This window comes from Erythrolamprus reginae, chromosome 11 (assembly GCF_031021105.1).
Source record: "Erythrolamprus reginae isolate rEryReg1 chromosome 11, rEryReg1.hap1, whole genome shotgun sequence".
NCBI lineage: Eukaryota > Metazoa > Chordata > Lepidosauria > Squamata > Dipsadidae > Erythrolamprus > Erythrolamprus reginae.
In genome coordinates, this window is record NC_091960.1 from 34,176,841 (window position 1) to 34,248,929 (window position 72,089).

The 72,089-nt window shown below is 43.4% G+C and overlaps 1 protein-coding gene across 1 annotated transcript; it reads right to left on the reverse strand.

Moving 5' to 3' along the window:
- Positions 1-10,344: 10,344 nt before the first annotated feature.
- CD164L2 (CD164 molecule like 2) lies at positions 10,345-57,634 on the reverse strand. Its single transcript, XM_070763669.1, has 6 exons — positions 57,369-57,634; positions 46,132-46,239; positions 45,047-45,124; positions 42,478-42,567; positions 19,482-19,647; positions 10,345-11,050 (listed from the first exon to the last, which is right to left on the reverse strand). The coding sequence occupies exons 1-6, from the start codon at positions 57,454-57,456 to the stop codon at positions 11,044-11,046; spliced, it is 537 nt and encodes a 178-aa protein (XP_070619770.1). The 5' UTR covers positions 57,457-57,634; the 3' UTR covers positions 10,345-11,043.
- Positions 57,635-72,089: the final 14,455 nt, after the last annotated feature.

The following is a 72,089-nucleotide window of genomic DNA, read 5'->3' on the forward strand; positions in this document are numbered from 1 at the left end:
CCTTGGACCCGTTCAATTTGATCCATATTTTTTTGTAGGTGAGGTCTCCAGAACTGGACACAGTATTGTTCCAAATGTGGTCTCCATAGGAGGGTCCTGGTGATGAGGATGGTGATGATAAATCAGAGTCATTTTTTTCTCCTGAAAAGTTCAAGGTTGTCCAAACAATGAACCAAACAATGAACAGGCTCCTATCATCATCATCATCATCATCATCATCATCATCATCATCATCATCATAGAATTCTTTATTGGCCAAGTGTGATTGGACACAGAAGGAATTTATCTCTGGTGCAGATGCTCTCAATGTACATAAACCCCCAAACCCCCAACACTTTACCCTTAGATTATCTACGGTTGATCTATCCAGATTCCTAAGAGGTCAGTAAGGGGCGAGTACAAGTGGACTAGAGTGCTTTCCGTCCCCTGTCCTATTGCTCTCCTATACCTTTCTTCTATTCCTATATCTCTTCTTCTATTCTTTCATTGATATGTTCTATTCCTATAACTTCTCTTCTTTCTTAGATATATTTTACTATGAGTATCTCCTCTATAACCTTCATCATGTATTTTACTATGTGTATATAGATATATACCCACTAAAACCCTCATTGTGTATTGGACAAAATAAATAAATAAATGAAAAAAGGCATTTGTTAAGAATCTTAGATAACTATTGCCCGCCCTCCTTTCTCCCACTGGAACAAGAGATCAAGACTGCAAAAACTCTTGAGATCTGGTCTGAATTCATAGTTAGAAACATAGAAACATAGAAGACTGACGGCAGAAAAAGACCTCATGGTCCATCTAGTCTGCCCTTATACTATTTTTGTATTTTATCTTAGGATGGATATAGGTTTATCCCAGGCATGTTTAAATTCAGTTCCTGTGGATTGACCAACCACGTCTGCTGGAAGTTTTTTCCACGGATCTACTACTCTTTCAGTAAAATAATATTTTCTCATGTTGCCTTTGATCATTCCCCCAACTAACTTCAGATTGTGTCCCCTTGTTCTTGTGTTCACTTTCCTATTAAAAACACTTCCCTCCTGAACCTTATTTAACCCTTTAACATATTTAAATGTTTCGATCAAGTCCCCCCTTTTCCTTCTGTCCTCCAGACTACAGAGATTGAGTTCATGAAGTCTTTCCTGATACGTTTTATGCTTAAGACCTTCCACCATTCTTGTAGCCCGTCTTTGGACCCGTTCAATTTTGTCAATATCTTTTTGTAGGTGAGGTCTCCAGAACTGAACACAGTCTTCCAAATGTGGTCTCACCAGCGCTCTATATAAGGGGATCACAATCTCCCTCTTCCTGCTTGTTATACCTCTAGCTCAGTGTTTCCAACCTTGGCAACTTGAAGATATTTGGACTTCAACTCCCAGAATTCCCCAGCCAGCGAATGCTGGCTGGGGAATTCTGGGAGTTGAAGTCCAGATATCTTCAAGTTGCCAAGGTTGGGAAACACTGCTCTAGCTAGTTCATTCTCCTCTCCTCCCTTCGTTCTCTCTTGCTCTTCATACTTGTTGGGAACAATGACATTTCAGAAACAATTATCTCGGGAAATAAACAGATTTCTCACCATTGTTCCAATTGCCCCAAATAACAACAATCTTTAAAGATAGGGATCTCCTACTTCCTGCAAAGGGCCCAAGAGCAGACTGAAGTCAAACATTTGTCTCAACCGTTCAAACATTCCTTAAATTTTAGACTAAATCCAGCTCCATCCCAGGAGTCTGTAGAGACTCTCACAGTCCTCCAAGGTCATGGCTGTCCCAATGGGGCTTTTTCAGAAGGCAACTGGACTTCCTTATTTTTTTTCTTTGAAGACGTTTCTCTTTTCATCGAAGAGGTTTCCTCAGCTCTTGGATGGGGTGGGGAAGGATGGATGGATTTATATGTTACACCAACACTCCGCAGTCTGCATTGGTTGCCGATCAATTTCCGGTCACAATTCAAAGTGTTGGTTATGACCTATAAAGCCCTTCATGGCACCGGACCAGAATATCTCCGAGACCGCCTTCTGCCGCACGAATCCCAGTGACCGGTTAGGTCCCACAGAGTTGGCCTTCTCCAGGTCCCGTCGACTAAACAATGGCGTTTGGCGGGTCCCAGGGGAAGAGCCTTCTCTGTGGCGGCCCCGACCCTCTGGAGCCAGCTCCCCCCTGAGATTAGAACTGCCCCCACCCTCCTTGCCTTCCGCAAACTCCTTAAAGCCCACCTCTGCCATCAGGCATGGGGGGAACTGAAATATCTTCCACAGGCCTATACTGTTTATGTATGGTATGTTGTGTGCATGTTTTTTTAAAAAAATTATGGGTTTTTAGCTTTCTAATTATTGAATTTGGTATTATATATTGTTTTCTGTTGCTGTTGTGAGCCGCCCCGAGTATGCGGAGAGGGGCGGTATACAAATTCAATAAGTAAGTAAGTAAGTAAGTAAGTAAGTAAGTAAGTAAGTAAGTAAAGTAAGTAAGTAAGTAAGTAAGTAAGTAAGTAAGTAAGTAAGTAAGTAAGTAAGTAAGTAAGTAAGTAAGTAAGTAAATAAATAAATATTCCTTGAAGACAGCTGGTCATTTGCAGAAGATGACATCTTATTCGTTCGTTCGTTCGTTCGTTCGTTCATTCATTCATTCATTCAAGTACATTTTGGTAAACGGCCTCACATGAGATTTCAGCAATGGTCGGGCTTTTTTTGCTTCCGCGCAGGCGCACCAAAAAATCCTGATGACCAGTAGATGGCAGCCAGAGGGTGATACACAATGCATCACAACGTTATCTATATTGTATATGGCCTCCTAAGTGAGTATAAATACATTTAGAAACTATATTATTAACTACAGTGACACCTCATCTTACAAACGCCTCGTCATACAAACTTTTCGAGATACAAACCCGGGTTTAAGATTTTTTTGCCTCTTCTTACAAACTATTTTCACCTTACAAACCCACTACCGCCGCTGGGATGCCCCGCCTTCGGACTTCCGCTGCCAGCGAAGCGCCCATTTTTGCGCTGCTGTGATTCCCCTGAGACTCCCCTCTATGGGAAACCCCACCTCCGGGCTTCCATGTTTTGTGATGCTGCAGGGGAATCCCAGCAGGGGAATCCCAGCAATGCAAAAATGGGTGCTTTGCTGGCAACGGAAGTCCGGAGGTGGGGTTTCCCAGCGAGGGGAGCCTCAGTGAAATCTCAGCATTGCAAAAACACAGAGGTCCGGAGGTGGGGTTTCGAGGACTTCGGTGTTTTTGCGATGCTGCAATTTCACTGAGGCTCCCCTTGCTGGGAAACCCCACCTCCGGACTTCTGTTGCCAGCAAAGCGCCCATTTTTGCACTGTAAAAACACAGAAGTCCAGAGGTGGGGTTTCCCATGGAGTGGAGTCTCAGGAGAATCCCAGCAGTGCAAAAACGGGCGCTTCGGATGGCTAAAAGGGGTGAATTTTGGGCTTGCACGCATTAATCGCTTTTCCATTGATTCCTATGGGAAACATTGTTTTGTCTTACAAACTTTTCACCTTAAGAACCTCATCCCGGAACCAATTAAGTTTGTAAGACAAGGCATCACTGTATATGTATACACTGTGTTAGAGTGTCATTTTGGTTGGTGGTGTGCCCTAGGATTTTGTAAATGTAAAAAATGTGCCGCGGCTCAAAAAAGGTTGAAAATCACTGCTCTACCCGACCTTGAGGCAGTTGCAAAAACAGGCTGGCATGACATTTGATGCTCTCAGCCTTTGCTCCCTTCTCCTGCTTTTATTGTCTTGGTTCCAATTCATGGCTGCTGCCGGCTTCCCCTCCCAAGTAATGGGTGATTAAGCCTAACAGCTTCCACATGCCTCCAGGCTGTCCTTGGATGGTGGCAGAGGAAGAGGGTGGGTGGCCTGCTCCTCTGACAACTCCTGCAATTAATGAAGACTTCAACTCCAGCTGGAAGCTGGAGGCAAAAACTGGAGGAAAACAGGATGGGACCCCAACCAGAGAGGGGGTGGGAAGAAAGGAGAGGCATTGGCAAGAGATACTGGTCCAACACAGTGGTACCTCTACTTAAGAATGCCCCTACTTAAGAACTTTTCTAGATAAGAACTGGGTGTTCGAAATTTTTTTGCCTCTTCTTAAGAACCATTTTCTACTTAAGAATCTGAGCCTGGAAATGTTTCCCAGGAAGTTTGAGAGCGGCTCGAAGGCCCGGCCAGTTTCCTGCCATTCCCCCTTTAATCCTGGCCACCTCGGGCTTTTCTGGGCTGCCAGAGGAGCCTTTCGGTGGCGCTTAAGGAGGCTTTGGTAGTCCAGAGCGAATGGAGCGTTTTCCTTTCTCTGGGCACTTGGAGAGGGAATAAACCACTTCACTGTGGTGACTCCCTTGCGCTGCCTCCCATACACCCGGTGCAAGGTTGCCTCCCAGAGTGTCTGGGCACAGAAAGGGAAAAGGGGGCGCTTCGCCCCAGCTAGCTCAACTCGGCTTCAGCCAAACCAGAGTCACCACAGTGAAGGAAAGGCATAGGCTACAAAGCGAGCAAGCAAGAGAACAGGTGAGCCCTTCAGCATGGGAAGGAAGAGGAAGCAGGTAGCAGCTACCTTTCAGTTAAAGGAGCGGCAGGTTCCCCCCTCTCGCCCGCCTGGGTTTTCCTATCAATTGGAGATGTGTGTGTGTGTGTATGTGTAAAGTTTGAATTGAGGCCGGTGAAAATATTTACTGCATCCTGGACATAAACTATTTCAACTGCTACCCTCAAAATGTCGCTACAGAGCACTACACACCAAGACAACTAGACACAAGAACAGATTTCTCCTGAATGCCATCACTCTGCTAAACAAATAATTCCCTCAAGACTTTCAAACTATTTACTAAGTCTGCACTTCTATTTCTACTACTTTTTTCTCATCATTCCTATCATCCTTTTCCTCCCACTTAGGACTGTATGACTGTAACTGCTTGCTTGTATCCTAAGATTTTTATTAATATTGATTGTTTCTTCATTGCTCATTTAACCCCTATGACAATCATTAGGTGTTGTACCCCATGATTCTTGACAAATCTATATTTTCTTTCATGTCCACTGAGAGCATCTACACCAAGACAAATTCCTTGTGTGTCCAATCCCACTTGGCCAATAAAGAGTTCTATTCTATTCAAATAAAAAGCAAAAAGTCCAGGTGCCTCTTAGGAAAAAAAATGCACCTTTGGGACATCTATGACTGAGAATAACTCCATAGACAAAGTGGAACAAAGCACGCAACAGATACAAACTAAATGTAAATCGCTCCAAAACTAGACTGCAGAAAATACGATCGGTCAACGCCTGGAATTCACTACTCTGTTGTTTCCTCCCCCAATCTCAAAATCTTCAACCTTACATTACTGTAAAATAGACCTCTCCCCCTTTCTAAGAGGTCTGTAAGGGGTGTGCATAAGTGCACCTTTGTGTCTACCGTTCCTGTCCTAATGTCTTTTTATCTTTTCTATCTCTACTTTATACTTATTTATTTATTTTATTTATTTATTGGATTTGTATGCCGCCCCTCTCCGCAGACTCGGGGCGGCTAACAACAATGATAAAAACAGCATGTAACAATCCAATTAATAAAACAACTAAAAACCCTTATTATAAAACCAGACATACACACAAACATACCATGCATAACTTGTAATGGCCTAGGGGGAAGGAATATCTCAACTCCCCCATGCCTGGCGCCATAAGTGAGTCTTGAGTAATTTACGAAAGACATGGAGGGTGGGGGCAGTTCTAATCTCCGGGGGGAGTTGGTTCCAGAGGGCCGGGGCCGCCACAGAGAAGGCTCTTCCCCTGGGGCCCGCCAAACGACATTGTTTAGTCGACGGGACCCGGAGAAGGCCAACTCTGTGGGATTCGTGCGGTAGCAGGCGGTTCCAGAGGTAATCTGGTCCAATGCCATGTAGGGCTTTAAAGGTCATGACCAACACTTTGAATTGTGACCGGAAACTGATTGGCAGCCAATGCAAGCCCCGTTAAACATACTACAATGCAATGTTATATTTGTATGATAAATAAATAAATAAAATTTAAAAAAAATTCCCATTCATCATTTTGCACACAAGGGGGCAGTGAAAGGCAGCCCAATTCTTCCGTTAGGAGCTTTAGAGGGAAGGGAAAAATTGTGTGTGTGTGTGCGCGCACGTTTGTGTTGGGTGGGGGTCAGTTTGCTGAAAGGTAAGTATCTCCCTCCCCACTTTATGGCAGGGCCATTAGCTGTGCTCATGCTGAGCTGGCCTCGGTGAGCAGCAATTGAGATCTTCCTTTGAAAGGAGGGTAAGTAATCTTCCATCCACCTGCTTTTATCCTTCCAGAGCTTTTAGTATACGGCCTCGGAATCCGTCTGACCGACTTGACAGTCCAGAGATGTGGCATTTAGGGTCATCCCGCTCCACCAAGCACTCTCCCTTAAGATCTTCCACTATTTTTGTAGCCCGTCTTTGGACCCGTTCAATTCGATCCATCTCTTTTTGTAGGTGAGGTCTCCAGAACTGGACACAGTATTCCAAACGGCAGAAAAAGACCTCATGGTCCATCTTGTCTGCCCTTATACTATTTCCTGTATTTTATCTTAGGATGGATCTATGTTTATCCCAGGCATGTTTAAATTCAGTGACTGTGGATTTACCAACCACGTCTGCTGGAGGTTTGTTCCAAGGATCTACAGTACTACTCTTTCAGTAAAATAATATTTTCTCATGTTGCTTTTGATCTTTCCCCCAACTAACTTCAGATTGTGTCCCCTTGTTCTTGTGTTCACTTTCCTATTAAAAACACTTCCCCCCTGAACCTTATTTAACCCTTTGACATATTTAAATGTTTCGATCATGTCCCCCCTTTTCCTTCTGTCCTCCGGACTATACAGATTGAGTTCATGAAGTCTTTCCTGATACGTTTTATGCTTAAGATCTTTCACCCTTTTTGTAGCCTGTCTTTGGACCCATTCAATTTGATCAATATCTTTTTGCAGGTGAGGTCTCCAGAACTGAACACAGGATTCTCACCAGCGCTCTATACAGCGGGATCACCATCTCCCTCTTCCTGCTTGTTATACCTCTAGCTATGCAGCCAAGCATCCTACTTGCTTTCCCTACTGCCTGACCGCACTGTTCATCCGTTTGCAGATTGTCAGAAATCACTACCCTTATGTATCTATTATTTATTTATTTATTTTTATTTATTATTTAGATTTGTATGCCGCCCCTCTCCGCAGACTCGGGGCGGCATACAAATTATATAGTATAGATCTATTTCGAGCTAGACATTAGCTAGACATACTCTTACCGGGATTTGATCCTGTAGACATATGTTCTGTCGAGCTCTCTGGTAGAATCCTCCCAAAAATGCACAGATACAATTTCAGACACACACACGTTTGAAAATTCAAAACAATGTTCTTTATAATGAAAAGTCACTTAAACGAAGCCCTCTTTTTGTATAGCAAAGAGCACTCGTCTCCAAACAAACTGGTAATTTGTACAAGTCCCTTATCAGTTCTGAGATACTTAGCTTGCAGCTGTGAGGCAATTCACAGTCCTTCTTTCACAAAGTGAAACACACTTTGCTCTGGTTTAGTTTCAAAGCGGGGAAAAATCAGTACACAAAGGTCGAAGTCAGCAAGGCAGGCACGAAACACAACGATCAGATAATCCTCCACAATGGCCAAACCCACAGGCTGCTATTTATAGCAGCCTCACTAATTACCACAGCCCCACCCAACCACAGGTGGCCTCATTTTCTTTGATAATAATCTCTCAGTTGTTGCTGCCTATGCATCGCTCTCCGCATGCGTGGCTGTATCATTAACTCTTGTTCCGAATCCAAGGAGGAGCTACATAATTGATCTCCTTCTGAGCTGTCTACCACACTCTCCTCCTCCCTGTCACTCATGTCTTCTTGGTCAGAGGAGCCTTCATCATCAGATTCCACCGGGAGCAAAACAGCCTGCGGCATGTGGATGTCTCCCCCACATCCACAGTCCTTGGGGCAGGAGCTGGGCCAGAGCTAACCACAACAGACATATATGTATATAAAGAAAATTTTTGATCAAGTACGCAGAACCGGTAGAAAATTTTTGATTTTTTTTTCTTTTTTTCCCTTCTGGGTTCTGGGTTTGTTTTTCCTATTGCAGTAAATGAGGTTGAATGTGTATCAATGTTTGCCCCGAGTCTTCGGAGAGGGGCGGCATAGAAATCTAATAAATTATTATTATTATTATTATTATCATCATCATCATCATCATCATCATCATCATCCTTATAGAAGAGTTGCGCGTGCGTATGTACATACACATACAGTATATATAGTAGATAATGTATATTTTTGTGTGCCTCTGTGTAACAAGGGTGTACATTTACGGCATATATACATAGAATTAAATAATATATTTTGGATGTTCAGTCATAGTAAATAGATAGGGAAATTCTCTCTCTTTGAGGCGAGGAGAAGCCAGGCACCCTAACCCAAACCCTTGATGTGATGTCAAGTTGGCCACCTTTAAGCCTGTCACATGGCCTTTAAGCCACCGCCCGGTCACATGATCGCTAAGCCACTCCCACCAGGTCACATGGCCAGCAAGCCACACCCACAAAACAAGCAACAGCCATAGTTTGATAGTAAAAATTTTTGAAGCCCTTCACTGTATTTGTATGTGTGTGTGTACATACGAGCATGCACAAATAAATATTGCATTTTATTTGAAGAAGCCTCTTGTTTCAACCACCCCCACCCCATTTTCACTGCCCGTCTGAAAGCAAAGGATCTCGAAAAGAACTAAAGCAGTGTTTCCCAACTTTGGCAGCTTGAAGATATTTGGACTTCAACTCCCAGAATCCCCCAGCCAGCGAATGCTGGCTGGGGAATTCTGGGAGTTGAAGTCCAAATACCTTCAAGTTGCCAAGGTTGGGAAACACTGGACTAAAGGAAAGGATTCAAGGATTCTGAAATAAACAGGCAATTTCGGAGGAGCTCAACTGACGCTGAACTTCCGTTCGGTTTCACAAAGCTTGCTGGGTTTCTAAAAATTCCCTCCATCAGGTAACAGGTATGTGTGAAGGGGAACGACTCGTCTTTCAGGCAATCAATTTAACATCAGGAACCAAGCATTCTAACCTCTGAGTTAGGTATCAATATTGGAAAGGCATCTGGCTAAACTGAAATGTATCGAAGGAGTTCAGGTTGCACAATTACCATATTTTCCAGAGGATAAGATGCACCTTATTTGGTGCATATTATAGGGGGTGGGGGAAATCTACCTATTAGGTATTCATCTGGGTAGCGTCCTTAGTCTGGTCAGCTTCAGCACATTATTTTATCCCCTGGTTAGGGATGATAAAAACCTTTTATGGAGGGAGCAGCAATGAAAACAAGCCTGCAAAAACTTAAGGCTGGGAAAAAACTTTGGAGGGAGCAGCAATGAAAACAAGCCTGCAAAGACTTAGGGTTGCAGAAAAACGTCAGAGGGAGCAGCAATGAAAACAAGCCTGCAAAGACTTAGGGCTGGGAAAAAACTTTGGAGGGAGCAGCAATGAAAACAAGCCTGCAAAGACTTAGGGTTGCAGAAAAACGTCAGAGGGAGCAGCAATGAAAACAAGCCTGCAAAAACTTAAGGCTGGGGAAAAACTTCGGAGGGAGCAGCAATGAAAACAAGCCTGCAAAGACTTAGGGTTGCAGAAAAACGTCAGAGGGAGCAGCAATGAAAACAAGCCTGCAAAAACTTAAGGCTGGGAAAAAACTTTGGAGGGAGCAGCAATGAAAACAAGCCTGCAAAGACTTAGGGTTGCAGAAAAACGTCAGAGGGAGCAGCAATGAAAACAAGCCTGCAAAAACTTAAGGCTGGGAAAAAACTTCGGAGGGAGCAGCAATGAAAACAAGCCTGCAAAGACTTAGGGTTGCAGAAAAACGTCAGAGGGAGCAGCAATGAAAACAAGCCTGCAAAGACTTAGGGCTGGAAAAAAACTTTGGAGGGAGCAGCAATGAAAACAAGCCTGCAAAGACTTAGGGTTGCGGAAAAACTTCAGAGGGAGCAACAATGAAAAGAAGTTTGCAAAGATTTAGGGCTGGGAAAAAACTTTGGAGGGAGTAGCAATGAAAATAAGCTTGCAAGCCAGGAAGAACCAGGAAGATCATTAGAACCTGGTTAGGGCTGGGGGGGAAAAAGCTTTGAAAAAGCTACATTCCAAGTATAGGACGCACCCAAATTTTCATCTTCTTTTAGTGTGTGGGGGGGGCTGCGTCTTATGCTCTGAAAAATACGGTACCCCACATTTGCTGTTAAATTGAAAAAAAAAAACCCCAAATAAACATTTGAGTAATCAGGGGAGAGACTGGAATGGAACACTCACATTTCTTTTAATAGAAAAAAAGTTTCACGTTGACATCCGAGCTAAAACTAGCAGATCCTGTTGTTAATCTTTAGGGCTGCCGTTTTTTTAAATTTTATTTTACTTTAAAGAATTATCAACCTATCTGTGAATGCACCAACTGTGTCTATTGTTCCGTTGTAGCGAAGAAAGAAATTTTTAGAAAATCAGAAATTTCAAGGGTTAAAGTAAATTTGTAAGATGCAAAAATTCGGGACTCGATCCGTAGTCCCAAGAAAGAAACAGAAGACCTTTTTGTGGGCTTAGAATAAAAATAATTACAACGTAGAGAGAAAAGTAATGTAAGTTTGTAACGTAAAGTAACGTAAGCAAGTCCAGTTGGTTGAAGAGATCCTTAAAACTGAGTTACATACATCCACAGTCGAGCAAGTGGACGGTTCCTGCGGCTCGAATATTGTGGATATGTTTTACACCGTATACATTACCACGTCTGCATCGCGTGCCGAAGAGCCACATAGCCAAGCCAAGCACCATGGGCTTGGTAACAGGGTATTGAGGTGCAGATTTTTGAATTATCTCCTTCAGACGTTCCATCAGATGGAAAGAGAAAGTCCTGACTTCCGAATAGGGCCAAATTGCCCCTCTTCTCCCAGTGACCTTCTGGCCAAAAAACGATATACGTCGAAACACCTCCTTGGAAAGCAGCCTCTAGATCCTAATGTGATGGAGCAAAGGGAAGGAAGAGGGGGAAAAAACAAACACTTCACCAGGCCAGAATACAAGGTTGAACCTCAAGCGAGTTAGCTTACGTGCCCACAAATATCTCCTCCTCTCAACTTTACTAGATATAGGACTCTCTATCTGCAAAACAGAGAAAGCAAAACTTGCAATCGTTGGAAAAGAAGAAGAGTACTTCCCCAAATGTCCATTTTTCAATAATAACAAATGTTTTTAGTATGATGGCTGAATGAACGTTAATGGAAGTTTTTAAAATGAGAATTTTCAAGGATTGTTTTTTATGTATATTAATTGGATTGGATTAGAAACATAGAAGATTGACGGCAGAAAAAGACCTCCTGGTCCATCTAGTCTGCCCTTATACTATTTCTTGTATTTGATCTTAGGATGGATCTATGTTTATCCCAGGCATGTTTAAATTCAGTGACTGTGGATTCTTCCTTCCTTCCTTCCTTCCTTTCCCTTCCTTCCTTCTTTCCTTCCTTCCTTCCTCCTCTTCCTTCCTTCTCTTTTTTTCCTTCTTCCTTTCCTTCCTCCCTCCCTTCCTCATTCATAGAAACATAGAAGACTGACAGCAGAAAAAGACCTCATGGTCCATCTAGTCTGCCCTTATACTATTTCTTGTATTTTATCTTAGGATGGATCTATGTTTATTCCAGGCATGTTTAAATTCAGTGACTGTGGATTCTTCCTTCCTTCCTTCCTTCCTTTCCCTTCCTTCCTTCTTTCCTTCCTTCCTTCCTCCTCTTCCTTCCTTCTCTTTTTTTCCTTCTTCCTTTCCTTCCTCCCTCCCTTCCTCATTCATAGAAACATAGAAGACTGACAGCAGAAAAAGACCTCATGGTCCATCTAGTCTGCCCTTATACTATTTCTTGTATTTTATCTTAGGATGGATCTATGTTTATTCCAGGCATGTTTAAATTCAGTGACTGTGGATTCTTCCTTCCTTCCTTCCTTTCCCTTCCTTCCTTCTTTCCTTCCTTCCTTCCTCCTCTTCCTTCCTTCTCTTTTTTTCCTTCTTCCTTTCCTCCCTCCCTCCCTTCCTCATTCATAGAAACATGAAGACTGATGGCAGAAAAAGACCTCCTGGTCCATCTAGTCTGCCCTTATACTATTTCTTGTATTTTATCTTATGATGGATCTATGTTTATCTCAGGCATGTTTAAATTCAGTTACTATGGATTCTTCCTTCCTTCCTTCCTTCCTCCTCTTCCTTCCTTCTCTTCCTTTCCTTCTTCCTTTCCTCCCTCCCTCCCTTCCTCATTCATAGAAACATAGAAGACTGACAGCAGAAAAAGACCTCATGGTCCATCTAGTCTGCCCTTATACCATTTCCTGTATTTTATCTTAGGATGGATCTATGTTTATCCCAGGCATGTTTAAATTCAGTGACTGAGGATTGACCGACCACGTCTGCTGGAAGTTTGTTCCAAGCATCTACTACTCTTTCAGTGAAATAATATTTTCTCACGGTACTTCTAATCTTTCCCCCAACTAACTTCAGATTGTGTCCCCTTGTTCTTGTGTTCACTTTCCTATGAAAAACACTTCCCTCCTGAACCTTATTTAACCCTTTGACATATTTAAATGTTTCAATCATGTCCCCCCTTTTCCTTCTGTCCTCCAGACTACACAGATGGAGTTCATTAAGTCTTTCCTGATACGTTTTATGCTTAAGACCTTCCACCATTTTTGTAGCCCGTTCAATTTTGTCAATATCTTTTTGTAGGTGAGGTCTCCAGAACTGAACACAGTACTCCAAATGTGGTCTCACCAGTGCTCTCTACAGCAGGATCACAATCTCCCTCTTCCTGCTTGTGATACCTCTAGCTGGCTCCTATTGCAGTACTGCCCAAGGCTGCCCAGCAACGACACTGAGGAACATCACAAAGTCCTGGAGAAAGTAAACTCCCACAAGCTTTAATTCCAAAGTCAGGATCACAAATCTTCACTCAAGGCGGCAAACCGCACTCAATTAACTTCTCTCCCTCTGAACACACACACGCACCCTCCCCAAGAAAGCTTCAACAGCACAAATTCACACAGCAACTCAAAAGAGACCCAGCATCCCTCAACCACTTGGATAATGACAGTGATGGGCTCCTAAGGGTATGGTCAGGCACACAGAACTGATTTTGGTCTGGTATGCAGAACCAGTAGAAAAAGTTTGAATTATTTTATTTTTCCCCCTTCTGGGCTCTGGGTATGTTTTTCCTATTACAGTGGTCCCTTGATTTTCACGGGCTCGAACTTTGCGAAACGGCTATACCACGTTTTTTCAAAAATATTAATTAAATAATACTTTGCAGGTTTTTTCCCTATACCACGGTTTTTCCCGCCTGATGATGTCATACATGATCGCCAAACTTTCGTCCGCCTTTAATAAATATTTTTTTAAATAAACTTTAACAAATAAGCATGGTGAGTAATAATCTAAATGGTTGTTAAGGGAATGAGAAATTGCAGTTTAGGGGTTTAAAGTGTGAAGGGAAGGCTTGGGATACTGTTCATAGCCAAAAATGGTGTATTTACTTCCGCATCTCTACTTCGCGGAAATTCGACTTTCGTGGGCGGTCTTGGAATGCATCCCCCGCGAAAATCAAGGGAACACTGTACAGTGGTCCCTTGACTTTGGTGGGCCCGACTTTCGCGGAAAGGCTATACCATGGGTTTTCAAAACCCGTGGTATAGCCTGCTTCTGCCCCAGCCTCCCGATCCCTCCCCTTTAATTCTCGGAGTGTTGATATGCTCCACTTGAAGCCGAGCCTTGTGGGCAGACAAGACCTCCCTAACTCGCCCGAAGTGGGAGGAGCTGAGGGCATTGTTGGGTCAGGTGGCCATGCACTAATCACGGGGATGGCTTGCGGTGGGCCCGTCACTACCCTCCGGTGACCTCTGCCTGCAGCTCAGTGTCACCTTAAGCACCAAAGGGCGTGGCTGCCTCTTTTTCCGCCTCCGTCACTTATTATTGATCGCCGTCTCCCTTAGTGGTAGCGTCCAACCTCCCAGCTGACCGGCCTGGATTCCTGGCTTCAAATCCTGGCCTGGATCCCTCTTGCCTTGAGCTTCTTCTTCCCCTGCCCTGACCCTGAGCACCGGTGCTGCCGCCGACGTCATAGGAGACGCCAGCATTGAGTGCAGCAAAGCCCCCAGCTTGCCTCCCCATTGGCCCTGCATGTTCTGGGGGTAAGTAAAACCAGGAATGGAGGAGGGAGCGAGGGGGAGGATATGACTTTCGCGGGCGGTCTTGGAACGTATCCCCTGCGAAAGTCAAGGCACCACTGTACACTAAATGAGGTTGAATGTGTATAATTTTAGAAGAGCTGTGCGTGTGTGTGTACATACACATACCGTTTATATAGTAGATAATGTATATTTTTGTGTGCCTGTGTGTAATATGTATGTACACATATGGCACATATACATAGAATTAAATACTTCCGTTACCAGCGAAGCACTTGTTTTTGCGATGCTGGGATTCCCCTGCAGCATCGCAAAAACACAGAAGTCCAGAGGTGGGGTTTCCGATGAAAGGGAGCCCCAGGGGAATCCCAGCAGCGCAAAAACGGGTGCTTCGGATGGCTAAAAGGGGTGAATTTTTGGCTTGCACGCATTAATCGCTTTTCCATTGATTCCTATGGGAAACATTGTTTCGTCTTACAAACTTTTCACCTTAAGAACCTCGTCCCAGAACCAATTAAGTTTGTAAGACAAGGTATCACTGTATTAGATTTGTTACATTCTGTTTTTTTAATTGTTGTTAGCCGCCCCGAGTCTTCGGAGAGGGGCGGCATACAAATCTAAATAAACTAAACTAAACTAAACACTGGTACTCCTGACAAATGGAGGAGAAAAAACTTGGCTGAGTCTTGTTGGTATTCTGAAGTCAAGCTCGTGGCTTAGCTTTTAAGCTGGTCTTCTGTCTCATCGGCACCGGTTTCGGATCTGGCAATTTTTTTTTTAGAAACATGAACGGCTTACTAAGGAATCCAGCTGCTGCTGGGGATGTTTTTTAAAGTGGATGTTTTATCTCCCAGTGCTCTAGTGGTAATTCCTCGGTTCGAGTAGCAGTCTAAAATCAACTGCACAATTCTTGTTATTGGAAAGGAAAAGGCCACCTCCAAATCTAGATGATTTCAAGAACAAAGGATTGAGGCCGAAGTCTGCAAGAGTTCACTCCGTGGAAACTTCGATAGGTATATTTGCCTGCACCAAGTTGGGTGCTTCGAACATGTCCCAAAAGTACAGTGGTACCTCTACCTGCAAATGCCTATACGTTTCTAGATACGAACCGGGTGTTCAAGATTTTTTTGCCTCTTCTCCCGAATCATTTTCCACTTATGAACTTGAGCCTCCGAAACTGTAACCGGAAAAGGTGGGGAGAAGCCTCCGTGGGGCCTCTCTAGAGGTCTCCTGGGAGGAAACAGGGCCGGAAAAGGTGGGGAGAAGCCTCCGTGGGGCCTCTCTAGGAATCTACTGGGTAACAGGGCCAGAAAAGGCAGGGAGAAGCCGCCGTGGGCCTCTCTAGGAATCTCTTGGGTGGAAACAGGGCCAGAAAAGGCAGGGAGAAGCCTCCGTGGGGCCTCTCTAGGAATTTCATGGGAGGAAACAGAGCGGGAAAAGGTGGGGAGAAGCCTCCGTGGGGCCTCTTTAGAAATCTCCTGGGAGGAAACGGCTGGAAAAGGCAGGGAGAAGCCTTTGGGGCCTTTGTAGAAGTCTCCTGGGAAGAAACAGAGCTGGAAAAGGTGGGGAGGAGCCTCCATGGGGCCTCTCTAGTAATCTCTTGGGTGGAAACAGGGCCAGAAAAGGCAGAGAGAAGCCTCTATGAGGCCTCTCTAGGAATCTCCTGGGAGGAAACAGGGCTGGAAAAGGCAGGAAGAAACCTCTAGGAATCTCCTGGGAGGAAACAGGGCCTCCACCCTCCCTGTGGTTTCCCCAACCGCACGCATTATTTGCTTTTACACTGATTCCTATGGAAAAAATTGCTTCTTCTTACGAACTTTTCTACTTAAGAACCTGGTCACGGAACGAATTAAGTTCGTAAGTAGAGGTGCCACTGTGGTACAAAAGCCGGTTCTTGCAGCAACTTTAGGGCTAATTAAGCAATCGGGTATTGGCCCAGAAAAACGGGCCTAGAAAGTTTTATAAATAGCATTGGAAACTAGAGGAGGAAGCGTAGGAAGAATTCTGCAAGAGTCGAGGAACCCATTGGAGCTGATGCAAAAGGGCCCTTGAAACGCCTAGTAGATGTGAAGAAAAATGCTCATGAATGGATGAATCATGTCATCAAATACAAACTGGGCTATTTTTAGATGCTAAACTGAATTACATCAATTGAAGGCAGTGAGGAGATATATTTGATCCTCCCTATATAGCTGGATGCTTTAAGCGGGGCTGGTGGGAATTAAATCCCACAATCTCAAAGTCCACTTCCTGCTTTAAGAACACCTCATCCATTGCTCTACGCCAGAGAACCTATGCCATGGGTGCCACAGGTGGTACGTAGAGCCATATCTGCTGGCATGTGAGCCGTTGCCCTAGCTCAGCTCCAGCGTTCATGTGTGTGCCGGTCAGCTGATTTTTGGCTCATACAGAGGCTCTGGGAGGGCGTTTTTGGCTTCCAGAGAGCCTCCGGGGGGATGGGGGAGGGCGTTTTTACCCTCCTCCGGCTCCATAGAAGCCTTTGGAGCCTGGGGAGAGTGAAACATGAACCTACTGGGCCCACCAGAAGTTGGGAAAGAGTCCATTTCTGGCCTCCAGAAGGCCTCCAGGTGGTGGGGGAAGCTGTTTTCGCCCTCCCCAGGCATTGGATTATGGGTGTGGGCACTCGCGCATGTGTGATAGCACGCGCGCACACTCTTTCGGCACCCGAGGAAAAAAAGGTTCGCCATCACTGGTCTACACTCTTGATTTTGGGCAAGGAAGACCCATCATTTCTAAAGACAGCAGGATAGGTGATGGTGTGTTTTTACACACATAGACCAATCGATCAAACGATGAACTGCATTTGGTTCAAAATGTTCCATATACTGTATTTCACACCTTTTTCCTCCCTAAAAGAGGCTGATAATTTGGGTGCATCTTATACTCTGAATATAGCTTTTTTTTCAGCCCTAACCAGATGCTAGCAATGTTCCCAGCTCTTACCAGTTTGCAAGCTTTTTTATTGTTACTCTCTGGAAATAATGTTTTCCAAGCCCTAAGTCTTTGCAGGGTTTTTTCCATTCCTCTATTTGCTCAGAATATTTCTTTCCAGGTGCTAATGATGTTCTCAGCTCTTACCAGCTTGCAAGCTCTTTCATTGTTACTCTCTGGAAATAATGTTTTCCAAGCCCTAAGTCTTTGCAGAGTTTTTTCCACTCCTCTATTTGCTCAGAATATTTCTTTCCAGGTGCTAACAATGTTCCTGGTTCTTACGGGCTTGCATGCTCTTTCATTGTTACTCTCTGTGTAGAATGTTTTTCAAGCCTTAAGTCTTTGCAGGATTTTTTCCATTCCTCTATTTGCTCAGAATATTTCTTTCCATGTGCTAATGATGTTCTCAGCTCTTACCGGCTTGCAAGCTCTTTCATTGTTACTCTCTCCGAATAAAGTTTTTTTTAAAGCCCTAGCCAGGGGATAGAATAATATGCTGAAGCTGACCAGACTAAGGACGCTAGCCAGATAAATATCTGGTAAGCGGATTCTTTTCCCTATTTTCCTCCCCCAAAACTAGGGGGCATCTTATACTTCGAAAAATACGGTACTTCTTCACACAGAGCAAGAGAAAACAAGTTAAGGAATCTCCGAAGACCAATTCTTCCATCAGAATGAAAGAACATTTTTGCTACATGCATTATCCCATATCTCTGCAAACAAAAGATTTAACAGTTTGAGGAATTCGGGCTATTTTCTCTCCTGGGATATGGTATTGTGCTATATGTCCATTGTCCAGGAAAACGCACCGTCATTGTGTAATCGATGTATTCAAACTGTGTTGATGATTTTGAAGGACAAGTCTAAAGAGTGGAATCATCTATGAAAAGAGTGAATGGTTTTTGTTGGTTCTGGCGGCAGCCCTTAAATTCCTTGGTTTTTAACACACAAACAAACACACACACACTCTTGCACACCTACTGCTGGTTCTCCCCTCTGATAAGTAGCATGTATGGAAGAAAAAATGGGGGGAAATGGACACGTTATAACATAATATGATGCATGTTTGATATAATACAAAAAACCCCAATATATATATATAATAATAATATATAATATATAATACAAAAAAACCCCAAACTCCATATCCCTTTAACCCCACTCTCTATCCTTACAGGAAGTCCTCCACTTATAACCACACTGCTCAAAGAAAATAAAGGGAACACTTAAATAACACTCAACAATGTTGCTGAATTGCTTTTTTACATTTTAATTAGGATTTTAGCAATTGTTTCATTTTATTTTTATTTATTTGTTTGTTTATTTGTTTATTTAATTAGTATGTTTGTTAGTTAGTTAGTTAGTCCAATACACAATGAGGGTTTTAGTAGGTATATATCTATATACACATAGTAAAATACATGATGAAGGTTATAGAGGAGATACTCATAGTAAAATATATCTAAGAAAGAATAGAAAAGTAGATATAGTAATAGAACATATCAATGAAAGAATAGAAGAAGAGATATAGGAATAGAAGAAAGGAATAGGAGATATAGGAGAGCAATAGGACAGGGGACGGAAGGCACTCTAGTGCACTTATACTCGCCCCTTACTGACCTCTTAGGAATCTGGATAGGTCAACAGTAGATAATCTAAGGGTAAAGTGTTGGGGGTTTGGGGATGACACTATGGAGTCCGGTAATGAGTTCCACGCTTCGACAACTTGGTTACTGAAGTCATATTTTTTATAGTCAAGTTTGGAGCGGTTAATATTAAGTTTAAATCTGTTGTGTGCTCTTGTGTTGTTGTGGTTGAAGCTGAAGTAGTCGCTGACAGGCAGGACATTGCAGCATATGATCTTGTGGGCAATACTTAGATCTTGTTTAAGGCGTCTTAGTTCTAAACTTTCTAGTCCCAGGATTGAAAGTCTAGTCTCGTAGGGTCTTCTGTTTCGAGTGGAGGAGTGAAGGGAGCGTTTCTTCCTTGAATTCTTTTTATTATTGTCATTGTTATTGCAATTTTATAGTGTTGTGAGCCTCTCTAGGAATCTCCTGGGAGGAAACAGGGCCTCCACCCTCCCTTGGAGTTATATTGTGTTGTTTAAGTGTCCCCTTTATGTTTTTGAGCAGTACATAATTGACTCCCAATTTTTTCCACTGCTAAGTGAAGTGCTCTTTCGGCACCCAAGGAAAAAATGGTTGGCCCTCACTGGCCTTGCAGTTCCTTTCTGCACTATCTTGACAACCTCCAAAGCCCCATAGGAAACTTACAGGGTCTGATAAGTGTTGTCCTTCGACCGGAAAAACTTCAGAACGAAGAAGGCGACAGCTTGGATGCTGAGTACTAAGACGATCCCTCCGATGAAGCTGGCAGAGTTGAAGCCGGATGGGTAGAACTCGGGCGGGAGAGTTTCTGGGGGTCCCGTGGTTGAGGAGCCTAGAGGGAACCAAGCCAAAGGACTGAGGATGAACAAGGCAAGAAAGCTCATCTTGGACTTTCCACAAACTTTATTATACATAGATTATTCTATATAGTTGCTAGGTGGAAATCAGAGGTGAGATTCAATTTTTTTTTTACTACGGGTTGTGTGGTTGTGGCTTGGTGGGCGGGGGAAGGATACTGCAAAATCCACAATTCTTCCCCATTCCAAGGGAAAGATACTGCAAAAACCCCATTCCCAATATATATGACTTCAGTAACCGAATTGTCGAAGCGTGGAACTCATTACCGGACTCCATAGTGTCATCCCCAAACCCCCAACACTTTACCCTTAGATTATCCAAGGTTTACCTATCCAGATTCCTAAGAGGTCAGTAAGGGGCGAGTACAAGTGCACTAGAGTGCCTTCCGTCCCCTGTCCTATTGCTCTCCTATATCTCCTATACCTTTCTTCTATTCCTATATCTCTTCTTCTATTCTTTCATTGATATGTTCTATTACTATATATTCGATTCTATTCTTTCTTAGATATATTTTACTATGAGTATCTCCTCTATAACCTTCATCATGTATTTTACTATGTGTATATAGATATACAGTGTTCCCTCAATTTTCGCGGGTTCGAAGTTCTCGAAAATCTATACCACGGTTTTTCAAAAATATTAATTAAAAAATACTTTGCGGGCTTTTTCCCTATACCATGGTTTTTCCTGGCCAATGATGTAATGTGTCATCGCCAAACTTTCGTCCGCCTTTAATAAATATTTTTTTAAAATAAACTTTAATAAATAAACATGGTGAGTAATAATCTAAATGGTTTCTAAGGGAATGGGAAATTGCAATTTATGGGTTTAAAGTGTTAAGGGATGGCTTGTGACACTGTTCATAGCCAAAAATAGTGTATTTACTTCCGCATCTCTACTTCGCGGAAATTCAACTTTCACGGGCAGTCTCGGAACGCATCCCCCGCAGAAATCGAACAAACACTGTATACCCACTAAAACCCTCATTGTGTATTGGACTAACTAACTAACTAACTAACTAACTAACTAACTAACTAACTAAATAAATAAATAAATAAATAAATATATAAATGTTACTCTGACATATTATGTGTATGACTTTAGACTGTTTATAGGAATATATTATTTCTCAAAGTAAACTTTAATTCAAGCTAATATATCTGTGTTTGGCTGAGTAGTTATTCACAACTGTTCTCAATCTAAACTTTTCTGTGTGTGCACAATCTTGGTAAACAAGGATTACTCTGCTCATACATAAACACTCCCTTCTGCTCCCCTCTCACTATCCCTCCCCTCCTCTTTTCTTTCTCCTCCCCTCTGCTTCCACCTCCCCTCCTCTTTCCTCTCCTCCCTTCCTCTCTTGCCACCATTTCTGTCTCCTAGCCTGCTTTCCCATCTCCCCTCCTCTTGCCACTCCTTCCCTCCTCTTTCTTCTCCTCTCCTCACTTGCTACTCTCCCTTCTTCCTCCCCTCCCCTCCCCCCTCTTCCTCATTTCCTTGCAGAGCAGAGACTGATTTCAAAACAGATCTACCTTTCTCCTCCCAGGCATATTTTGCTCCCCTGAGTGAAAAAAAGAATGCCAATAAACAGGAAGGCTGTCATGGGTTTTACGAGGATGGAGTAACGGAGATTGGGCCAGAGCTTCCCCCTAAACAGATTCAGTGCTGGAGCCTCGATACTAATGTTGTCTGTGTATCAGCCATTTGTGATACGTGCCTCCCGTCTCTCTCGGGGCCCTTTCACCGGGGAATTTCTTTGTTGTTTCCAATGAAAGCAGCACCTGTTGTTCTCGTTATGTGCCCAGGAGCTGGGCTGATTGATTGCCACCTCCGTTGCAGAGGATCTGAAGTCATAGCAAAGCTGGGCTTTTCCCTCAAAACAGAGCAGCTCTGAGAGCTTACAGGTGGCTTCTGTGGCTTTTATCTCTTCCCTCTTAGCATGACACTAGGAGTCTATGGAGAGGGTCGGCATACAAGTCTAATAAATTGAATTGAACTGAATCCTATTAAATGTCACCCAAGCAGTAGTGGGCTGCTGCATGGATAGTCCAGTGCGCAATCATGGTTGGAAAAACAGAGATGTGCACACCTCTCCACATTTCCAATGTGTGCATTATGTGCCCGTGTGAGATTCAGCTTCTGTGCATGTGTGGAAGCAAACAAATTGCTGAAAATTGGCCAAACTGCACATGTTTGAGCATCCTCGTGCAAGATTTTGCTTCCTGCACATGGGCAGAAGCTGAATCTTGCACCGATGCGCGTGCGTGCTCCCATGCCCGTTGCCTGCATCCAAGGTTCCTATTTTGTTCCTATTTATTCGGTGGGAGTGGGTGGGGTTCCTTTGAATCAGCAGAATGGAGTACAGGTACTCCTTGAATCATGACCACAATTTTTTGAGCCTTCGAGTCATGAACACTGCGTCCAGGCTTCCCTCAGGTCCTCAGCTGAAGCTGGGCTGCAGCTGCAAGCTGATTGGTCGCAGCCATTCTGGCTCGACGATATAAGGAGCTGTCAAGGGTACTGACTTTGGCACTCTCTGTTAGCCTGAGCGTGCCACGCTAAGCAGACAGGCTAGTGCTTTCATTTTTAGCATTTACCTTGAGCTGAATAAACCTATTAGCCTTTCGAATATGTCTGCCTCAGTCTGTCTCATCTAAGACATATCAACGAGAAACGTTTGTTAAGTGACTTTTGCTACATTTTATTACTTTTCTTGCCACCGTTGTTAAGTGAATCATTGCATTTCTTAAGTTAGGAACATGGTTGGTAAGTGAATCTGGATTCCCCGTTGATTTTGCTTGTCAGAAGTCCACAAAAGCTGCAGAGATCCAGGAGGCACCTGTCATAAATATGAATCAGTTGGCCAAGCATTTGAATTTTTATCACGTGACCATGGGGATGCTCCAATGGTCATGTGAAAAATGGTCGTAAGTCACTTTTTTCCAATGCCATTGTAACTTAGAAACATAGAAACATAGAAGACTGACGGCAGAAAAAGACCTCATGGTCCATCTACTCTGCCCTTATACTATTTCCTGTATTTTATCTTACAATGGATCTATGTTTATCCCAGGCATGTTTAAATTCAGTTACTGTGGATTTACCAACCACGTCTGCTGGAAGTTTGTTCCAAGGATCTACTACTCTTTCAGTAAAATAATATTTTCTCATGTTGCCTTTGATCTTTCCCCCAACTAACTTCAGATTGTGTCCCCTTGTTCTTGTGTTCACTTTCCTATTAAAAACACTTCCCTCCTGGACCTTATTTAACCCTTTAACATATTTAAATGTTTCGATCATGTCCCCCCTTTTCCTTCTGTCCTCCAGACTATACAGATTGAGTTCATGAAGTCTTTCCTGATACGTTTTATACTTAAGACCTTCCACCATTCTTGTAGCCAGTCTTTGGACCCGTTCAATTGTGTATATATGTTTTTGTAGGTGAGGTCTCCAGAACTTTGGTCACTAAATGAATTGCTGTTAAGTTGAGGACCATGTACCTTTCTTCTGAACAGTCACAGGACCCAAGGAACACAACAACACCATGTGCAAAAGAAATGGGAGTGTACGGAATCGTCTCAGGATTCTGCCACCTTATTTTGCTGAAATTTGTCAGTCCAGAATAAAGATGTTCTAAGGAAGATTTGCCGTGAACATCAAACGAAGGCCTCTGAATTCAGAGTCTGACAGCTTTAGCTTCTCTCATAAATCAACCATCCCCAGACCGTCCACCTGCACGAGGTTTTCTGATTGATCTACCTGGCCTACCCAAGTGAATAATAAAAACACCTGAACAGCAGAGTGAGTTGGCTATTATTTGCTATCCCAAACTGTAAGTAGGCGTATATTTATTGATTTCTTTCTCCTTGCCAAACTGCCACTGAGCTGCAAATATATTACTACAAGGAGGACATCTGCACCTGCTCTATTCCCCCATGGTGGCTCATTTAAAATGTTTCCATTATCAGAATACAGGTAGTCCTTGACGTACCACCGCAATTGGAACCAAAACCTAATAATAGTAATGATAACAACAACAAAAACAAGAAGAGTTGGAAGGGACTGTGGAGGTCTTCTAGTCCAACCCCCTGCTTTGGCAGGAAACCCTACACTACTTCAGAGAAATGGTTACCCAACATCTGCTTTAAAACTTGTTGGGGCATTCACAACTTCTGGAGGCAGGCTGTTCCACTGATCAACTGTTCTGACTGTCAGGAAATTTGTCCTTAGTTCTAGGTTACTTCTCTCCTTGTTTAGTTTCCACCCATTGCTTCACTGGGAAGCAGGGAAGGCTGAATCAACCTTGAGCTGGTCAGGATCGAACTGCTGGCAGTGGGCAGAATTAGCCTGCAATGCTGCATTCTAACAGGAAGTAAGTAAGTAAGTAAGTAAGTAAGTAAGTAAGGAAGGAAGGAAGGAAGGAAGGAAGGAAGGAAGGAAGGAAGGAAGGAAGGAAGGAAGGAAGGAAATAGCAATAGCAATAACACTTAGACTTGTATACCGCTTCACAGTGTTTAAAGCCTTCTCTAAGCAGTTTACAAAGTCGGCATATTGCCCCCAATGTGCCTCATTTTACCCACCTCAGAAGGATGGAAGACTGAGTCAACCTTGAGCCAGGTGAGATTCGAACTGGCAAACTGCAGGCAGCCGGCAGGCAGCAGAAGCAGCCTGCAGTACCGCACTTTAATCACTGCGTCACCATGGCCTCATCTCACCTCATCTCTTCTCCCCATTACATAAAGAAGAATTCTGATAAAATGGATTATGCTTAAAATAAGGCTCTCCAAACTTGGCAACTTTTAAGACTTGTGGACTTCAACTCCCAGAATTCCTCTTAAAGATGCTAAGTGTTGAAGGCCCCTGGCCTAGAAGAAGATAGTAACTTTAAAGGGGCGGGGACATGAGCCAGGATGGCGAAGTGGTTAGAAGGCAGCAGTACAGGCCACTTCAGCTAATTGCTAGCTGTAGTTCAGCAGTTCAAATCTCACCACAGGCTGAAGGTTGACTCAGCCTTCCATAGTTCCGAGGTGTTGTGGTTCAGCCTGAGGCTGCTCAGGGATCGGCTGTGTCTCTGCTGGCTCCATGCCCGGAGGAGGATGACAGCGAAGAGGAGGGGGCTGAACAGTCGGACGGGGGAGAGGAAATTCAGGAATGGGATGAAGGAGAACAGCATGAGAGCCCGGGGGGGGGGGGCTCTCCCCAGCCAGTAGCTTGGAGTCATTAGGTGATGAAGCACAAGCCATCATTGACATGCGACAGAGACGTTCAGATCAGAGAAAGGAGCAATTAAAGAAGTATTATCAGCACTGAATTAGGAACAGCTGGGCTTGGGTGTGGTCCTCCTTAGCAGGGTTTAAAAGGCAGGCAAGCCCTTGAAGCCATGTGGAATGTTATCAGTTGGAGTTACATTGTTCTCAATGTCTCTGCTCCTGGCTTGTGGCCCAGCAGTTTGGAAGACCCGTGGGAGGTGTAGGTCTGCTATCTACAGCCTCGTCTTGGGAGCAAGAATCCTGTATTGCTGCATGGACTTTTGCCTTCGTGGATACATTTGAAGGTACAGCGTTTTCCTGTTTGTAAGGACATTTTCTGTTACCTGTGTTTTTCTTGAATTTTATAAACTGCCTTTGCCTTTTACCGGTGTGTCTGGCTTCTCTTTTTGGGTTGGTATTGGCTGCCGGAGTGACCCAGACAGAACACGAGGTGGGTCAAATGAGGACCCAGATTATTGGAGGGCAAGAGGCTGATTCTTTAAATCACTTAGAGAGGGCTGTAAAAGCACTATGAAGCAGTATATACTGTATTTTTCTGAGTATAAGGTGCACCTTTTTCCTCTCTAAAAGAGGCTGATAATTAGAGTGTGTCTTATACTCTGAATGTAGGTTTTTCCCCCCCCCAGCCCTAACTAGCTGCTAACGATCTTCCCAGCTCTTACCTTGCAGGCTCTTTCATTGTATCTCTCTGCTAAGAATGTTTTCCAAGCTCTAAGTCTTCACAAGATTTTTTTCATTACTCTAACTTGCTCTGAGTAAGTTTCTTTCCAGCCCTAACCAGGTGCTAACGATGTTCCCAGCTCTTACTGGCTTGCAAGCTTTTTCATTGTTACTCTCTCAGAATAATTTTTTTAAGCCCTTAACCAGGGGATAAAATAATGTGCTGAAACTGACCAGACTAAGGATGCTAGCCAGATGAATACCCTCAGAGCCTCAAATAATAGAAAAAAAATATACAGATGTGCGGAACTAGATGAGATGACTAGAGATATTAAGGGAACAAAAGAAAACGAATCAATTGAAATATGGGAGAATTGGAAAAATGGATTCAGAAAAGATATATGACAGAAGAAATGTAAGCCTCAGATCACATTTGTACTGAATCAATTGAGTATCTCACCATATGGTTAATTACGCAATAGGGGTATATGTTAAAAATCTTTCTTCTTTTCTCTTCCTCCCTCTCTTTTTTATTACTAATACATATTAACTGAGATTGATGTAAGCTCCCTGTTTTCCCATTATTTGTTTTTATCTGTGCTATAAAACAACTAAGAATGTATATAAGTCTCAAAATGGGTGAGCAGTGTGGTCGGGCGGTAGGAAAAGCAAGTAGGATGCTTGGCTGCATAGCTAGAGGTATAACAAGCAGGAAGAGGGAGATTGTGATCCCCTTATATAGAGCGCTGGTGAGACCACATTTGGAATACTGTGTTCAGTTCTGGAGACCTCATCTACAAAAAGATATTGACAAAATTGAACGGGTCCAAAGACGGGCTACAAGAATGGTGGAAGGTCTTAAGTATAAAACGTATCAGGAAAGACTGAATGAACTCAATCTGTATAGTCTGGAGGACAGAAGGAAAAGGGGGGACATGATCAAAACATTTAAATATGTTAAAGGGTTAAATAGGGTTCAGGAGGGAAGTGTTTTTAATAGGAAAGTGAACACAAGAACAAGGGGACACAATCTGAAGTTAGTTGGGGGAAAGATCAAAGGCAACATGAGAAAATATTATTTTACTGAAATAGTAGTAGATCCTTGGAACAAACTTCCAGCAGACGTGGTTGGTAAATCCACAGTCACTGAATTTAAACATGCCTGGGATAAACATATATCCATTGTAAGATAAAATACAGGAAATAGTATAAGGGCAGACTAAATGGACCAGGAGGTCTTTTTCTGCCATCAGTCTTCTATGTTTCTATACCAAAAATGAGTAATGATCTGTAAATATATGTATTTTTACATGTAATAAAAAACCAAAATAAAACATTTTTTTAAAAAAGAATACCTGGGAAGCAGATCCCCCCCCCTATTTTCCCCCTAAAAAACTAAGGTGCGTCTTATATTTCGGTGCCTCCTATACTCCAAAAAATACGGTAAGTGTAAATGCCATCAAATCCTGCACTACAATGGAAAGGCTTGAATTTGTTCAAGCTGAGAGAAGACGAACTTGGGTAGAGATTAAAACAAAAACAAAACCCACGGATTTTTCCATATTGCGATGCACCGAAGGGCCGGAGAGAGAATGGGGACGTCTGTTTTGCTTCAAGGAGAGGAACAAGAAATAACGAGGTCGCTGGGAAGCCGATTTGGGTGAAAACCTCAGCCGAAGCTCCCTAATTGACAGCGGAACGAGTACTTCCGAAGCCAGGATGACAGTGGAACTCATAATCTCTGGAGGGCTACTGGTCAGGGATGCTACGGAGCAGGTGGCAACATGGCCAGGAGGAAGGTTGGTTGGTTGGTTGGTTGGTTTATTTATTTATTTTATTTTATTTGTCATACCAATATACCCTGTTTCCCCGAAAATAAGACGTACCCCGAAAGTAAGGCATGTCAGAGGTTTTGCAGAATTTGCTAACATAAGGCACCCCACCGAAAATAAGGCGTAGTCAAGTTTACATACGGTACGGTGGAAAAACATACGGTACCTTCAAAGCTGTTCATAGCGGTACCGTAATAATGTGGCATCCCCTGCTGGCCCCTTCCATCGCTTTGTACCGTCCAGTACAGCAGACACAGTCTGCTGCTGTCTCACCGCCATTACAGTCTCCACTACAGTGCGTAGACTGTAGCTCCTCTGGTGGCCGGAAGCTGCAATAGCGGGAGTATACGGTTGTACCGTATAAGTGCCGTCGTTTGTGTGTATGGGTGCCATACTGACAGGTACCGTACTGTAATCAGTGTACCGTACGGTACACTTTCTTTGGGGGTGTCAGCTTTTCTGCCTGTGAATTTGTCTTATTTGAGAAATATAAGGCACCCCCCGAAAATAAGACGTAGCACAACTTTTGGAGCAAAAATTAATATAAGACAGTGTCTTATTTTCGGGGACACACGGTAGTATTGTATTGCAGTATGTTTAACATAACATAAGTATAAAGTAGAGCACTGTTTCCCAACCTTGGCAACTTGAAGATATCTGGACTTCAACTCCCAGAATTCCCCAGCCAGCGTTTGCTGGCTGGGGAATTCTGGGAGTTGAAGTCCGGATATCTTCAAGTTGCCAAGGTTGGGAAACACTGAAGTAGAGATAGAAAGGATAAAAAAGACATTAGGAGAGAGACGGCAGGCACAAAGGTGCACTTATGCACGCCCCTTACAGACCTCTTAGAAAAGGGGAGAGGTCTATTGTAGATAATGTAAGGTTGAAGATTTTGGGATGGGGAGAAGAAACAACAGAGTCTGGTAGTAAATTCCAGGCGGCCTCTCTTGCTGAAATCGTATTTTCTGCAGTCTAGTTTGGAGCGATTTACATTGAGTTTGTATCTACTGCGTGCTCTTGCGTTGTTGTTGTTAAAGGTGAAGTAGTCGCTAACAGGGAGTGCAGTGTGATGTATAATTTGATGAACAACAGTTAAATCAGTCCGGAGGACCATTTGTCCTTCCTCATCGGTTGCTCTCCAGATAGGCTGAGAAGGAAACCTTCCACCAGCAGACTACAGTCGGTAGTTCAACACACAGACCGCAGGTTAAAATGAGGCTTAGAAACATAGAAACATAGAAGACTGACAGCAGAAAAAGACCTCATGGTTCATCTAGTCTGCCCTTATACTATTTCCTGTATTTTATCTTACAATGGATATATGTTTATCCCAGGCATGTTTAAATTCAGTTACTGTGGATTTACCAACCACGTCTGCTGGAAGTTTGTTCCAAGGATCTGCTACTCTTTCAGTAAAATAATATTTTCTCATGTTGCCTTTGATCTTTCCCTCAAATAACTTCAGATTGTGTCCCCTTGTTCTAGTGTTCACTTTCCTATTAAAAACACTTCCCTCCTGGACCTTATTTAACCCTTTAACATATTTAAATGTTTCGATCATGTCCCCCCTTTTCCTTCTGTCCTCCAGACTATACAGATTGAGTTCATGAAGTCTTTCCTGATACGTTTTATGCTTAAGACCTTCCACCATTCTTGTAGCCCGTCTTTGGACCCATTCAATTTTGTCAATATCTTTTTGTAGGTGAGGTCTCCAAAACTGAACACAGTACTCCAAATGTGGTCTCACCAGCGCTCTATATAAGGGGATCACAATCTCCCTCTTCCTGCTTGTTATACCTCTAGCTATGCAGCCAAGCATCCTACTTGCTTTTCCTATCGCCAGACCACACTGCTCACCCATTTTGAGACTGTCAGAAATCACTACCCCTAAATCCTTCTCTTCTGAAGTTTTTGCTAACACAGAACTGCCAATGCAATACAGTGATCCCCCGTTTATTGCGTCCCCAACCATTGCGAACAGGGTACTTCGCTATTTTTCAACCCGGAAGTCAAAATACCATCTACGCATGCGTGCCCGGGGCACGCATGCGTAGATGGCAACCGGGAGATCAGCTGCTGGGCGGCTTCCCTGAGTCTTCCCCCTCTTGCTGGCATCAGCGAGGAGTTTCCCCACCGCCCACGCAAACTCCTCGCTGCCGCCCGCCCTTCGCCCGCCCACGCCGTTCATTCTCGCCGCTTTTGAGCTGAGTCCGGAAGCGAATTCGCTCCCGGACTCAGCTCGAAAGTGCGGAGACAAGCCGTTCCTTGCCGCTTGCTATCGGCGCTTTCGAGCTGAGTCCGGGAGCGAATTCGCTCCCGGACTCAGCTCGAAAGCGCGGAGACAAGCCGTTCCTTGCCGCTTGCTATCGGCGCTTTCGAGCTGAGTCCGGGAGCGAATTCGCTCCCGGACTCAGCTCGAAAGCGCGGAGACAAGCCGTTCCTTGCCGCTTGCTATCGGCGCTTTCGAGCTGAGTCCGGGAGCGAATTCGCTCCCGGACTCAGCTCGAAAGCGCGGAGACAAGCCGTTCCTTGCCGCTTGCTATCGGCGCTTTCGAGCTGAGTCCGGGAGCGAATTCGCTCCCGGACTCAGCTCGAAAGCGCCGAGAGCCAGCGCCCCCCGGACCCCCAACCCGGGTTTGGGGGGCTGCTAGGAAGCCCTCCATGCCGGCGGCAAACAGCCGCGCCGCCCCCAATCTTCGGCTCCTCGCTAGCGCTGTGGGAGTAAAAACACCATCTGCACATGCGCAGATGGTGTTTTTACTTCCGCAGCGCTACTTCGCGAAAACCCGCTCGTTGCGGGGGGTCCTGGAACGGAACCCTCGCAACGAGCGGGGGATCACTGTACTCAGATTGAGGATTCCTTTTCCCCAAGTGCATTATTTTACATTTGGAAACATTAAACTGCAGTTTCCATTGCTTTGACCATTTATCTAGTAAAGCTAAATCATTTACCATATTACAGACCCCTCCAGGAATATCAACCCTATTGCACACTTTGGAGTCATCGGCAAATAGGCAAACCTTCCCTACCAAACCTTCCCCTATGTCACTCACAAACATATTAAAAAGAATAGGACCCAGAACAGACCCTTGTGGCACACCGCTTGTAACCTGACTCTGCTCAGAATACTCGCCATTAACAATAACTCTCTGATGTCTATGCTTATGTGAATGTGGCTTGTGTGGATGGAGCCGCCTCCAACCGTCTTTTGAATCCCATTGTTCTCCTTCCACTTCCCTTGTCTGTTGTTAAGTTAAATTAGGCCCATATTGGAAGGAAGGCAAACACAAACTCACTCCTTCCCCCCCAGTGCCTCGGCTATTTCGCCTCCTGTTCTTCCGGCAGCTTGGATTCAGAGCGCTAAGCTCATTGGGGCTTAGAGATCTTGGTTTGTTTTGCTCGTTAAACTTCATAAAGGCCCACATGCACCGAGAGTGCAGAATAAATCATTCTTATTTGGCAGGCAGGCTGCTCACAATGCCGCCTCGGCTGCTGGCGTCTATTATCTGTTTTCAGCAAAGGATCCCTTGCTGGCAGAGTTAACAAGCCAAAGCCAACCAGCAATTTTCAGCAGCAATTCTGGCTTCCCGGTAGTGGAGGAGATTAGATTGTGCCGATGGGAGGGAGGGAGGGAGGGGGGTGAGAATTTGGAATCTTTTTTTTTTAATGAAGTTTTTATTTACAAGGATAAATACAATAGATTTTAGAGGATTATGGCAAGGTGGCGGGATTAAAAATCAATAACCTCCAAACTCAAATTTTAACCAATTAATGAACTCAATCTGTATAGTCTGGAGGACAGAAGGAAAAGGGGCGACATGATCGAAACATTTAAATATGTTAAAGGGTTAAATAAGGTTCAGGGGGGAAGTGTTTTTAATAGGAAAGTGAACACAAGAACAAGGGAACACAATCTGAAGTTAGTTGGGGGAAAGATCAAAGGGAACATGAGAAAATATTATTTTACTGAAAGAGTAGTAGATCCTTGGAACAAACTTCCAGCAGACGGGGTTGTTAAATCCACAGTAACTGAATTTAAACATGCCTGGGATAAACATATATCCATCCTAAGATAAAATACAGGAAATAGTATAAGGGCAGACTAGATGGACTATGAGGTCTTTTTCTGCCGTCAGTCTTCTATGTTTCTAACTGCAAAAAATTAATTTACTATCAAAACTGGATATCCAAATAACCAAAAAAATTAAATATTTAGGTATCAACTTAACAGCAAAGGTTTCGAGCTTAAAAGAAGATAACTACGACAAGTTAAGCGATAAAATCCAAAAAGAGATAAAGAAATGGAAGATATTGCAACTCTCTCTATTGGGAAGAATAGTGGCCATTAAACTTAATGTATTACCAAAAATTATATTTCTATTCCAAACAAAGCCAATTCATCTTAAACAAGACTTTTTTAAAATAAAATTGAATAAACTAACTAGCAACTTTATCTGGCAAAACAAACGTCCCAGAATCCGACTTAAATATATGCAAGAAAGGAAGGAGGAAGGAAGTCTCGCCCTACCGATATGGAAAGATTATTACAATGCGATATCCCTAACGTGGATAAGGGAATGGATACTCTTAACTAACACCAGACTGTTAAATCTAGAAGGTCATGATCTCCACTCAGGTTGGCACTTTTACTTACGGGGGAAAAAATCAGAAACCCATAAATATTTTACTAACCATCTTATTAGGAAATCCTTGCTACATACTGTTCTCTCTGGGTCACTCCAGAAGCCAATACCAACCCAAAAAGAGAATCCAGACACACTGGTAAAAGGCAAAGGCAGTTTTATAAAATTCAAGAAAAACACAGGTAACAGAAAATGTCCTTACAAACAGGAAAATGCTGTATCTTCAGATATATCCACGAAGGCAAAAGTCCATGCAGCAATACAGAATTCTTGCTGCCAAGCCAAGGCTGTAGATAGCAGACCTACACCTCCCACGGATCTTCCAAAGCTGCTGGGCCACAAGCCAGGAACAGAGATGCCGAGAAACAAGACAGGATAACGCCACGCCAAGCTGATAACACTCCACATGGCTTAAAGGGCCTGCCTGCCTTTTAAACCCCGCTGATGAGGACCACACCCAAACCCAGCTGTTTCTACTTCAATGGTGATAATATCTCTTTAACTGCTCCTTTCGTTGCTCTGAACGTCGCTGTCTCATGTCAATGACAACTTGTGCGTCATCACCTAATGACTCCAAGCTACTGGCTGGGGAGAGGCCCCCCCCAGGGGCTCTCATGCTGTTCTCCTTCATCCCATTCCTGATTTTCCTCTCCCCCGTCCGACTGTTCAGCCCCCTCCTCTGCGCTGTCCTCCTCCTCCGGGCATGGAGCCAGCAGAGACACAGCTGGTCCCTGAGCAGCCTCAGGCTGAATCACAACACATACCTGGCAAAAAATCAGGAAACAACTCTATAAAGGAATCCCAACATGCTATGCACCTCTAGAAGCCTACGTACACCCTAACTTTCATAAAAAGAACAACATAATAAGATACAAAGATATAATAAATACTAGCAGAGAAATTAAATCAAGAACAGAACTGGAAACCATAGGCCAAAAGACAGAATGGTGGGAATATCTACAAATGCAATTGAAATTTAATAAAGAGAATTTGGAATCTTTTTGGCAAAAATGTATTGTATTGGCAGTTCTTGGTTAGCAAAAACTTCAGAAGAGAAAGATTTAGGGGTTGTGATTTCTAACAGTCTCAAAATGGGTGAACAGTGCGGTCAGGTGGTAGGGAAAGCAAGTAGAATGCTTGGCTGCATAGCTAGAGGTATAACAAGCAGGAAGAGGGAGAGTGTGATCCCGCTGTATAGAGCGCTGGTGAGACCCCGTTTGGAATAGTCTGTCCAGTTCTGGAGACGTCACCTGCAGAAAGAAATTGATCAAATTGAACGGGTCCAAAGACGGGCTACAAAAATGGTGGAAAGTTTTAAGCATCAAACTTAGCAGGAAAGACTTCATGTACTCAATCTGTATAGTCTGGAGGACAGAAGGGAAAGGGAGGACATGATCGAAACATTTAAATATGTGAATGGGTTAAATAAGATTCAGGAGGGAAATGTTTTTAATAGGAAACTGAGATTTATCTGGATGACGAAATTAGAAAGAAAGGAATAAGGCTGTGTGTGATGATAAGCGAAATTAAATAGATAGGATTTAAGAATGTATAATGTGATTATGTATATGTTGTTTGCTTTTTTAAATATGATAGGGTTTTATGTGCTTTTTAATATTAGATTTGTTTTCGCTGGAATATTGTTTTTATTACTGTTGTGAGCCGCCCCGAGTCTTCGGAGAGGGGCGGCATACAAATCTAATAAATTGAATTGAATTGAATTGATTATACAAGATGTACTAGTCAAAAACTATTTTATTATAACAAAAGAGAAAGTCTATGACTTTTTGTATTATATGATGTGGAAGAAAAAAATAAATAAAACAAATACATTTGTTAGGACATTGGCCAGAGAGGCTGGCCTGGATGCCCCATCGAAGCTGCTTCCTTTGCCATGAAATAAACGCGCAGGCAACGGCCTATAGGGAGCCACAGGCGGATCAATAATTCAGAAGGTTCTGGGATAGAGTTTCTCACTTTAATTAGCCCACAAGCTCCCACTTCGTTTCAGCAGGAAGAATCATCCTCCAAGAGAGCGCCCACCACTGCTTAAACGCACCCATCCCTCGCCTGCTGGTTTCTTTATTAAAGAGCCATTTCCTCCGTCCTGCCTTCTTAAGTTCTGCTACCCAAGCAGGGCAGCTGTGGTTAGAGCTTTCCAAGAGGGGGAAAGGAACATAGAAACATAGAAGACTGGCGGCAGAAAAAGACCTCCTGGTCCATCTATGTTTGTTTATTGTTTGTTTATGTTTATTTAGATTTGTATGCCGCCCCTCTCCGCAGACTCGGGGCGGCTCACAACAAAGTGAAAAACAATTTAAAACAAATCTAAATTTCTACTAAAAACATTTTTTAAAAAACCCCATTTTCTAAACACACATACATACACACATACCATTTATAAATTGTATATGCCCGGGGGAGATGTCTTAGTTCCCCCATGCCTGACGACACAGGTGGGTCTTAAGGAGCTTACGAAAGGCAAGGAGAATAGGGGCAGTTCTAATCTCCGGGGGGAATTGGCTCCAGAGGGCCGGGGCCGCCACAGAGAAGGCTCTTCCCCTGGGTCCTGCCAGACGACATTGTTTAGTCGATGGGACCCGAAGAAGGCCAACTCTGTGGGACCTAATCGGTCACTGGGATTCGTGCGGCAGCAGGCGGTCTCGGAGATATTCTGGTCCAGTGCCATGAAGGGCTTTAAAGGTCATAACCAACACTTTGAATTGTGACCGGAAGTTGATCGGCAACCAATGCAGACTGCGGAGTGTTGGTGAAACATGGGCATACCTAGGTAGGCCCATGACTGCTCTCGCAGCTGCATTCTGCACGATCTGAAGTTTCCGAACACTTTTCAAAGGTAGCCCCATGTAGTCTGCCCTGATACTATTTCCTATACGGTGTTCCCTCGATTTTCATGGGTTCGAACTTCGCGAAAAGTCTATACTGTACCATGGTTTTTCAAAAATATTAATTAAAAAATGCTTCATGGTTTCCCCCCCTATACCATGGTTTTTCCCGCCCGATGACGTCACATGCCATCGCCAAACTTTCGTCCGTCTTTAATAAATATTTTTTTAAAATAAACTTTAAGAAATAAACATGGTGAGTAATAATCTAAATGGTTGCTAAGGGAATGGGAAATTGTAATTTAAAGGTTTAAACTGTTAAGGGAAGGCTTGTGAGACTGTTCATAGCCAAAAATAGTGTATTTACTTCCGCATCTCTACTTCGCGGAAATTCGACTTTCGCGGGCGGTCTCGGAACGCATCCCCCGCGAAAGTCGAGGGAACACTGTATTTTATCTTAGGAAGGATATATGTTTATCCCAGGCATGTTTAAATTCAGTGACTGTGGATTTACCAACCACGTCTGCTGGAAGTTTGTTCCAAGGATCTACTACTCTTTCAGTCAAATAATATTTTCTCACGTTGCTTCTGATCTTTCCCCCAACTAACCTCAGATTGTGATCCCTTGTTCTTGTGTTCCCTTTCCTATTAAAAACACTTCTCTCCTGAACCTTATTTAACCATTTAACATATTTAAATGTTTCGATCATGTCCCCCCCCCTTTTCCCTTCTGTCCTCCAGACTCTACAGATTGAGTCCATGAAGTCTTTCCTGATAAGTTTTATGATTAAGACCTTTCACCATTTTTGTAGCCCGTCTTTGGACCCGTTCAATTCGATCCATATCTTTTTGTAGGTGAGGTCTCCAGAGCTGGACACAGTATTATTCCAAATGGGGTCTCACTCGCTATGCAGCCAAGCATTCTATTTGCTTTCCCTACCGCCCGACTACACTGTTCACCCATTTTGAGACTGTCGGAAATCATGACTCCTACATTCTTCTCTTCTGAAAGGATCTTTTGAAAAAAATTAAGTCTCTTAATTTCCACCTTCAGTTGGTGGTGAAAGGCAGTAAGAGCTTTTCAGGCTTGGCGCAAGCCTACATGTTTTGAAAGCCTTTGTGAGATAATCTTCCAAGCCAGTGTTTCCCAACCTTGGCAACTTGAATATACAGTGATACCTCGTCTTACAAACGCCTCGTCATACAAACTTTTCGAGATACAAACCCAGGGTTTAAGATTTTTTTGCCTCTTCTTACAAACTATTTTCACCTTACAAACCCACCGCCGCCACTGGGATGCCCTGCCTCCAGACTTCCGTTGCCAGAGAAGCGCCCATTTTTGCACTGCTGGGATTCCCTGAGGCTCCTCTCCATGGGAAACCCCACCTCCGGACTTCCGTGTTTTTGTGATGCTGCAGGGGAATCCCAGCAGGGGAATCCCAGTAGCGCAAAAACGGGCACTTCGCTGGCAACGGAAGTCCAGAGGTGGGGTTTCCCAGCGAGTGGAGCCTCAGTGAAATCGCAGCATCGCAAAAACACAGAGGTCCGGAGGTGGGGTTTCCCATGGAGGGGAGCCTCAGGAGAATCCCAGCAGTGCAAAAACGGGCACTTCGCTGGCAACGGAAGTCCAGAGGTGGGGTTTCCCAGCGAGTGGAGCCTCAGTGAAATCGCAGCATCGCAAAAACACAGAGGTCCAGAGGTGGGGTTTCGAGAACTTCAGTGTTTTTGCGATGCTGCGATTTCACTGATGCTTCCTTCGCTGGGAAACCCCACCTCCGGACTTCCGTTGCCAGCAAAGTGCTCATTTTTGCGATGCTGGGATTCCCCTGCAGCATCGCAAAAACACAGAAGTCCGGAGGTGGGGTTTCCCATGGAGGGGAGCCTCAGGGGAAATCCCAGCAGCGCAAAAACGGGTGCTTCGGCTGGCAAAAGGGGTGAATTTTGGGCTTGCACGCATTAATCGCTTTTCCATTGATTCCTATGGGAAACATTGTTTCATCTTACAAACTTTTCACCTTAAGAACCTCGTCCCGGAGCCAATTAAGTTTGTAAGACAAGGTATCACTGTATTTGGACTTCAACTCCCAGAATTCTGGGAGTTGAAGTCCAGATATCTTCAAGTTGCCAAGGTTGGGAAACATTGTTCCAAGCCAACGTTTGTAAGAGAGGGAACAGCCTGGGGGGGTGGGGCAGCTTCTCTGCTTTCCCAATTCTCTCTTGCATCCAGGTTTTTAACTAAAGTCGCCCTGTTTAATTTTTTTTAATTTTTGCATATTACAGCTGCAGCTAGGATTGCTTTTGCCCAATTTCCATCTTTTTCCACCCACAGGAAGTGCTGCCTTTAAGTGTGGGTTTCGCCTTAAAGATGACATTTCCAAATTCAGCATTTTTTTCTCGTGTCTTTTTTAAGGGCTTGTTAATCATCCGAGTTGAGAACTCTGTTCCAGCCTTTTAAAGAAATGTGAAAAATCCAACGGATAACCAGAATCCAATTTCTACATTTAGCCCCAGAGGTCAAGCCGGCTCTCGTCTCTAAATTTGCAAAGACTGGAATCCCTTGAACAATCCTCGTTAATGCAAAATCCTAAAAATAGACTTCTCTCCCCAATTTTCTCTCTTTCAAAGGCCTCCGAGCTGCCCTTCCACAAATCCCACCCTCCTTTCAATAAATCCATTGGACCTGCTCGCTGGAAGAAGATGAAAGAGGTAATTTAGTACATCTGGAAGGCACAGACTGAGGTCAAGCCCGGGCTCACAAATTTGCCCAATTCCCACAGAGCTTTCCCTGCACTCTCTCAAACTTTCGGCGGCAGCATCAAGGCAACTTCTTTGGCTGCCTGGTGTGAAAGGCAAAGGAAGATGAAAACATTTCAGCAGGAATATTTCCCATGCCTTTAAAAGCTACTATGTAGAGCGCTGGTGAGACCACATTTGGAATAATACTGTGTTCAGTTCTGGAGACCTCACCTACAAAAAGATATTGACAAAATTGAACAGGTCCAAAGACGGGCTACAAGAATGGTATATCTCTACTTTATACTTATGTTATGTTAAACATACTACATATAGACTTGAAACCAGAGATATTTAGCTTTACTAGATAAATGGTCAAAGCAATGGAAACTGCAGTTTAATGTTTCCAAATGTAAAATAATGCACTTGGGGAAAAGGAATCCTCAATCTGAGTATTGCATTGGCAGTTCTGTGTTAGCAAAAACTTCAGAAGAAAAGGATTTAGGGGTCGTGATTTCTGACAATCTCAAAATGGGTGAATTTAGGTCAGGCAGTAGGGAAAGCAAGTAGGATGCTTGGCTGCATAGCTAGAGGTATAACAAGCAGGAAGAGGGAGGTTGTGATCCCCTTATATAGAGCGCTGGTGAGACCACATTTGGAATACTGTGTTCAGTTCTGGAGACCTCACCTACAAAAAGACATTGACAAAATTGAACGGGTCCAAAGACGGGCTACAAGAATGGTGGAAGGTCTTAAGCATAAAACGTATCAGGAAAGACTTCATGAACTCAATCTGTATAGTCTGGAGCAGTGGTCCCCAACGTTTTTTCCACCAGGGACCAGTTTCAGCAAGACAATTTTTCTATGGCCCGGTGGGGGCGGAAAGGGGTGTGGTTGGGGGCGGGATTAAGCATGGGGGTGCTGGTCCTCCCCGCCCCTCTTTCCCGCCATCGCCCTGTGGGCCGGCAGAACCTGTCTCCCAAGCCCTCTTGCCCAGCGGGGGCTAAGCGCTGGAGACAGGGGGTCAGGCTGGCCCTCCTGCCTCCCCCCAGCCAAAAACGCAAAAGCGCCCCGCGGCAGAAGCCAAAAGAGGCTTGAGCCTCTTGGTCCTTCCTGCCCCTCTGTCCCATCCATTGTCCTGTGGCCGGCAGAACCTGCCTCCCGAGGCCTCTTGCCCGGCGGGAGGCGAAGCGCTGGGGGGGGGGGCGGCATGAGGGCCGGCAGCTGCTGACTCCACGGACCGGTGCAACATGCCCCGCGGCCCGGTACTGGTCCGCGGCCCAGTGGTTGGGGACCCCTGGTCTGGAGGACAGAAGGAAAAGGGGGGACATGATCGAAACATTTAAATATGTTAAAGGGTTAAATAAGGTTCAGGAGGGAAGTGTTTTTAATAGGAAAGTGAACACAAGAACAAGGGGACACAATCTGAAGTTAGTTGGGGGAAAGATCAAAAGCAACATGAGAAAATATTATTTTACTGAAAGAGTAGTAGATCCTTGGAACAAACTTCCAGCAGACGTGGTTGGTAAATCCACAGTGATTGAATTTAAACATGCCTGGAATAAACCTATATCCATCCTAAGATAAAATACAAAAATAGTATAAGGGCAGACTAGATGGACCATGAGGTCTTTTTCTGCCGTCAGACTTCTAAGTTTCTATATGAATTTGTCTCTTCTTTTCTTTCTTCTCTTCTTTTTTATTTCTCCCCTTCTTTTCCCTTATTTCTCTTTTTTTCCCTTCTCTCTCTTTCTCTTTCCCTTTCTTTCCTTTTATATATAAAGGTGTGTGTATTTTGACTTATAGTTATATACTCAAAACTCATACACATTTGTACCAATATTTGCAAAGTCCTTTTACTTTATGAATCCCCTCCCCTATTTATCTTCAATGAAGTTTATATTTTCTTTAAAAATAAAAGGGAAAGAAAAAGTCTTAAAGTTGCCAAATTGAGTAGGCAAATAAATCTCTATGGAGGAAGAAATAACCCCTTCCTCCCATTCTGGCTCTTTTTACCCCTGGCTCATTCCCATAACATTGTCAGCTTAAAGCAGCTTTGAGTTTCTCTGGGGGGTCTGAGGGAATCAGTGAAGGAACATCAGAACCTCAAGTCACAACCTTCTTCTCTAATGGGGACATGTTTATGACCTCTACCACTGCCATTCAACCTGTTTGAAAGGAGGAGCAATGGGGAAAAAAATGACAAAACTACATATAGACTTGAAACCAGAGATATTTAGCTTTACTAGATAAATGGTCAAAGCAATGGAAACTGCAGTTTAATGTTTCCAAATGTAAAATAATGCACTTGGGGAAAAGGAATCCTAAACTGAGTATTGCATTGGCAGTTCTGTGTTAACAAAAAATTTCAGAAGAGAAGGATTTAGGGGTAGTGAGCAGTGTGGTCTGGCGATAGGAAAAGCAAGTAGGATGCTTGGCTGCATAGCTAGAGGTATAACAAGCAGGAAGAGGGAGATTGTGATCCCCCTATATAGAGCGCTGGTGAGACCACATTTGTAATACTGTGTTCAGTTCTGGAGACCTCACCTACAAAAAGACATTGACAAAATTGAACGGGTCCAAAGACGGGCTACAAGAATGGTGGAAGGTCTTAAGCATAAAACGTATCAGGAAAGACTTCATGAACTCCATCTGTATAGTCTGGAGGACAGAAGGAAAAGGGGGGACAGGATCGAAACATTTAAATATGTTAAAGGGTTAAATAAGGTCCAGGAGGGAAGTGTTTTTAATAGGAAAGTGAACACAAGAACAAGGGGACACAATCTGAAGTTAGTGGGGCGAAAGATCAAAAGCAACATGAGAAAATATTATTTTACTGAAAGAGTAGTAGATCCTTGGAACAAACTTCCAGCAGACGTGGTTGGTAAATCCACAGTAACTGAATGTAAACATGTCTGGGATAAACATAGATCCATCCTAAGATAAAATACAGGAACTAGTATAAGGGTGGACTAGATGGACCATGAGGTCTTTTTCTGCCGTCACTCTTCTATGTTTCTATTTCTGTTGGGGCATTCTACCAGAAAAATAATATAAAAAGACTGCGTACTTGATTCTGCAGACAATAATGGCAACTAAAATTGCATTTGCGTAACAATGGAAAAGTGATGAGACCGCTTCTAGGATAATGTTATTTAAAAATATATTAGCATATGCAGAAATGGATAGATTGACACTTGCTATTAAGGTTAAAAACAGAATATTTTTCAATATGGGACACATTTTATCCACGGTTAGATAAGAGAAACAGAAGTTAGAAAGGATGAGATATAACGGGAGGGAATGGTATAGATGAGAGTTGTTAAAGAAGATGATGTTAACATTTAATACTTAATTATTGTAATATTATTAATAACATAATATTATTTTTTAAAAATTTATTTATTTATTTATTTATTTATTTATTTATTTATTTATTTATTTATTTATTTATTTATTTATTTATTTATTTATTTATTTATTTATTTATTTATTTATTTATTTATTTATTTATTTATTTATTTATTAGATTTGTATGCCGCCCCTCTCCGTAGACTCGGGGTGGCTCACAACACAATAAAACAATTCATTAACAATTTATTAATAATATAATAACATTTCAATATGATAGACTTAAATGGTAAGGCTATCATATTCCAATGTTATTATATTATTAATATGATGAGGATGACTAAAGGAAGATATATAAACACGACTATTTATATATCATATATATATATATATGTTTGATGAAAATTGATTGCTCTATAAATAAAACATATAAAACTTTTAAAAAATGAAAGGAGGAGCAAAGAACAACAGTTGAAAATAGAATATAGTATAACAGAGTCGGAAGGGACCTCGGAGGTCTTCTAGTCTAACCCCCTATTTAGGCAGGAAACCCTACACTATTTCAGACAAATGGTTATCCAACATCTTCTTAAAAACTTGCAGTGTTGGAGCATTCACAACTTCTGGAGGCAAGTTGTTCCACTGATCAATTGTTCTAACTGTCAGGAACTTTATCCTTAGCACCTAGTTCTAAGGTGCTTCTCTCCTTTGATTAGTTTCCACCCATTGCTCCTTGTCCTCCCTTCAGGTGCTTTGGAGGATGGGTCTCCAACCTTGGCAACTTTAAGCTTGGAGGACTTCAACTCCCAGCATTCCCCAGCAAGGCTCCAGGCTTAAAGTTGCCAAGGTTGGAGACCCCTGCTTTGGAGAATAGCTTGACCCCAACTTCTTTCTAGTAGCCCCCAAAGTAAGCGTTACCGGACTCCATAGTGTCATCCCCAAACCCCCAACACTTTACCCTTAGATTATCTACGGTTGACCTATCCCGCTTCCTAAGAGGTCAGTAAGGGTCAAGTACAAGTGCACTCGAGTGCCTTCCGTCCCCTGTCCTATTGCTCTCCTATATCTCCTATACCTTTCTTCTATTCCTATATCTTTTCTTCTATTCTTTCATTGATCTATTCCTATATCTTCTTTTCTATTATTTCTTAGATATATTTTACTATGAGTATCTCCTCTATAACCTTCATCATGTATTTTACTATGTGTATATAGATATATACCCACTAAAACCCTCATTGTGTATTGGAATAAATAAAAAAAAAATAATAAAAAAATAAAAAAATAAAAAAATAATTAAAATAAAATAAAATAAAATAAAATAAAATACAATACAATACAATACAATACAATACAATACAATAAATAAATATCCTGGTTAGGAGCATTTGGAAAAGCTTTGATGTCGCTTGACATTTCCCATGAGAATAGTTGTAACCCAACCCATCTTCTTACAGAGATGACTTACCAAGAGTGGGAATCTTCGGCTCCTTGGAAGATGGTGGTGGGGGCGCCTTTGAGGTTGGGTGGGGATGCTCTGTGGTAGTTAGCTTTCGTTCTGTAAAAAATGATCATTTTTTAAAAAAAGCCTCCACTGTATAGTGTTCTATCAGGCCTGGTTAATTATCAGTAATTTATTTTATTTATTTATCTATCTATCTATCTATCTATCTATCTATCTATCTATCTATCTATCTATCTATCTATCTATCTATCTATCTATTGGATTTGTATGCCGCCCCTCTCTGTAGACTCGGGGCGGCTAACAACAATGATAAAAACAGCATTTAACAATCCAATCCAATAGTAAAACAACTTAAAAAAACCCTTATTATAAAACCAAACATACATACAAACATACCATGCGTAAATTGTAAAGGCCTAGGGGGAAAGAGTATCTCAGTTCCCCCATGCCTGATGCCAGAGGTGGGTTTTAAGGAGCTTACAAAAGGCGAGGAGGGTGGGGACAATTCTAATCTCTAAGGGGAGTTGGTTCCAAAGGGCCGGGGCCGCCACAGAGAAGGCTCTTCCCCTGGGTCCCGCCAAGCAGCATTGTTTGGTTGACGGGACCCGGAGAAGACCCACTCTTTGGGACCTAACTGGTCGCTGGAATTTGTGCGGCAGAAGACAGTCCCTGAGATAATCTGGTCTGGTGCCATGAAGGGCTTTATTAATCCCCAATGAAAACTCAAAAGCAAAGTCACTATGTACATTGGTCTATTTACAAAGAAACGTGCTAGAAACAGCAATGAAATCGCAGGAATGTCAGTCCAACTGCCAAAAGTCCACCATAATCAGCACAGTGAATATCAAACATAAGGTAATAAATTCATGTCATTGCTTTTCGGTGTTGGCAGGTACTCACGAATGCAGTCAAAAAACAGGATTTCAGGATTGCGGAAGGACAATGTCATCTGGCGGGCCCCAGGGAAAGAGCCTTCTCTGTGGCGGCCCCGACCCTCTGGAATCAACTCCCCCCAGAGATCAGGACTGCCCCCACCCTCCTTGCCTTTCACAAACTCCTAAAAACCCACCTCTGCCGTCAGGCATGGGGAAATTGATTCCCCCTGGGCCGTTCCATTTTATACTCTATATGGTTTGTTTGGGATGTGTGACTGTTTTTATACTACGGTTTTAAACTGTTTTTTAATCAATAGATTTGTACTGTGTCTTGTTGTTGTGAGCCGCTCCGAGTCTCCGTAGATGGGCGGCATACAAATCTAATTATTATTATTATTATTATTAATAATAATAATAATAATAATAATAATAATAATAATAATAATAATCCAAAGTGCAGACTCTGTAAAGAAACAGATGAAACAATCGATCACATACTCAGCTGCTGCAAAAAGATCGCACAGACTAACTACAAGCATAGACATGATGCTGTGGCACAGATGATCCACTGGAACTTGTGCCGGAACTACCATTTCCCAGTGGCAAAGAACTGGTGGGATCATAAGCCCGAAAAAGTGGTCGAAAATGAGCAAGCAAGTGGTACTTGGCACGCTGGGCGCAGTACCAAAGGATCTCAGCGGACATTTGAAAACCATCGGAATTGACAAAATCCCCATCTGTCAATTGCAAAAGGCCGCTTTACTGGGATTGGCAAACATAATTCGCCGCTACATCACGCAGTCCTAGGTGCTTGGGAAGCGCCCGACTGGTGATGAAATACGAAATCCAGCATAGTGATCTCGTTTGCTGTGTTGTACTGACATAATAATAATAATAATAATAATAATAATAATAATAATAATAATAATAATAATAATTTTTTAAGATAATTTACCCAATCCATAGTCTTTATTTCCATGAAATTTTATTCTGGATATTGCTTGTTGCCTGATCTCCCAAAATCAGTAAACGTATATTATAGACAGCATTGTATATAGTCCCTTGCAGCTTGAGGAATTTTCAGACTCAGAGGATGAGGGGGATTTAGAGATCGTAAATCTCCCAGATTTAGCCACACAGGGCGCGGTTAGTGAAGACCACAGAGCTAATGATATACGCATGGTTTCAGATGAATCGAATGGGGGAGATAAGAGACGGAGAGATGCTCGTTTTAGACGCTTTCACAAACGCTTAGAAGAAAAGGGAAGGAGATATTAGAGTGGGGAATTAATCAATTACCTCACATCCGGGTGTGAAACAGAAGAGAAGCTGATTTCGTCAATCTTGTCGTTCCAAGATGGGAGCGTAAGCTATTCATTGTGTGATTTATTTGCCTGCTTTTATGACTTCTGGCTAGCCCTGATTAGCCCTTAAATTTTAGAATGACTTGTGGAATGCTTTGATGGTACTTCCAAGCTAATCTACTTAATTGCTAAGGATAGAGGAGAGGAGGAAGAAAAAAACTGCGTGCAGTGTTGGTGTATTTCAGAAGAGAACAAAGAAAAATAAAGAAGTTGAGTTTTACTATGAGATGCATTGAGCAATCATTTATTTCAATTATTATCTGCATGAGCCTGAAACCAGAACAGGCAGTAGGTTTTGCAAGGCCTTCTAACAAATCCTGCCCCAAGGATTACCTTCACAGCTGACAGTAGTGTTGAAAAATGAACATTTCTCCTTCAACGCTTCTCCATTCTTCACGCAGCTACCCGTACCTACAAATGAAGGAAGGGTTGAAACAGTTTTACTTCTTTTTCTTCTTCATAGAAACATAGAAGATTGATGGCAGAAAAAGACCTCCTGGTCCATCTAGTCTGCCCTTATACTATTTCTTGTATTTTATCTTAGGATGGATATATGTTTATCCCAGGCATGTTTAAATTCAGTGACTGTGGATTTACCAACCACGTCTGCTGGAAGTTTGTTCAAAGCATCTACTTCCCCAAATGTATCACTGGTGAAGGGAAACAAAAGGGCTCAATAAACATCTCACTGATAAACAAAGTTTACATCACTCCGGACAGGACGTTATAGGGTGATAAAGGGTGATTAAGGAAGATTAGTTGTGATAAGGCAGAAGGCTTCAGAGAAATTAGGTGTGAGAAACATTTGCTCTCAGGAAGAGTTTTCTAGGAAATTGGTTTGTGATATCTGTGGGAAAAGGAAGAACTCAAAGACATGTTTGAAGTTATGTTATTTTTGTGTATCACTTGACATGTACGTGTAATTATCCCCATTTCCTTATGTTCCCAAATAAAAAGGGGTACATGGCTCTATACCATGTCACTTCACCCAGAAAGAGAATGTGTCCAAGTCTTCTTTCTAGGATTCGCGTTTGTGAGTGACCCCACATGGCTGGGTTGCTCTTAGCCCCATTGAAGACATTGTCTTCGTCAGGGACTTTGACAGCATCCACATAAACCTTGACCCAAAATTCAAGCCTGTGCTGATAAGATAGAGAGGTTCAGTCTATAATAATGGCCTAAATAGTCATTAAAACTAATTAATGGCACAGGTCATCTTCTGAGGTCGCTTTTGGGTACCGCTGCACAAAACCTAGCAACATTATATGTACGTTGTCACAGGGTTGGTGTCCAAGAGCAGCAGGGTTGTGTGCAATTGTGTCCTGTGTATTTATGCAAGGACGGTAAAGTGGTAATAAAGCTAAAATAAAATAGGCAATCCAAATATTTCACCAGTATTTATTTTTTAATTCACTTACCTGGCTTCTCATGAGTCTCCTGGCAGTATTTCCAAAGGCAGTTTGTAATATTCTGGGATGGAGAACCTTCAGTGCATTGTTTGCATGATTCCAGATCTTTACATTCCCCTGTTTTTTTTAAAAAAAATGATATAGAAAGGTTATTTTCCTTCCAATCTGTAAATATAAATCCTAAAGGGTTGGTTGAGGTGACGGAAAATTGTTAAGTTCTAGGGTTATTCAATGATCAGGAACTGTCAAAAATTTACTACAGTAGTGAAACCCCATTTGGAATACAGTGTCCAGTTCTGGAGACCTCGCCTACAAAAAGATATGGATCAAATTGAACGGGTCCAAAGATGGGCTACAAACATGGTGGAAGGTCTTAAGCATAAAACTGATCAGGAAAGACCTGAGGAACTGCCCTTGGTTCTGAAAGGCTCTCCCAAAATGAGTGTAGTCAAAGTGGACAAGTCCATTTAAACTAAATGAACAATACAAAAAGCTAGGCACTCACACAGATACCCAATCCCCTCTATCCAGACCTTTTTGACATGTAAAAAGGTACGTATAGAGGGGATTGGGTATCTGTGTGAGTGCCTAGCTTTTGTACAGAGTGCTGGTGATACCCCATTTGGAATCCTGTGTCCAGTTCTGGAGACCTCGCCTACAAAAAGATATGGATCAAATTGAACGGGTCCAAAGACGGGCTACAAAAATGGTGGGAGGCCTTAAGCATAAAACTGATCAGGAAAGATTTAATGAACTCAATCTGTATAGTCTGGAGGACAGAAGGGAAAAGTGGGGACATGATCGAAGCATTTATATATGTGAAAGGGTTAAATAAGGTCCAGGAGGGAAGTGTTTTTAATAGGAAAGTGAACACAAGAACAAGGGGGCACAATCTGAGGTTAGTTGGGGAAAAGATTAGAAGCAACGTGAGAAAATATTATTTTACTAAAAGAGTAGTAGATGCTTGGAACAAACATGGTAAATCCACAGTCATTGTCTGGGATGAACATAGATCCATCCTAAGATAAAATACAGGACATAGTATAAGGGCAGACTAGATGGACCATGAGGTCTTTTTCTGCCGTCAATCTTTGATGTTTCTATGTTTCTAACATCCAACCCCTTGCAACCAGCTCACCAATAAGGAGAAATTGTCCAACTTAGCAGCGTGGGAGTTTTTTTTCTGTTTACTGAGACAAACACACATGTTCTCTCTTTCTTTCACTTTCTCCCTCCCTCCCTCTCTCTCTTTAGTTAACCAATTATCTTTCTATAGTGGAAGGTTGATGGGCTCTATTGCCATGGATACAGTGTTCTGGTTATAGCACTTTAACTAGCAGCGAGTGACTTAACAAGAGCCAGTAAGAAAGCAGGACTTGGTCGCCCACCCCCCAAAAATTCCTAACAGGTTGTGTGTGTGTGTGTGTTTGCGTGTGTGCATGTTGTTAAAAGAGCCCAGCTATTTTTGTCACCGCACACAAGCGCAGAGCAATTGGATGCTTTGCCCAACAGTTTCAAATCTTGGCACGCTGTTCCATCGGACGGGGGGGGGGGGAGTGGGGAGAAAACACCGACTGCTTCAAGATCTCCTCCCATCTGTTCCAACCAACCCACAACCCGAGGCCTGTTCACACATTTAACAATAGCCCTTGTCCCCGTCGTCAGCAACTCTCAGGGATGGGACGCGAAGCCAAGCTGCCCACTTTCTCCATCTGTTGAGCTACGGAGACTTTCTCGGCATCTGGAAAGGCCAGCGACCTCCAAAATCAGCATCCTAATACACAGGAGGGCAGTTTATCCCCCAGCAACAAAGCTTACTCCTGAGTAAATGTGCTTTGAAGTGTTCTCTGCAAGGGCGTCTCCAAGTAGACAGACACGGCGATGTGCAGCAGTCCTACGAGCTGCCATTATTATGTTTCGTTACCCGGTTACAAAACTTTCGCCAGACCCATCCTAGAATACAGCTCATCTGTTTGGAACCCATAGCACATTTCGGACATTAACACCCTCGAAAATGTCCGGAGATACTTCACCAGAAGAGCCCTTCACTCCTCCACTCGAAACAGAATACCCTACGAAAATAGACTAACAATCCTGGGCCTAGAAAGCCTAGAACTACGGCGCCTAAAACACGATTTGAGTATTGCCCACAAGATCATATGCTGCAACGTCCTACCGGTCAATGACTACTTCAGCTTCAACCGCAACAACACAAGAGCACGCAACAGATTCAAACTTAATATGAACCGCTCCAAACTTGACTGTAAAAAATATGATTTCAACAATCGAGTTATCGAAGCGTGGAACTCATTACCGGACTCAATTGTGTCAACCCCTAACCCCCAACATTTCTCCCTTAGACTCTCCACGATTGACCTCTCCAGGTTCCTAAGAGGCCAGTAAGGGGCGTACATAAGTGCGCTAGAGTGCCTTTCGTCCCCTGTCCAATTGTCTTCCCTTTCTCTCACTTATCATATATATTCTCTTTCTTTCATATATCCTCTCCTCTAAGTTCACTTTTATCCTTATATATATTACTACACGTCTATTTTTCTTCCTATGTATTTGTGTATTGGACAAATGAATAAATAAAAATAAAAATAAATAAATAGTATACAGCTCATCTGTTTGGAACCCATAGCACACTTCTGACATTAACACCCTCAGAAATGTCCAAAGATACTTCACCAGAAGAGCCCTTCCGTCCTCTACCCGAAACAGAATTCCCTACGAAACTAGACTTACAATCCTGGGTCTTGAAAGCTTAGAACTACAACGCCTTAAACATAATCTAAGTATTGCCCACAAGATCATATGCTGCAACGTCCTGCCTGTCAAAGACTACTTCAGCTTCAACCACAACAACACAAGAGCACACAACAGATTCAAGCTTAATATTAACCGCTCTAAACTTGACTGTAAAAAATACAACTTTGGTAATCGAGTTGCTGAAACGTAGAACTCATTACCGGACTCCGTAGTATCATCCCCTAACCCCCAGCACTTTACCCTTAGGCTATCCACGGTTGACCTCTCCAGATTCCTAAGAGGTCAGTAAGGGGCGTACATAAGTGCGCTAGAGTGCCTTCCATCCTGTTCTGCCGGCGTGTCCCAACCGCCTGTAATTACAGGGTAATTAGTCCAGAAAGACACACACCACACGATAGAAGGAAAATGAAAAGTCTTTATCAACAGAAAAGCAGGTTAAATGCAATCCAATTTCTCACCCAGTAACTGGAAAATTGAGTCCAATTCCAAAAGTCCACAAATTCCACACACAGCCTTGAATAGGGAAACAACCAACCACGATCTTGACGAACTATGAATCAGATAAACTTCCACGAGGCTAAACCAGCACGCTGCTCTTTTTATCTGTAGCACTAATTACAGCAGCCCCACCCAACCACAGGTGGCCTCACTTATCTCCTGTAATAATCCTTCAGTTGTTCTCTCCTATGCATCACTCTTACGCATGCATGGGTCCGTCATAAGTTCTTGTTCAGAATCCAGGGATGATAAGGATGATTGATCTCCTCCTGGGCTGTCTGCCAAACTCCTCTTCCCTACCACTCACGCTTCCTTTGTCAAAGGAGCCTTCATTGGGAGATTCTATCGGGAGCAAAACAGGCCTGTGGCATGTGGATGTTTCCCCCACATCCACCTCCACATTCCAATTGTCTCTACTATATCTCACATATCTTCTCTACTATATCTCTATAAGCTTCATTGTATATTATTGTGTATTGGACTAACTAACTAACTAACTAACTAACTAACTAACTAACGAAAGAAAGAAAGAAAGAAAGAAAGAAAGAAAGAAAGAAAGAAATAATGAGCAGGAAGAGGGAGATTGTGATCCCCTTATATAGAGTGCTGGTGAGACCACATTTGGAATACTGTGTTCAGTTCTGGAGACCTCACCTACAAAAAGATATTGACAAAATTGAACGGGTCCAAAGAGGGGCTACAAGAATGGTGGAAGGTCTTAAGCATAAAACGTATCAGGAAAGACTTCATGAACTCAGTCTGTATAGTCTGGAGGACAGAAGGAAAAGGGGGGACATGATCGAAACATTTAAATATGTTAAAGGGTTAAATAAGGTCCAGGAGGGAAGTGTTTTTAATAGGAAAGTGAACACAAGAACAAGGGGACACAATCTGAAGTTATTTGGGGGAAAGATCAAAAGCAACGTGAGAAAATATTATTTCACTGAAAGAGTAGTAGATCCTTGGAACAAACTTCCAGCAGACGTGGTTGGTAAATCCACAGGAACTGAATTTAAACATGCCTGGGATAAACATATATCCATTGTAAGATAAAACACAGGAAATAGTATAAGGGCAGACTAGATGGACCATGGGGTCTTTTTCTGCCGTCAGTCTTCTATGTTTCTATGTTTCTATGAAAGAAATAAAGAAATAAATAAAATGTTTGTATAGGTTTTGGCATTTTTATTCATCAACCGACTCCTCCCCAAACACCAGGGAAAGGAAGACGAGGATGCTTAATGATGTTAAAGGCATTGTCTCAGGTTGTTCTGAGCATAGCTGCCTTTTGCAATTGACCGGTGGCGATATTGTGAATGCCAGTGATTTGGTGAATGTCCCCATTACTATCTCCAAAGCCTTGCGGATGGGTGGGCGGAGCCTCCCACCACTGCCACTACTGGTTCTAAGAACTGGGCCGAACCAGAGCAACCCACCAATGGGTGGGTGTAACAAATGGCTTTGCCCTCCCCACTTTCTTTGCAAGTTTTTGCAGTTTGAGAAGAGTTAGTAAAAAAAAAACAGATGCATTCAATCATCTACTCACAAGAGCCTACAAAACTTTTGCCAGACCCATCCTAGACTACTGCTCATCTGTCTGGAACCCATACCACATCTCAGACATCAACACCCTAGAAAATGTCCAAAGATACTTCACCAGAAGAGCCCTTCACTCCTCCACTCGAAACAGAAGACCCTACGAAAATAGACTAACAATCCTGGGTCTTGAAAGCTTAGAACTGCGGCGCCTGAAACAAGATTTAAGTATTGCCCACAAGATCATATGCTGCAACGTCCTACCGGTCAATGACTACTTCAGCTTCAACCGCAACAACACAAGAGCACGCAACAGATTCAAACTTAATACAAACCGCGCCAAACTTGACTGTAAAAAAAATGATTTCAACAATCGAGTTATCGAAGCGTGGAACTCATTGCCGGACTCAATTGTGTCAACCCCCAACCCCCAACACTTCTCCCTTAGACTCTCCACGATTGACCTCTCCAGGTTCCTAAGAGGCCAGTATGGGACGTACATAAGTGCACTGGTGTGCCTTTCGTCCCCTGTCCAATTGTCTTTCCTTTCTCTCACTTATCATATATATTCTCTTTCTTTCATATATCCTCTCCTCTAAGTTCACTTTCACCCTCTTTTATATTATCACATGTCTATTTTTCTTCCTATGTATTTGTGTATTGGACAAATGAGTAAATAAAATAAAATAAAATAAAATCGTGGCGAAGCTGTTGGATTTAAATTCGGCTGAAGCTTGGTGCATGCTTAGCAATGGAAACTGAACACCCTATTCAATGCTACAACCTCGCTCATCCCAAGAAATTGTCTTGGGATAAAATTGGTGGGAAAAGGATAGCAGGAAGGAAAATGGAAGCTGCCCTAATTTATTTATTTATTGAATTCGTATTCCACCCCTCTCCAAGGCCTCGAGGCAGCTCAGAACATATCAAAGCAATGTACATATCTAAAAAATCCAATGAATATAGCTAAAAAACTTTAAAAACTCTAGTAACATTTTAAATCATTCATTCCCATTCACACAGCGAGACATACTCATGGCCCCAAGCCTGGCAGCACAGATAGGTATTTAAACTTTTACGGAAGGCGAGGAGGGAGGGGGCAGTGGGAATCTCTGGGGGGAGCTGATTGCAGAAGGCCGGGGCCCCCACAGAGAAGGCTCTTCCCCTACCAACCGACAGTGCCTAATTTGCTTGGCATGTTCTCAGGAGCTTCCCCCCCCAAAAAAGGAGTGGAGGAGCAATTTGGTTACTTATTCCCTTAACTAGCACAAACTTTCTACTGTCTCCCTTGCAATCTTCCCTCTCGGTGCCTTTCCTCTGCATCCTTGAAAAGATCCCCCCCCAAAAAGGATCCACCGGGGAGACACATTTGATCTGGTTGCCCAATCATAGAGCTGCAGCTTCCTTGGGGAAACTGAGGCAAGTGGGAGGAAGCCACCTGCCAACGGCTGTTGCGTGCTCAGGAGTGTGGGAATAGCACAGCTGGGCTTGGGAAGAGGATTCTCTCTGTGCTACAGTGCCTCCGTTTGCAGAAAAAACAACCCTTTGTCTACCCTGGGACAGCAAGCCCTAAATTATAGCAGTGTTCCGATATCTCAGGGGTTGCCTCAAAGAAGAAGGAGTCAACCTATTCTCCAAAGCACCTGCGGGTAGAACAAGAAGCAATGGATGGAACCTAAACAAGGAGAGAAGTAACTTAGAACCAAGGAGAAATTTCTTGACAGTTAGAACAATTAATCAATGGGACAACTTGCCTCCAGAAGTTGTGAATGCTCCAACACTGGAGGTTTTTAAGAAGGGATTGGATAGCCATTTATCCAGACTATACTCCAGACTATACTCAATCTCTATAGTCTGGAGGACAGAAGGAAAAGGGGGGACATGATCGAAACATTGAAATAGGTTGAAGGGTTAAATAAGGTTCAGGAGGGAAGTGTTTTTAATAGGAAAGTGAACACAAGAACAAGGGGACACAATCTGAAGTTAGTTGGGGGAACGATCAGAAGCAACATGAGAAAATATTATTTGACTGAAAGAGTAGTAGATCCTTGGAACAAACTTCCAGCAGACGTGGTTGATAAATCCACCGTAACTGAATTTAAACATGCCTGGGATAAACCTAAGATAAAATACAGGAAATAGTATAAGGGCAGTCTAGATGGATCTTGAGGTCTTTTTCTGCCGTCAGTCTTCTATGTTTCTATCTGAAGTGATGTAGAGTTTTGTGCCTAAGCAGGGGGTTGGACTAGAAGACCTCCAAGGTCCTTTCCAACTTTGTTTTTCTATTCTATTGTCAAATGCATATGCCACCTGACTTCCAACCACTCTGGTCCCAGAGGAAGACCGTAGCTTAAAGGGAAAATTGAAGCTGAATGAGCAAGCGAACATCTATTTATTTTTATTTATTTGTTTGTCAAGTACGTATTAGTAGTATACATAGATATAACACTGTTTATATACATGATATGGGTACTAATAAGAGGGAAACATCAGGACAGGGATGGTAGGCATGCTGGTACACTTATGCACACCCTTAGGCAAGCATCTACATATTTTGAGCTTCAGCTGAGAAATATTTGGATCCGAAATCCCACAGAATAATTACTATGCAATTCCAGGTTATTACAGGGTACCTGATTTGCAAATAAACCCACTCCAGTGTGGAATGAATGAATGAATGGATAGATGGATGGATGGATGGATGGATGGATGGATAGATAGATAGATAGATAGATAGATAGATAGATAGATAGATAGATAGATAGATAGATAGATAGATAGATGGTAGTGGCAAGAATTGCAGTTGCACAGAAATGGAAAGAAAACAAAATTCCAAAAGACGAAGACGTCTCTAAGAAAATTATGGAATGTGCAGAATTAGATATGATGACGAGAAGGTTAAATAACCAAATGGAAACAGAGTTTTATAAAACTTGGGAGAAAGTATATACTCCTTCCTTCCTTCCTTCCTTCCTTCCTTCCTTCCTTCCTTCCTTCCTTCCTTCCTTCCTTTCAATTTTTATGCCACCCTTCTCCTTAGACTAAGGGCGCTTACAACAACTTAGCAACAGCACATTTTAACAGAGCCAGCCTATGGCCCCCACCATCCAGGTCCTCATTTTACCCACCTCGGAAGGATGGAAGGCTGAGTCAACCTTGAGACGGTGATGAGATTTGAACCGCTGACCTACAGATCTACAGTCAGCTTCAGTGGCCTGCAATACATCACACAACCTGCTGCGCCACCCCGGCTCTGTTGATATTTGTGCATTTGTCCAGATCTTGCTGTGCGTCTAGCAAGCACTAACTTTTTTCCCAAAACATCCTGCCGAGGCCCCGAACTTTGCATTGCAAAACAGTCGTCGTATCCCTAATCTCCAGCTCACCCACGTGCACTTATGCACGAATCCCCAGAGGGTTTTGATAAAATGCTAAGCTGACATCTGACTCTGCCCTCAAGGCCTCATTTTGTGATGGGCGCTGATTGGTCGAACATCAGGACTCTCATGAAAAGACGGAACAAAACAGGTCACACCAGCATGAAATCCACCCGCTTTTGCCCCGAGGGAGAGCCAATCGCGAGAGAGCAGGTGTTTCAAAGAGTCTGCACAACACTTTCCATTCTTGCCTGTAAAGCCCTTGGAACTATAAAGCTTTAGGGGGAAACCATCCATGCCTTCTTCTCCTATTTCCATGGATTCAGATAACACCGCATGCATCATTAATTTGGTTCCTCGGATAACAATTGCCCTGAATTTAATACGTGGATGATAGCGAGTTTGTTTGTTTGTTAGTTAATTTATTTACTTATTTACTTATTTACTTATTTACTTATTTACTTATTTACTTATTTACTTATTTACTTATTTACTTATTTACTTACGTACTTACGTACTTACTTACCCACCCACCCAGTAAGGGAAAAAAATTAACTTAAACCAAGTCCAGGATGGGTTGCAAATAAAAGCATTTGGTGTTTAATAGATCAAGTCATATTAATACAGCTGTTTGAGATTTCAGAATAGAATAGAAGAATAGAATAGAATATTTTATTGGACACACAAGGAATTTGTCTTGGTGCAGATGCTCTCAGCGTACATAAAATAAAATATACATTTGTCAAGAATCACGTGGTACGACACTTAATGATTGTCATAGGGGTCATATAAGCAATGGAGCAATGGATTGTCATAGGGGTCAAATAAGCAATGGAGAAGCAATATTAATAAAAATCTTAGGATATAAGCAACAAGTTACAGTCGTACAGTCAACATGGGAGGAAATGGGTGATGGGAATGATGAGAAAAACTAGTAGAATAGAAGTGCAGATTTAGTAGAAAGTCTGACAGTGTTGAGGGAATTATTTGTTTAGTAGAGTGATGGCGTTAGGAAAAAAACTGTTCTTGTATCTAGTTGTCTTGGTGTGCAGTGCTCTGTAGCGACGTTTTGAGGGTAGGAGTTGAAACAATTTGTGTCCAGGATGTGAGGGGTCAGTAAATATTTTCCCCGCCCTCTTTTTGACTCGTGCAGTCTACAGGTCCTCAATGGAAGGCAGGTTGGGAGCAATTGTTTTTTCTGCAGTTCTGATTCTCCTCTGAAGTTTGTGTCGATCCTGTTGCAGATCAACCACTTTATTTATTTCTTTTATTTATTCATTTGTCCAATATACAAATACATAGGAAGGAAAATAGACATGTGATAATATAAAAGAGGGTGAAGGTGAACTTAGAGGAGAGGATATATGAAAGGAAGAGAATATATAAGATAGGTGAAGGAAAGGAAAGATAATTGGACAGGGGACGAAAGGCACTCCAGTGCACTTATTTACGCCCCTTAAAAAGATGGTTCCACTGGGATTTAAACCCCGATCACTAGATTCAAAGTCAAGAGAGCTAGCCATTACACTATGATTCTCTCTCTCTCTCTCTCTCTCTCTCACACACACACAGACGCTGGGTTTTTGTGAAAAATAACAGGGGAGGAAAGAAATCTTGGAAGAAGGGCACATCGTAAACATTAAGGTAACGATTAGGACCCACCACAAGGAAACAATTTCCCCTCTCTGGGGTAGGGAGTGAACGAAGTAGAACTGGATGCTGTAAGGAGGGAGATGACCTATTTTCACAACATGCTCTGCCAAAGAAGCAGCCCTCCACAACTTTTCCCAACTCGTGGGCAGGGATGATGGCAGCTGTAGTCCCACCTCTCTGTAGATCAGAGGTCTCCAACCTTGGCAACTTTAAGCCTGGCGGACTTCAACTCCCAGAATTCCACTGCCAACTTTGCTTTGAAAGCTTCGCTGGCTGGGCAATTCTGGGAGTTGGAGTCCACCAGGCTTAAAGCTGCCAAGGTTGGAGACCTCTAATCTAGATGGCCCCAGATGTTTTTTTGGGGTGGGGGCAGGGGGCGGGCGATAATGTGGATCATGTTTGGGGGGAAAGGAAGACTTTGCATTCAAATGTCTCTCCCTTCTTCATTTACTTCCCTATGCCCCTTGCAAAGCCACCTGGAGACCAATAGTCCCCACAATTTTGCATCCCCCACCCCTAGAACAGCGAAGCGACAACCAGCTTGGGGTCCCAAGTGGGTGAGTGGGAGAGGATGGAGGGCAGTGTGGGGCAGGGAGGGAAGGAGGGAGAGAATGGAGGAGGGAAAGAGAGAGAGAGAGGCAGAGAGAGAGGGAGGGAGAGAAAAAGAGAAAGAGTAGGAAGGAAAGAAAGAGAAACAGAGGCAGAGAGAGAGAGGGAAAGAGAGAGAGAAGGGGGGAAAGAGAGAGAAACAGAGAGAGGGACGGAAAGAGAGAAACAGAGAGAGGGACGGAAAGAGAGAAACAGAGAGAGGGAGGGAAAGAGAGAGAGTGAAAAACAGAGAGAGGAAAATAGAGAAGGAGGGAAACAGAGTGTGAAAAACACAGAGAAACAGAGAGAGGGGGGAGGGAAACAGAGAAACTGAGAGGGGGAAAGAGACTGAAAAACACACAGAGAGAAACAGAGAGGGAGGAAAAGAGAGAAAGTGAAAAATAGAGAGAGGGCTGGAAAGAGAGAGAGAGAGAAACAGAGAAAGAAAGGGAGGGAAAGAGAGAAACAGAGAAAGGGAGAGAAACACACAGAGAGAAACAGAGAGAGGGAGAGAAAGAGAAAGAGAGGAAGGGAAAGAGTGAAAAATATAAAGAGAGAAACAGAGACAGGGAGGGAAAGAGAGAGTGAAAACAGAGAGAAACAGAGAGGGAGGAAGGGAAAGAGAGAAACAGAGAGGGAGGGAAAGAGAAAGAGAGAGGAGGAAGGAAAGAAAGAGAAATAGAGGCAGAGAGAGAGGGAGGGAAAGAGAGAGAGAAACAGAAAGGAAAGAAAGAGCGAGAAACAGAGAAAGAAGGAGGGAGGGAGGGAGAGAATGAATGTGTGTGTGTGTGTGTTTGTGTGCGCGCGTCCCGCGGTCTCACCCACCTGCCTGGCTGAGGAGCAAGCCTGGACCGCAGAGTAGGGCACAGAGCAGCGCCGCCCGGAGCTCCCAGAAGCGGGCCGGACCGGCCATGGCTGGGACGGGACTCCTCCGGCGGGCCAAGCCGAAGCGGCAGCGACTCGAACGGGGGCGGAGGGAGTGGGTGGGGGCTCTTGCCAGTCACTTTGGAAGCGAGGCTCGGCTGGCCAAGCGCGCGGCAAAGACGGCGGGGCACATGCGCGCAGGGCGGACGGAAAGAGAAAAAAAAGGCAAAGAGAGCCGGGGGGCGGGGCCGGCAGGTGAGGCGGCTGGGCGGGGCAAGGGGCGGCTCCCTCCCTCCCCTCCACCTGGGAGAAAGGTGAGCCCGCTCGCTGGGCTCCTCTTGGGCCGATTGGGGGGCGCTCAGCGGCCAGGCATTGAGCTGCGATGCCCGGCTCGGAGTTTCACCTGTTGGGTTATTTATTTATTGGTTTGTTTTGTCCAGTGGGCATTGGTGGTATACAAAGATATAACAATATTGTTGTATCTTATGATCCAGTTCTACAAAGGAATCATTGAGTCTGTCCTTGGCTCCTCTAGAACTGTCCGGTTTGGTTCTGCAACCCAACAACCTCACATCCTGGACACAAACTGTTTCAACTCCTACTCCTTAAAAATCTAAAGGGTACAAGCAACAGGTTACAACCGTACAGTCCTAAGTGGGAGGAAAATGGTAGTAGGAATGATGAGAAAGAAGTAGTAGTAATAGTACTGCAGACTTAGTAAATAGTTTGACAGTGTTGAGGAAATTATTTTGTTTAGCAGAGTGATGGCGTTCGGGGGGAAACTGTTCTTGTGTCTAGTTGTCTCTATAGCAACATTTTGAGGGTAGGAGTTGAAACAGTTTGTGCCAGGATGCGAGGGGTCAGTCAATATTTTCACTGCCCCCTTTCGACTCGTGCAGAATCTTCGGAGAGGGGCGGCATACAAATCTAATAAATTATTATTATTATTATTATTATTATTATTATTATTATTATTTATTCAGGTCCTCAATGGAAGGCAGGTGGGCAGCTATTGTTTTTTCTGCAGTTCTGATTCTCCTCTGAAGTCTGTGTCGGTCTTGTTGGGTTTCAGAACCAAACCAGACAGTTATAGCGGTGCAGATGACAGACTCAACGATTCCATTGCTTTGGCCTAGAGGTGGAGCTCTTGCCTCACAATCTGCAGCTTATGAGTTCGATCCTAGGTAAAGGCAGATGTAAGGTTTCCTGGGTGGGCAGGGGGTTGGATTTAATGACCTGCAAGGTCCCTTCAAACTCTGTTAAATCTGTTAAATAATGCAGTGGTAGGAACAGCTGAGATCCTGCACAGAACCCTCAAACTCCCAGGCCTCTGCTAGAGTGCCCAAGATTGAGGGAAGTCCCATACAGGTAGTACAGTGGTACCTCTACTTAAGAACTTAATTCATTCCATGATCAGGTTCTTAAGTAGAAAAGTTTGTAAGTAGAAGCAATTTTTCCCATACGAATCAATGTAAAAGCAAATAATGCGTGCAAACCCATTAGGGAAGAAATAAAAGCTTGGAATTTGGGTGGGAGGAGGAGGAGGAAGAGGAAGAGGAGGAGGGAGTGTTTCTTTTCTCTGGGCGCTGGCAGAGGTTTATTCCCTCTCCAAGTGCCCAGAGAAAGGAAAATGCTTCGTTCACTCTGGACTGGCGAAGCCTCCTTAAGCGCCACCGAAAGGCTCCTCTGGCAGCCCAGAAAAGCCCGAGATGGCCAGGATTAAAGGGGGAATGGCAAGAAACTGGCCGGGCCTTTGTGCCGCTCTCAAATTTCCTGGGAAACGTTTCCGGGCTCGGGGTCTTAAGTAGAAAATGGTTCTTAAGAAGAAGCAAAAAAACCCGTGAAGACTCGGTTCTTATATAGAAAAGTTCTTAAGTAGAGGCGTTCTTAGGTAGAGGTACCACTGTACTCATTTACAACTGTTCATTCAGTGACCGTTTGAAGTTACAATGGCACAGGGAATAAAATGTGACTCACGACCTGTTTTCACACTTAACGACTGTTAAATTGATGTTCCTCATCATGGTGCTGTGATATACATTCAGATGCTCGGCAACTGGTTCCTATTTATGACCTGTTACAGTCCTAATCTCTGGGGGGAGTTGGTTCCAGAGGGCCGGGGCTGCCACAGAGAAGGCTGTTCCCCTGAGTCCCGCCAGACATTGTTTAGCCGACGGGATGCTGCCCCCCTCCGAAGACTCGGGGCGGCTCACAACAGCCATAACAATACAATATAACATTAAAAAGAACAAGTTAAAACCCATTATTACTAAAACAATCAATGCTACACAATCACACCACACTCAAATGCTACAAGTCAGAAGAGGAAGGGAATTAGTCCCCCACATGCCTGGGGGCATAAATGGGTCTTCAACATCTTGCAGAAGGCAAGGAGAGTAGGGGCAGTATGAATCTCCTGGAGGAGCTGATTCCAGAGGGCCGGGGCTGCCACAGAGAAGGCTCTTCCCCTAGGTCCCGCAGACGACATTGTTTAGTCGACGGGACCCGGAGAAGGCCAATTCTGTGGGACCTAATCGGCCGCTGGGATTCGTGCAGCAGAAGGCGGTCCCTGAGATAATCTGGTCCGGTGCCATGAAGGGCTTCATAGGTCATAACCAACACTTTGAATTGTGACCGGAAATTGATCGGCAGCCAGTGCAGGCCACGGAGTGTTGATGAGACATGGGCATATCTGGAGAGGCCCACGATTGCTCTCGCGGCCGCATTCTGCACAATCTGAAGTTTCCGAACACTCTTCAAAGGTAGCCCCATCTTACCCATAGACGGCAAAGGTTATATCACTCTCTAAGTGTGTAGAAGTTTCAGTTCGCAGATAACCTATTTCCCTACTTGGCTATCAGTATGCAGGGCTTCCCCTGGGGGAAGGCAACAAATGAGGACAGGCAAGATGAAATTATATAGCAGCCTCGGTTATATAACCGAGCCTCCACCGCCTGTAGCACGGACACAAACACACACAAAACCACACTTTTTTCCCAACACCATCCTCTCCATCAGCCTCAAAATGCATCTTCACATTATTGGGATTTAAATTCCTTTTGCCCCCATACATTCTCTGCCAACGCCCCGGAGATAAAAGACGACATTTCAATCTGGCACACTTTAAAGAATTAGAATCTAAATTAAGAGAGTTCGGAGTTCGGTTCCATTTAGGGAGGGGCAGCACGGGAAACCTCCACTTGGCAGCTTTTTGCAGGAGCTGGTTAATTAGCAGGAGAATTAATTGATTCCAATGTGTTTTGAAAGGATGACTGACATCAGCCGTTTTGGCATTATCCTCGACAGAATCAGCACTTAAGGCTTCTTCATTGGGCGGAACTGGGAGGTAAAGTTACAATGCTTTTCTTGGACTGGTTCAGAGGAACGGCCTAGTGGCCTAGTGGTGAAGACGCTTGCCTCCCACTCCGAAGGTTGAGAGTTCAATCCTCAGTAGCAGCAGTAACTGTTGGTAATGACCTATAAAGCCCTTCATGGCATCGGGCCAGAATACCTTCGGGACCGCCTTCTGCTGCATGAATCCCAGTGGCCGATCAGGTCCCACAGAGTTGGCCATCTCCAGGTCCCATCAACTAAACAATGTCGTCTGCGGGACCTAGGGGAAGAGCCTTCTCTGTGGCGGCCCCGGCCCTCTGGAATCAGCTCCCCCCCCCGGAGATTCAAACTGCCCCCACTCTCCTTGCCTTCTGCAAGATGTTGAAGACCCATTTATGCCCCCAGGCATGGAGGGGGACTAATTCCCTTCCTCTTCTGACTTGTAGCATTTGGGTGTGGTGTGATTGTGTAGCATTGATTGTTTTAGTAATAATGGGTTTTAACTTGTTCTTTTTAATATTATATTGTATTGTTAGGGTTGTTGTGAGCCGCCCTGAGTCTTCGGAGAGGGGCAGCATACAAATCTAATAAATTGTTGTTGTTGTTGTTGTTGTTGTTATTTCTCTCCTAGGTTGCAAAGAAAGACAAAATCTGTTGTGAACTCAGTGTGGCATTAAGAAGGGCACCTGACCAGCAAATGATTCTTTCTTTCTTCTTTCTTGTATTGGATTTATATGCCGCCCCTCTCCGCAGACTCGGGGCGGCTCACAACAATGATGAAGAACAATACATAGTAACAAATCTAATATTTAAAAATCTAGGTTACAGTTTTAGACTAAAAAGTCCAAAAAAAGAAACCCCAATATATAAAAAACAACACACAATCGAATCATACACAAAAACTACATGGGCAAGGGGGAGATGTTTCAGTTCCCCCATGCCTGATGGCAGAGGTGGGTTTTAAGGAGTTTCCGAAAGGCAAGGAGGGTGACGGCAATCCTGATCTCTGGGGGGAGCTGGTTCCAGAGGGTCGGAGCAACCACAGAGAAGGCTCTTCCCCTGGGTCCCGCCAGATGACATTGTTTAGTCGACGGGACCCCGAGAAGGCCAACTCTGTGGGACCTAACCGGTAGCTGGGATTCGTGCGGCAGAAGGCGGTCTTGCAGATATCCTGGCCCGATGCCATGAAGGGCTTTATAGGTCATGACCAACACTTTGAATTGTGACCGGAAATTGATCGGCAACCAATGCAGACTGCGAAGTGTTGGTGTGACATGGGCATATTTGGGGAAGCCCTTGATTGCTCTCGCAGCTGCATTCTGCACGATCTGAAGTTTACCAACACTTTTCAAAGGTGGCCCCATGTAGAGAGCGTTACGGTAGTCGAGCCTCGAGGTGATGAGGGCATGAGTGACTGTGAGTGGTGAGTCCCGATCCAGATAGGGCTGCAACTGCTCAGGTCCATCCAGTCCCTATCGTACTGGCTCAGACAAGAAAGGGATAAAAGAGGGTCATCTAGAAAGTGGGGAATATTCACGGGGGGAGATGGTACTACTATCATTAGTGGGAAGACAGCGGAAGAGAGCGAGCAGTGCCAGCGGTCAGTAGATCATCGACTGGCGTTGGGGTGAAGGTTCAAAATGAGCGTCCTCATTCCATTTCCCTCCAAGTGCAAAGAGTGTGCTGGGCTATGCTACCTGACTATGCTACCTGACTATGCCTAAGCCCACTGCAACAACATAGCCAAGAAGGCTTCAAGAGTTGTAAACCTAATCCTACGTAGCTTCCGCTCTGGCAATCTCACACTACTTACCAGAGCTTACAAAATTTTCGCCAGACCCATCCTCGAATTCTACTGACCACATGTCCTCTTACCTCGTCCCATCGTCCCATCAGTTCCTGCAGATTGATTTCATTGGCCGAATTTATCCTCTTAACCATAATCTCAAACTGAATGTGATCCACCATGTACCGATACCAATTTTGTATTGTCCATTTTGTCGCATCCTTCCAACCTAGGACTATTACTGCTTGAGTTCCTTCTATCACTGCTTCTTTTATTTCTCTAAATTCGATCATCTCGTTCCTTTTGACTAATACCACCATTTCCATTGTAACTGTCCATGGTATGTTTAACCTCCTACGAATATACGCAGCTTCTGCTCAGGCAATCTCACACTACTCACAAGAGCCTACAAAACTTTTGCCAGACCCATCCTAGACTACTGCTCACCTGTCTGGAACCCATACCACATCTCAGACATCAACACCCTTGAAAATGTCCAAAGATATTTCACCAGAAGAGCCCTTCACTCCTCCACCCGAAACAGAATACCCTACGAAAATAGACTAACAATCCTGGGCCTAGAAAGCCTAGAACTACAGTGCCTAAAACACGATTTGAGTATTGCCCACAAGATCATATGCTGCAACGTCCTACCAGTCAATGACTACTTCAGCTTCAACCGCAACAACACAAGAGCACGCAACAGATTCAAACTTAATACGAACCGCTCCAAACTTGACTGTAAAAAATATGATTTCAACAATCGAGTTATCGAAGCATGGAACTCATTGCCAGACTCAATTGTGTCAACCCCTAACCCCCAACATTTCTCCCTTAGACTCTCCACGATTGACCTCTCCAGGTTCCTAAGAGGCCAGTAAGGGGCGTACATAAGTGCACTGGTGTGCCTTTCGTCCCCTGTCCAATTGTCTTTCCTTTCTCTCACTTATCATATATATTATCTTTCTTTCATATATCCTCTCCTCTAAGTTCACTTTACCCTTATATATATTACTACATGTCTATTCTGCTTTCTATGTACAGTGATACCTCGATTTACAAACGCCTCGTCATACAAACTTTTCGAGATACAAACCCGGGGTTTAAGATTTTTTTGCCTCTTCTTACAAACTATTTTCACCTTACAAACCCGCCGCCGCCACTGGGATGCCGGACGTCCGTTGCCAGCGAAGCACCTGTTTTTGTCTGGAGGTGGGGTTTCCCAGCGAGGGGAGCATCAGTGAAATCGCAGCATCGCAAAAACACAGAGGTACGGAGGTGGGGTTTCAAGGACTTTGGTGTTTTTGTGATGCTGCGATTTCACTGATGCTCCCTTCGCTGGGAAACCCCACCTCCAGACTTCCGTTGCCAATGAAGCGCTCGTTTTTGCAATGCTGGGATTCCCCTGCAGCATTGCAAAAATACAGAAGCCCGGAGGTGGGGTGTCCCATGGAGGGGAGCCTCAGGGGAATCCCAGCAGCGCAAAAACGGGCGCTTCGGCTGGCAAAAGGGGTGAGTTTTGGGCTTGCACGCATTAATCGTTTTTCCATTGATTCCTATGGGAAACATTGTTTCGTCTTACAAACTTTTCACCTTAAGAACCTCGTCCCGGAACCAATTAAGTTTGTAAGACGAGGTATCACTGTATTTGTGTATTGGGCAAATGAATAAATGAATAAATAAATAAATATCCTCTTGCACTTCTTTCCAAAATTTCTGCACTAGCGGACATTCCCAAATCATATGCATAAACACCCCCTTATCTTGACACCCATGTCAACACCTTGTAATTTGGTGTTGTATGTGGACTACCCGAATAGATAGGTATAGGTACAGATACAAGGGCAGGTATAGAAAGATGTATAAAATTTACAGGGGAGCAATTTCGAATAGGATCAATTATATAGGAGGTGGCCAAGGAACCCAAAGGGAAATTCAATTACTGAATTACTGAAAAGTCTGAATTGCTGATATTCCTTCCATTGTGCATGTTGTGAGCTAAGTAACACCTTTGTTTGTATCTGATTCAACTAATTGCAGCGTGCAAGAAGGCGCTGTCTTCTCCCAATACAGAACTTCCAGGTATGGACCAATAAGCAGGGAGAGCAATGGGGACTTTGAGCAACAGTCCAGTGCCACAATTGTCTTGCTACATCAATCATGTTCTTTATATTGTTTCTGTGAGTTAAGTTCATCCTTCTTTTCAACACATGGGGCAAAGTTGGTTGGTGCTGCCACCTGCTGTGGACTGAGAGGAAGTAGCGAAGGCAAAAATAACCTTCCTTCCTTCCTTCCTTCCTTCCTTCCTTCCTTCCTTCCTTCCTTTCTTTCTTTCTTTCTTTCTTCTTCATTCTTTTTCTCTCCTTTATTCCTTCCTTCCTTCTCCCCACTCCCTCTCTCCCTCTTTCTTTGGCTTTCTTTCTTCCCTTCCTTCCTTCTTTTTTTCTCCCTCCCTCCCCTCCCTCTTTCTTTCTTTCTCCCTCTTTCTCTCTTTCTTTCTTTTTTTCTCTCTCCCTCTCTCCTTCCCTCTTTCTTTCTTTCTTTCTTTCTCCCTCTCTCCCTCTCTCCTTCCCTCTTTCTTTCTTTCTTTTTCTTTCTCCCTCCCTCCCCCTCCCTCTTTCTTTCTTTCCTTCTTTCTTTCTTTTCTTTTCTTTCTTTCTCTTTCTTTGTTAGATTGATGGCAGAAAAAGACCTCCTGGTCCATCTAGTCTGCCCTTATACTATTCCCTGTATTTTATCTCAGGATGGATATATCTTCATCCCAGGCATGTTTCAATTCAGTTCCTGTGGATTTACCCACCACATCTGCTGGAAGTTTGTTCCAAGCATCTACTACTCTTTCAGGAAAATAATATTTTCTCACGTTGCTTCTGACCTTTCCCCCAACTAACCTCAGATTGTGTCCCCTTGTTCTTGGGTTCACTTTCCTATTAAAAACACTTCCCTCCTGAACCTTATTTAACCCTTGAACATATTTAAATGTTTCGATCATGTCCCCCTTTCCCTTCTGTCCTCCAGACTATACAGATTGAGTTCATGAAGTCTTTCCTGATACGTTTGATGCTTAAGACCTTCCACCATTTTTGGAGCCCATCTTTGGACCCGTTCAATTTTGTCAATATCTTTTTGTAGGTGAGGTCTCCAGAACTACCTCTGTCAGTGGGCATGGGGGCCGTGAGTGATGAGACCATCTCCGGACGATATGAGATATGATTGGACAGGATGAATGTCTGTAAGTGAGTGTACATGGGGTCTTTTAAAATGTTTTTAAAGTAAATTTTCATAATTTTTATAGTTATTTAGATTCCTCATATATTGTTATATTTAATGTTGTACGCCACCCTGAGTCGCCTCGAGAAGGGCGGCATAGAAATCAAATAAATAATCATAATCATGTTGTGGTTAGCTCTGGCCCAGCTCCTGCCCCAAGGACTGTGGGTGTGGGGGAGACATCCACATGCTGCAGGCCTGTTTTGCCCCTGGTGGAATCTGATGATGAAGGCTCCTCTGACCAAGAAGACATGAGTGACAGGGAGGAGGAGAGTGTGGCAGACAGCTCAGAAGGAGATCAATTATCTAGCTCCTCCTTGGATTCGGAACAAGAGTTAATGATACAGCCACGCATGCAGAGAGCGATGCATAGGCAGCAACAACTGAGAGATTATTATCAAAGAAAATGAGGCCACCTGTGGTTGGGTGGGGCTGGGGTCATTAGTGAGGCTGCTGACTTTTTGTGTGCTGATTTTTCCCTGCTTTGAAACTAAACCAGGGCAAAGTGTGTTTCACTTTGGGAAAGAAGAAGGACTGTGAATTGCCTCACAGCTGCAAGTTAAGTATCACAGAACTGATAAGGGACTTGTACAAATTACCAGTTTGTTTGGAGACGAGGGCTCTTTGCTATATCAAAAGAGGGCTTGGTTTAAGTGAATTTTCATTATAAAGAACATTGTTTTGAATTTTCAAACATGTGTGTGTCTGAAATTTGTACCTATGAATTTTTGGGAGGATTCTACCAGAGAACCTGACAGAACAAATCATAATCAAGATTCTTGAAGTCCAGTGTGAAGTTTCCACAGTCTCTGTTGATTTGGGGAGCCATGTCATCTACTGGTGTTGGATCCACTGTGCTTCATTAACCTCCCCCCCCTTTTGTTTATAGAAACATAGAAACATAGAAGACTGACGGCAGAAAAAGACCTCCTGGTCCATCTAGTCTGCCCTTATACTATTTCCTGTATTTTATCTTACAATGGATATATGTTTATCCCAGGCATGTTTAAATTCAGTTACTGTGGATTTACCAACCACGTCTGCTGGAAGTTTGTTCCAAGGATCTACTACTCTTTCAGTAAAATAATATTTTCTCATGTTGCCTTTGATCTTTCCCCCAACTAACTTCAGATTGTGTCCCCTTGTTCTTGTGTTCACTTTCCTGTTAAAAACACTTCCCTCCTGAACCTTATTTAACCCTTTAACATATTTAAATGTTTCGATCATGTCCCCCCTTTTCCTTCTGTCCTCCAGACTATACAGATTGAGTTCATGAAGTCTTTCCTGATACGTTTTATGCTTAAGACCTTCCACCATTCTTGTAGCCCGTCTTTGGACCCGTTCAATTTTGTCAATATCTTTTTGTAGGTGAGGTCTCCAGAACTGAACACAGTACTCCAAATGTGGTCTCTGTGTCTCTTTATGCCTCTTCCATTCAAATGAAGTTTGCCAGCTGGAAGCCAGAAGTACGATTTATTCCCTCCTACTTGCTCAAAGAATTAAACCAGCAGGATTTCATAGCCAATCTCAGGACGATGCCGCAGAAGATGAAATATTTGTTGTTTTGCATTGCAGGGGTTTCCTAAGCAGAAAAGTACTTCTAACAACGGGGCTGGAACAGACCGAAGCAGCTGCAGCCTATTGGATCGGTTCCTCCTGCCTTGAGCTGCCCGTCCGTTGCCCAAAATCTCCACTTGAGAGCCATCCATTACTCGGAGACCGTTACCATAGCAACCAGACTTCTGAATGGAGAAAGAGCCCTTTCTAAAAACCCAGCCTGGATTTGATGCTCAAGAGAACTCATCCCTCCCCTGTTTGGGGAAAGAGATGGAGTTTTCGCCTGATAGTTTCCTCCCCAATTCTCAGGGAAATGGAAGCATTTAAAAAGAAAAGAGAAAACAGAGAAAACTTACAGCATGCTTATACAGTGGAACCTCTACCTAAAAATGCCTCTACTTAAGAATTTTTCTAGATAAGAACCAGGTGTTTGAGATTTTTTTGCCTCTTCTGAAGAACCATTTTCTACTTAAGAACCCGAGCCTGGAAAAATCTCCCAGGAAATTTGAGAGCGGCACAAAGGCCTGGACAGTATCCTGCCATTCCCCCTTTAATAGTGGCCATTTGGGCTTTTCTGGGCTGCCAGAGGAGCCTTTCGGTGGCGCTTAAGGAGGCTTTGGCAGCCCAGAGCTAACAAAGCATTTTCCTTTCTCTGGGCGCTTGGAGAGGGAATAAACCTTTGCCAGCACCCAGAGAAAAGAAACCCTCCCTTCGCTCTGGGCAGCGACCCTCCTCCTCCTCCTCTTCTTCCTCCTCCTCCTCCTCCCACCCAAATTCCAAGCTTTTATTTCTTTCCTAATGTGTTTGCACACATTATTTGCTTTTACATTGATTCCTATGGGGAAAATTGCTTCTACTTACATAGAAACATAGAAGACTGACGGCAGAAAAAGACCTCATGGTCCATCTAGTCTGCCCTTATACAATTTTCTGTACTTTATCTTAGGATGGATCTATGTTTATCCCAGGCATGTTTAAATTCAGTTCCTGTGGATTTACCAACCACGTCTGCTGGAAGTTTGTTCCAAGGATCTACTACCTTTTCAGTAAAATAATATTTTCTCACGTTGCTTTTGATCTTTCCCCCAACTAACTTCAGATTGTGTCCCCTTGTTCTTGTGTTCACTTTCCTATTAAAAACACTTCCCTCCTGAACCTTTGACATATTTAAATGTTTCGATCATGTCCCCCCTTTTCCTTCTGTCCTCCAGACTATACAGATTGAGTTCATGAAGTCTTTCCTGATACGTTTTATGCTTAAGACATTCCACCATTCTTGTAGCCCGTCTTTGGACCCGTTCAATTTTATCCATATCTTTTTGTAGGTGAGGTCTCCAGAACTGAACACAGTATTCCAAATGGGGTCTCACCAGTGCTCTATATAAGGGGATCACAATCTCCTTCTTCCTGCTTGTTATACCTCTAGCTATGCAGCCAAGCATCCTACTTGCTTTCCCTACCGCCCGACTGCACTGTCCACCCATTTTGAGACTGTCAGAAATCACTACCCCTAAATCCTTCTCTTCTGAAGTTTTTGCTAACACAGAACTGCCAATACAGGAGGCAAACTTACAAACTTTTCTACTTAAGAAACTGGTCACGGAACGAATTTAGTTCTTAAACAGAGGTACCACTGTACTTAAAGCTTATCCAGAATGGATAAGGTCCTTATTCCTTCGCCTTTATCCCTCAAAGGATGCTGTTAGAGAAGGAGTGAAGGAAGACACAGCTCAGCAGCTGAGCACCTGCACTGCACACAGGTCATGAGTTCAATCCCTAGCACCTCCCGATGAATCCTTTGGAAATCCTGAGAGCACCCGATGCGAAGGGCGTCTCCTTTGCTAAGATGAGGCAGAGGGACTGCGCATAATCTTGGCCTCCGTTGAGGAAGGATGAGCAGCAAATGCTGGATCTAATGGGGGATCAAAGACTCAGTTGGATTGTGTTTGGATTCACACGGGAGCCCATCAACTGATGCAGGCAAGCAGGCAGGGATACCCCTGGAGGCATGGACGCTTGTTGGAGGCTTTCCGGAGGCTCCCTGACAAACCTGGCAATGGGGACTGGCTCCATTCGGGCAGCCATCTTGGCCCTGTCTGGGAGCTGTCCGAGGTGCTGAAGACACCCCCTTTGCTGCGGTCAGCCTAGCCTGGGAATAGAATGGAATGGAATGGACTGCAATGGAATGGGAAGGAATGGAATAGAATAAAGAAAAACGAATGGAATGGAATAGAATAAAAATGAATGGAATGGAATCATAGTTCCCTCTAAGCTGAGCAGTGAGCAATCGCTCACTTAAAAATCATCATCAACTCAGAGTTTTCCAAACCTGCCCAGAAGCCGAGAGGGAAAGAGTGAGAGGGAAGGAGAGAGAGAGGAAGAGGGAGAAACAGATAGAAAAAAGAGAGGAAGGAAAAGAGAAAGAAAAAGAATGGGAGTAAGGAAGAGAGAAAGAAAATAAAAATCTAGTTTGAAACTAGCTCAACTATTTAAGTGGCATTTTGATATTGATAGAATTGCCCTATTATGAGCTCACTGTTATAGACACACAGTACAGTATTTTATTTTGAAATTCTCTGAGGCAAAACAGGGTGGGTTTTTTATTTGTTTGTTTGTTTGTTTGTTTATTTGTTCATTTATTTATTATTTCTGTGCCGCCCAGTCCCGAAGGGACTGCCGCTCAGACACTATACTTTTCCGCCCCTGCCCCCAAAAAATTAGAGGGAACACTGAATGGAATAGAATAAAAAATGAATGGAATGGAATAGAATAGAATTTTTAAAAATGAATGGAATGGAAGGGAATGAAAGGAGAAGAGAATAAAGAGAGAATAAAATAGAATACAATACAATAGATAGAATACAATAGAATGGTGAGAAGGGAGTGTAAACAATAAAACAACCTCTCTAACTTAATTATGTTGAACCTGGAGAAAAAGCTGCAATTCTAACTTCTTTCCCCAACATCTAAATCAGGAGTGTCCAACTGTGGCAACTTCAAGACTTGTGGACTTCAACTCCCAGAATTCCCCAGCCAGCCATGCCGAGAGAATCTCCAAATAAAATAATCAAGGCAACATATAGTTTAGCGCTATATACTGCACGATAGCATTGGTAAATAAAAAGACAGAGACATTTATTAAGGTGAAGGGTCACTTTGAAGCAGGATTTGTTTACTTTAACCTTAAAAAAAAACCCAATCAAGCTCCATCTGATGTTGTTTTGAAGCTAAAGCTATGTATTGAATTGTTAAACCACTCCATTTAATACCCATATTCTACACAAACCAGGGTGGGTCAAGGGGTAATATCATTTTTCCCTTTCATAGCTTACACGGCAAAAAAAAAAAGCCACTACATTTAGCTGGATTCCTACAATGAAAGATAAAATAGGGTTGTATTATACCAGAATCCAATCAGCTCTTTGCAAGCTGCATAACCAAGTCATTGCCTTAAGCCACTGTGCGATGTCTCTGTTTGCATGTAGCGCACTCTACCCAAACAGTTGTGATTTGTTAACCCACATTTTATGGTTGATCATGCTGTGAATCCAGCCTTAGGACTGTTCAGCATCTGGATGGGGCTAATGGCATGAGCTGAGCCAATTTCCCCCCCCTTTTTTTGAAGGTGACAACTTAAATTTCTTCAAATATTGCTATGGAAGCACAGCTACATTGGAATTTGTTCTGTGTTTTCCCCACCGAGTGGAACCCTAACATGGTGCGCAGGTGTCATGTCTCTAGAACAGCAATTTTCTATTTATTTATTTATTTATTTATTTATTTATTTGTTTGTTTGTTTGTTTGTTTGTTTGTTTGTTTATCCAATACACAATTACATAGGAAGAAAAATAGACGTGTGATAATATAAAAAGGGTGAAAGTGGGCTTAGAGGAGAGGATATATGAAAGAAAGAAAATATATATGATAAGTGAGAGAAAGGAAAGACAATTGGACAGGGGACAAAAGGCACACCAGTGCACTTATGTATGCCCCTTACTGGCCTCTTAGGAACCTGGAGAGGTCAATCGTGGAGAGTCTAAGGGAGAAGTGTTGGGGGTTAGGGGTTGACACAATTGAGTCCGGTAATGAGTTCCACGCTTCGATAACGCGATTGTTGAAATCACATTTTTTACAGTCAAGTTTGGCGTGGTTCATATTAAGTTTGAATCTGTTGCGTGCTCTTGTGTTGTTGCGGTTGAAGCTGAAGTAGTCATTGACCGGTAGGACATTGCAGCATATGATCTTGTGGGCAATACTCAAATCGTGTTTTAGGCGCCGTAGTTCTAAGCCTCTGTGTGAGCCAAAAATCAGCTGGCCGGCATACACATTAATGTTAGAACTGAGCTAGGGCAATGGCTCCTATGCAGATATGTCTCCACGTACCACCTGTGGTACCCGTGCCATAGGTTTGCCATCACTGCTCTAAGTTTTACGGTTGAAACTCCGCGATACCAGGAGCGGCTGAGCGGCAGCAAGAATTGAACAGTCGTTCCTGCTGTTAAGGCAGAGCAGCACGAGAGAGGGTGTGTGTGTTTGTGTGTTTGTGTGCGTGCACGCATCATGACGGGAGCCTTCTACTCTTCCCCAGTGACGCTCTTCCCCCGCCCCTCCACCCCCCCGAGAGGAAAAAGCTATTGCAGCAGTAACACAGGATGTTTCCACAATTGCTAACAACTGTGACGGATTCGTCAGAGGAGAGAAAAAGGAAGGTGGCGTCCAGAATCTTAATTCAAGCG

Bases quoted from the DNA above. Each gene is read 5' to 3' on its own strand.
- CD164L2 (XM_070763669.1), bottom strand. From the start codon at position 57,456: ATGGCCGGTCCGGCCCGCTTCTGGGAGCTCCGGGCGGCGCTGCTCTGT. The intron at 46,240-57,368 runs GTGGGTGAGACC...TAAAAAAAACAG, and splicing joins CTTGCTCCTCAGCCAGGCAG to GGGAATGTAAAGATCTGGAA. The intron at 45,125-46,131 runs GTAAGTGAATTA...CTTCATTTGTAG, and splicing joins GGAGACTCATGAGAAGCCAG to GTACGGGTAGCTGCGTGAAG.